General features: G+C 43.8%; 1 protein-coding gene across 1 annotated transcript; it reads right to left on the minus strand.

The window, feature by feature from the left end:
- Positions 1 to 30,636: 30,636 nt before the first annotated feature.
- Positions 30,637 to 31,735, minus strand: LOC125429537 (39S ribosomal protein L9, mitochondrial-like). Its single transcript, XM_048490734.1, has one exon. It carries the CDS (start codon positions 31,650 to 31,652, stop codon positions 31,068 to 31,070), a length of 585 nt encoding a protein of 194 aa, XP_048346691.1. The 5' UTR covers positions 31,653 to 31,735; the 3' UTR covers positions 30,637 to 31,067.
- Between the last annotated feature and the right edge of the window lie 40,354 nt (positions 31,736 to 72,089).

Here is a 72,089-nt window from a genome sequence, read left to right on the forward strand (position 1 = left end):
AGTGTACAAAAATAATTTCATGCTATCCTGATTAGTTTTCCGGTACTTTGTAAGTTTATGAGACTCTGAGAAGCCTTTTGTTTTTGTTTTTGGTTTTTTTTGGCTACCACATTGTCTTTCTCTGATACCTGTCTTCAAAACTGTCACTCCTGTTTTACTGTGTTGTGGCAGCAAATCTTTATACATGCTCGGATAAGACATGAAAGAAACACTGCCTTCTCAAAAGTTGTTTGAGTCCCAGAAAGCTAGAGAGCATTTGGAGAAAGCTCTAATCAGAAGTGGTGGCAATAATGTCCATCTGTTCTTATTTACAGGCATCCACTCCAAATCAAACTGGGATAGCATTAAATTTGCTCTGCTGTGCCCTTACATTTTAACCACTTCAGAGATTTCCTGATAACTGACTCAATCAAACCATTCTAATGATATATCTCAAGTATGTGTGCTCACCTTGCCTTATGATTTCTATTCATCATATTTTCAACCACATGCTGCATGCATTCCCCATTGCTTTGATTTAAGGTTGTTTAACATTTGATGGCGATAAAATGGACACTCCTACTATCAGTGTTGAAATCTGCAGGCTAAAGGTTTCCCAATTATGTTACACCTTAAGGGATTCAGAAAATCAAGAATGCACTGACATTGTACATCAACATTGTTTTGAGATAAGGTTATGACCCAAAGTGGCCGAAGTGGAAAACTGAAAAGTTAAAGACACCCCTTTTCTTTCCATAACACAATGTTATGTGCACAAGCTTCTTTGATTGTGCAAGTACTAGCATGAAACAGTGGCTACTGTCTTTTCCATCTGGCCACCTTCTATATTTTTGCTCGTATAGGGTGAAATGTGAAACTTCCTATTCAAACTGTTTCACTTCATCCAGAACTATACCAGATTTTTTGCCTTCTGTTTGCCCATTCAGTCTGAAAATTATCTTCTGCTACTACTCATCGCTGTAAATGGGCTCTACAATTCATTTTCCCAACCATTCCCTTTCGCTCTTATTTCTTGTCTCTTCCTCTCCAATAGTCCTCTGTATGAAAATCTGCCTTCATCCAAAGCTGTATCTTGGTTACTTTTTTTCCTCCTTACTCTAACATGATCTCGGTAGGGGTGCTGGCTGTCTGGTTCTGGTCCTTTAATGGTGGTTTAATGTGAAGTTCTTTACCTCCCTGCAATAGTCCCTCTTAAGCATCTCCCGATGCTATGCAGCAGTCCAAAAACACTTTGCAGAACAGAGCAACCTGGGACAGTTTCCCCCCATCAGACAATCCTTTATCTGTGGAGCACCGGTATGGTGGCCATGTAGCCATGCACCCATGCAACTTACATGGAACATTACCTCCATGGCATGCAAAGCTTCAGCTGCCCATTTTCACATATGAAGTTGCTATTAATGGGGACATGGCTTTTTTTTTTCTCCAGGCCTGTTGGCTACCATAGCCATCTGGATTCTTCCCCATATTATTCATACCCTTGCCCCTTTTTAAAGTCCCATCTTTCTCTCAAAGGTTTAACTATGCATTATGGTGTCATTGATTGGCCTGTTTCTTCCTGTTGGTCCCTGTGCTGGAAGACTGACACACTCAGACCGCTCTTGCACGGTCAAATTATCCACAGGTAGAACAAGGATCTTTCATACTTCGGCTGGTTTGTCACGGTTTGTCCTTCCAATTTGTTGAGGCAGGACCTGGCAGTTAATAAAGCAATGATGCTAGATACCTTACTAGGCAATCTGAGCATCAAATTTTGTGTCCGTCTTGTATTCCATCTATCCTGTAATGAAGTATACGTCAAATCTCAGAGTTTATCTTATTCCAAATTGAGAGTATAGTTCCTTTTGGATGGTGGACTTGTCCGACAGAAAATATTCTAGGGTCTGGGTAATGGCATCCTAGGTGTATTTCCCTACTCCTGGGAGACTAGGCCTTGTTTATACAGATTTCCAAGTGTCATTGGAGCTACCCAGAGATTTAGAGTGCAGTGGAGGATTATAGATGGCTTTAATTTTAGCCAAGCCAAATAACCTTTTAGAAAAGTATAACAGCATTTCAGATGGAAGAAGATTATATCTGAGATCTACAAGGTAACTTATATAATTATGTTACTCATGACTGGGATCTATTTCCAAGTGTGAGACAAAAAGTGAACATCTTAAATTTCTTTTTAAAAAATCCAATTTAAATACTCATCTTGGAATGTTTCCGCAAAGCCAGGGTAGCAGGGCTGCATTGGCATGAACCATGCCGATACAAGCCCAGGGGCTGTTCGCACAAGCGAGCCCGCTGGCTGTGCAGCTGGTGGAGCAGGCTGCGCATGGCCGCACAGCATCCCAAATGCCTCCTTACCTCCTCCTGGCTTCCGTTGCTCTGTGGAGGCAAGGGAACACACCCCCATAGCCAGAGCGACAGCTACGGGGATGGATGCCAGGAGGCATGTCCCTGACTTTCACAGAGCAACGGAAGCCAGTAGGAGGTAAGGACGTGTGGGGGCGGCGTGTGGAAAATGCCGCCTTCCACCTGCTGCCATTCGCATGGCAGCAGGTAGAAGATGCCACTTTTGAAAAACCTTGCTCCTTGAACAAGGATAAAAAGCAGTGTTTTTGCGCTGCTTGGTCGGAACGAGCATGATGCCTGATGTGCAAACAGCGCCCCAGGGTTGGTGTTTTTACCGTCCCTAGGGCACTGTTATTGGGCTGTGTGGAAACAGCCATAGAGTTGGAAGAGACCCCAAGGGCCATTAAGTCCAACCTCCTGCAATGCAGGAACACATCATCAAAGCACTCTTGACAGATGGCCATCCAGCCTCTGTTTTTAAAACCTCAAAAGATGGCGCCTCCGCCACACACTGAGGTAGTGCATCAGGAAGATTTTTTTTTGTTTAGATTAAGAAGGTGAAGATCTTGTGGGAGCCATTCTGAAAACACTAGGACGGCACTTGTAACATCTTCATATCGACAAATACATCATTGGTCAGATTCAGAAGGCAGCCTTGCTGGGATCTGCATGAATACTACACTGATACATAACAACTTCCTAGGCTGCTGGATGAGGCTCGAATTGTAATGAAAGGCCAACAACCAAGTAAAGAACTGGCAGCTATGAAGAAGAAGAAGAAGAAGAAGAAGAAGAAGAAGAAGAAGAAGAAGAAGAAGAAGAAGAAGAAGAAGAAGAAGAAGAAGAAGAAGAAGAAGAAGAAGAAGAAGAAGAAGAAGAAGAAGAAGAAGAAGAAGAAGAAGAAGAAGAAGAAGAAGAAGAATGTGAATGCAATGGCCTTTTGCTGCTGCTGCTCCCAAACACCTGGTCTGCTAAGGCATTTGCAGCCATAGATCAACTTCTCCTCCATAAATCTGTCCAAGCCCCTTTTAAAGCTAGTTGTTCTGCTCCACAATGAGCTTACATTTCCTTCAGAGCAGAGTTTCCCTTATAGCTAGCTTTTCCTCCCTCCCTAACTCAATGCACAGCAGATTCAATAAGCCCAGCAGCTTCCAATAACAGGCAAACTGCAAATTTTTCCTTGCCAGAACTGGGAACGCAAAAGAGAAAGAGAGAAAAGTGATCTGTTTTGCTTGCCCTGCCTTGCCTGGCTCCTCTCCCCTGGCTAACAGCACAGCACTTCCTCATTCTCTACCAGAAGCCAGTTCAGGAGGATCAGGGGATCCTTTAAAAAAAACTGCTAGTGATGGTCTATCGCTGAAGCTAATGAAACAATAACAAATTAGCACACATACACACAGTGAAATGCTCCTGCCTCTCTTTCCTTCCTCCTCCCTACCCCACAAGCTTCATTGGCCATTTCCACACAGCACAATCATACCAGGTTACAATCGGTATCTTACAATCCAGGTCTAATTCATCCCAGTTTCTCCCTTCGCATGGCTGCCCATTTCTGTGAAGGAATCGAGTGAAGACCGGAAGGAAATACTCCCAATTTCTGTTGCATCACCCTGGCTTTTTTTGTTTTTACAACGTAGATGCAGAACACAAGCTCAAACATCCCTGGTGTGCTGCATTCTGATTGGCCCCCCCCCCCCCCCCGCTTATCAAAGGCAATGCTTCTGATTGATGGATCCACTGCAACCAAGCAGGACACCCCCCCCCCCATTTTCTCTAGCTTTGGAAAGGAGCCAGTGCAGTGAGCTACACGTTGTGCTACACAAAATAAAAACTTTTGACAAATACTAGGCAGAGCACTATGTCCCATCCACATTTAAGGGTGTGCAGGAAACCACAGCATGAGACACTCACCCTCACCCCTGATATGCCAAATAACATTTGGCTGGTCTTTGGGGCTGTCAAAAAAATGAGAGCATTCTGCCAGGCAGGTGCTTCCCCGCCCCGCCCCTCCCCTCCCAGGATCCCATTGAGAACATGAGCTGGGAGCTACAGGACTGGGCTAGATTGATAGAAAATGGCTTCCACGAGGTTACTCAGGAAGCATTGTAGACATCTAGACCCTGGGCCGGGAGTGTAACCATTACATCATACTGGCTATGTCTGAATGTTCATGCTATCTTGTGTAGAGAGAAAGGATTACTAACAGCACAGATAAAAGTATAGCTTGATTGGTGTTTCATAGCCATCAGATATCTGCTGCCAGAAATCATTTGAGTGGTAGATACCAAACCATGAACAAGAGCCAGAAAGTGCATTAACATTTTGCATGATGGTGTTGGAAGTGTTGATACAATGCAGTGCTCTGTCATAACTGTAACCTATTGTTTCATTCACTATCATTGCCAAACTGAGGTTTTACATCCAAAGACATAAGGCAAAGGCACTATCCCAGAGCAAATGCATATTCCGAAAAGGCAAGCTGTATTACTTAACTAAAAGGCCAGTTGGTTGTTCATGCAACAAAATATCTTCTAATTGTTACCTTTTTTTCTATCATGACATTTAGCATTCATTCCTAAAGTCTAAAAATGCCACCTGTTTAGGGGATTTCTACTTTGGAAAGATAAACTATATTCGATGGTATTTTCCACTTTGAAAAACAAATATTCCCCGCTGTCATATCAACAGACTATTATGGGTTTAGAATGTGCGTATGTTAACATTCTAAAGATTATTTACACCTTCATATGAAATTTAACTTTGATGGGCACTTTTTATTGGCTGTGTCAACCATTTGCTAAAATTCAGAACATCTATTGCAATTAGCCTACTTTTGTGTTTTCCCTTTGCTGCTCCCAAGCCAATCTGGTCCAATTCACATGTGCATAATAATAATTTGAGATTAATAGAGCTTTTCAGATCTTTGAGGGTGGAAGAATTGTGTGACTAGGTAATGCTACTTTACATAGAAAATGATTTATCTCAATGGGATATAAGTCTTCAGTGACTAGGTAAATTTACATAGAAAATTATTTATCTCATGGGATGTAAGTTTTTTCCAGCCTTTGTGGGTTGAACATGATGTGTCATTTTCAATGTTGAATATAGTTTGAAATAGTTTCCCGTGGGTTCTATGGGTATCCTGAAACAACCAGCCAGTGAATCAAGAGCTTTATGTTTTCCACAAAAACAGGTCTTCTGGGAATCCAGAACCTGCATGCTTTCTAAAGGTATCTGAAAAGTCTCATTCTCTACAGGCTCATTCTCTGGGTTGAAATATGTCTTGAGGTTTGTCCTTTTGGGATAGCTCAAATGCAGTACAGTCCACTCTTGAAGGACTTTCCAAGGAACTACAGCTTTTGAAACTACCTTTCAGCATTCTGTCTGAAATTTGTCCACCTGTCAACCACAACTATAGTATGGATATGGGTTTTTGATTCTTTGACTTGTGCTATTTTTCATTAAGGAGGCATGCTTTCATACAAAACCCAGAATAACTCAAAATTCTGCTCAATCTTACTTTAAAATGTTGAACTCCAACTGGATTGAATGTGCCATATATGGCTTATTGAAAATAGCACAACAAAATAGCACAACCCTTTCACTCTGGAGTGGAGTAACTGGTACAGTTTTTGGTTACATAGAGTAATGAGCTTTTCATGTGGGCTTCTAGTACTGGGATAGCAGTGAATAGGGAATTGCAAATTATTCACTAAACTTGTTGGACAACCAAACTTACGTAGGCCATTTATGCATGTACCACTTACTCCGTAGCTGTTTGCTTTGGTGTGGGTTTTCCCTATGCTTTGTTGTTGCTTACATAGGGGTGTTCCTTCTGTGAAATGTCGCTAATCAAGCTAATCCACCATTTTACCTGCCAAATGCTTCCTTGTTCTTTCTATGCAACCTCAATTTAGGGAGGTTGCTTGAGGGCTTTTTTCTTCTTCCTGTGGTCGTTGGTCTAGTGTTACTTCACTAGACCATGTCAATTTCACTAGGTCTATCACTCCAGCAATAGACCTTCATCATTAAAATAACTTTTAAAAGCCCCTCTGATTGTTTTGAAATAATGGCCTGAAGTGTGGGAAGAACTGCTGTGACTTGGGAAGGAAAAAAACAGGAAGAAGCAAGAAAACCTCAAGAAAGCCTAACACACATTAATCTTCTTCACTTTTTTTGAGAAGGGAGAGAAAAAGTTGCATTTATAGATGTCTCAGACACTGCGGGATGACAGCCAAAGAGGGCAAAACATGTGTGTAACTGAGAATCAAACTCCTGCTCAATGAGAAGGAGACCACGTGCATAAAAGCTAACATACACACAGTGGCTTACTGCCACAAAATTGTGACCAGGTCCTGCCCCAGGTGTCACACCCAGCCCCTGCCCAAAGTTTCTTTGCCTCCCACTAAACTCCCAGGCCTAGCAACTGGTAGGAGAGTTGGAGGGGCACAGCATTATGGAAGATATTTTCTTTAAAATGCAATCTCATAAACTTTCTAGAAATTCCTACATGGATTGCTCTAGGAATCACCAGCAATTGGGATAAAATGAGCAACAAGACCTGGTGGTGGGGGATTCTCCACCTCCCATGGTGGGTGTGGCAGTCCTACCCCTAACTAAATTTTCTGTATCTCAGAAAATTCAGGGAGGGGCTCTGGCTCAGTGGTTGAAGAAGAAGAGTTTGGATTTATACCCCGCTTTCTCTAATGTAAGGAGACTCAAAGGGTCTTACAATCTCCTTTACCTTCCCATCCCACAACAAACAACCTGTGAGGAGGGGTGGAAGTGAGAGTGCTCCGAAGAGCTGTGACTCACCCAAGGTCACGCAGCTGGTGTGTGTTGAAGTGCACAGGCTAATCTAGTTCCCCAGATAAGCCTCCACAGCTCAAGTGGCAGAGCAGGGAATCAAACCCAGTTCTCCAGATTAGGCTGCACCTGCTCTTATCCACCATGCCACTGCTGCTCCTGCTTGAGCATCTGCTTGGCATGCAGATGTGAAGATTCAATCCCCACTTTATCAAGTAATAGGTGATGTGAAAGACCTTTTTCTTAAAACCCTGGAGAGCTGCTGCAAGTCTGAGAAGTCAATCATAACTTTGATGTACCAAGGATTTGGTTCAGTATGAGGCTGCTCCTTGCATTTTCATGTTTGCATTTTATTTCCATTGGAAAGTTTGGGCTTAGGGCCAAGGAAGCAGGAGTTCACTGAGCATTGACAGTTGTTAAGTTTGCTCATGTTATGAACCGCAAGAGCGCCACCTCCCTCAGTCAGTCTCCTGCAGCAAGAGGGGGAAGGCCCAGGGCTGGACTGAGGAAATTTATAATTTTCTTACAGGCCCAAGCTGGAGAAAGACCTGCAGTAGCAAGAGAAGTCACAGAAAACCAGATGGGGAAGAAGCAGCAGCCCTGCACTTCCAGTTAACATTTTGGACTTTTTGTTCTGTGTATTACTGGGCACTATGTCATTTGTCATTGTTTTGAGTGCTGTTTATGAAAGGCTCTGAAGATCCTGTCTACCTCAGTTGCGCTATGTTCACAGCCATTATGATTTAGTTTTACTTCCAGTCATAAGTTTGTTGTGTTTATAGTAATGCTTGTTACCTTGAAAGTTGTTATTCTTGTTTGAAGAATTTCAAATTTGTTTACCGAACCACAAAGGTGCTGTTATTAGTGGTCAGATGACTCCCATGATCCTTAGGGACAGTCTAAGGACCATCCCTCTACAAAAATGAGTGTGGTCCTGTAACCCCTGTGTCAGAATGGGATGACCCAGAAAGGGGTGGAGTCTGAAAAGAAGCAGAATGCTGCAGAACTCATGAGGTTGGAGGAAGCAAGGCTACCAGGCTGGGACCTTGATTGATTTTATTAAGCCCTTAACACCTTGTTTAAGGTAACTGCAATGTTGTGGGGAACTAGTGGGAAGGGAGTTTATTTTTTTTGCTATATTTTAAATGTTAGAATTTATTGTTTCAGGGTTTTTGTGTATGTAAATGGTGAGAGTTTTCTGGGAACCTTCATCATCTTGAATCCCGTTCACCAAGCCTTTTAAGTCTTCAAAACTAACCACCAGCAAAGAAGACTTGGCAATATCAGTAGACTGTAAATATAAGGACTTGAAATGCAAACCTGAACAGGACCTTGAATTGTAAATGTTAAATGTTGATGTTTAATGTTATTTGTAAAGAGAAGTAAACTGTTTTGTTTAAATTTGGTTCTTTGCAACTCCTTCCAAGTACTGCCCCACAGAACCCACAAGCTGAGGTTACAAATTGGCGCCCAACCAGCGTGGGGCTTAGAAGTGAGATTGCAAATATAAATTGCTTGCAATGGAAGTGTGCAATAAGTTGGGGTTTGATCCCCATAAAACTGTCTTGTTATGTGACATAAGTTCAAGGGATGTTAATGAGGATATTCAACATACTGTGGAAACTTATGGTGCAATTGCTAAAATGCACTGGTGATAAAGGGCAGAGGGAAAGACACATGTTGCCAAAGGACCCAATGTTTGCTAAAGGACCCAATGTTTTTTGCTAAAGGACTCAAGATGATGGCGCCCGCATGATCGGTGCCTGGCAGCGAGCACCGCTAAAACATTTGCTTTTAGAATTTTTAAACTCTCTTTGCGACATCAGCCTGTACCGGCGAGACTTCCGCCTGTTTCTACTGCCAACTCTTACCACCTTAGAAGGGGAGACCTACCAGGCGCTTTCAAAGAGGCTTTTTTTTTATGGCGGTCAGGGAGAATAACAACTTTAAGAGAATTCCTGGAGAGCGCTTGAAATGCGCTTGAAACCTTCGGAGAGACCCTGAGACCCTGAGACCAAATTCACGATTGCATGAACCCAGGGACGACGGAATGCTGTATCTAACCCCGTTGTTACCTTTGTATCGGCTTGTCTGTCTTCCTCTGCTCTGGCCATGTTTTGTACCGCTACTGGGTGCCCTCCCATTAGAACGTGGGTACCTATCGCCAGAATCGCTGCGCTCATTGTGAAACTCCCCCTGGCACTCCTCTGGGGCCTATAGGCTGCCTGGCTCGAATCCGGAACCGGGGGGGCTATCGGTTGACATTAGGATCCCCTTGCCCGCTTTCAGCGCTGAGTCCGGCCGGCCGAGGGAGCCTTGCCCGCAGCCGGAGGGGTTTGTGGAGCCGGAAGAAATCGAGGGAGCAACGCCTTATAGCCAAGCCAGCGCAGAGACTTACGCGACGCGGCAGTGGCCACGGTGTGCAGTTGGCTGTAGAGGGAGCCTTCCCTCGCCCTCCCCTTAGGGACCGTGGCTGGTGCTGGGGATCGCGGTGGCAGCCATTCCCCAATTCTTTCCAACATGGCCGCCGCCAGCTGCTACCGAGAATCATGCCACGTAGCTCCTCCCATAATAACGCTACTGAATACACATCAGAATACATCAGGAGCAGTTCCATCCTCTGCCACAGGCTTATTGGCAGAGCTTCAGCCCTTGTGGCCAATCCTGGCACTTTGGAGTGGGACATTGTTACACTCCTGCCACCCCGCAGACATAGTTTTTTTCACACTCTGCAGACACCCTTCGTGACAGAGTCCGGTCGGGTTTTAACAGGAGGAGGTTGGGTCCCAGCTCCCACAATCTCCTAAACCATCGGCGACCCAATGATACACTGGAGCAGCCGGATATGTTCCCAGTGGGAGTGGTTTATACAGTGGGGAGTTGCTGGAACTTCGAGGCATATGGTGACATTATTGAATTTACAAATCGTGATATACCAGCTGTACGAGAGAGCTGGGCGTTTTATTTTTTATTTTTAGGACATATATATCAGCTGTGCGAGCTTGGATTTGTTCCATACAACCCATACTGGTTTCTAGGACTGATTATAGGGGCCAGTGGCGAGTGGCCTCTGTTGGATTAACACTATCTTGGATTACATCTGTGTTTTGTGTAGGCAACCTTGTTCAGGTGGTGTGAGCCCCGACTCCGTCAGCTCCTACATAACAACTATAACAAATATTTCATCCCAGGAATATTCCCCTACCGCATGACTTTTACCATCATCTTTACCATCACCCTCCCTCGCTGGGAACCTAGATGACAACAAGCGCCCTTTGAGGACTGCTCTCCTTGGTTTGCTTTATCTAGCACCTCCAATCTGTATTTTTCTTAACTTGATTTCTACTGTTGGTAACTTTAAGGTTACCAGCCCATTTGATAGATGATTATTGGTAGTTGTTAGTGTATATAGTTTATATTTTGTGGATAGTGTGTGGGATTTATGGTATTAGTGTCTCATTATGGACAGCTATTAGAGAGTTGGTTTAGAGCCAGTCTCTATAGCTGAGTCTGGTCTACAGGTCAGACTGGATTAACACCGGCATAAACTAACCATTTGGGGAGTACTAGCCGGTTTCTTTGGTGGAGGGGAGGCTGGTAGAGCCATGGGGCACAAATCCTGGGGCTAGGATCCCTCAAAATAATGGGGCTGGGTAGATATTATGGCGGTGGCCATATGATAGAAGACACATGAGATGCAATTACCTTCTGGCCTCCGACCTAATCTACCTTGTTCCATGGTGGTTGGGTTCAGGGACACCCTGCTTCGCCTTTGGTGTTAATCAATGCCAGGTCCATTAATAATAAGACCATGGTGTTCCCGATTTTCTCGAGCCCAACAAGTGGACCTGGCATGTATCACCGTAAAACCTGGGTGCGCTGGTGAGATCACGGGCCTCGGGCGCAAGTCAGCTACTGGTTTCGCCCACTCGACACGCAACCCAGGGGTCAGCGGCTATGCTGTTCATCCGCGGATTCTATTCCCTTCAGGGCAGCCTCATTCCGGAGGTCACCGGCATAGAGTGTGTCGGCCTGGAGTGGTTGGCCTTGGAGAGGCGCTGGCTGTTCTCCTGGTGTACCGGGTCATTTAGCCCACCGAGACAGCCCGCCGCAGCTGCTGGAGGTGGTATGACTGGGCGTTATGGTTCCCCAGACTCATCGCCTTGGGGACTTCAATGTTCATGCCGCACGCTTTGCCTCCTGTACAGCGTAAGGCGGACCTAGTGTCATCCATGGCGGCGCTTAGGCCTCTCCTTGATAAATTCTTGGCCCCACCCATGAGGCTGGGCACGCTGGATTTTGGTCTTCGGGTCGGGGATAGGTCTGGTCGCGGTATCCTCTACTGGACAGAGTGCTATGGTCCAGTCCATTTTGCCCTGAAGGTCCGGGTGGACATGTCACCAACCCGCCTTAGGCTGGCGCGGGTTGATTTATGCCTCGCCTGAGACTTATGGATCCACTTTGGTTTCCTGGAATGCCTCTGCGGGACCCTGAACCCACCGCACACCTTTCGATGAGCAAGTGGAGGACTAAACTCCCGACTCTCCGCTGCCATCGATGTTGAAAGCTTGCTCCCTCGGCGTCTTCTTACGCTCGGGCCTCTCGGGCGCCTTCCATGGTATCTGGAGGAGTTGGGCGCCGTGATGAAGCGGCTAGACGCCTAGGAGCGAGGCATGGAGGAAATCTCACACGGCCGGGCGAACATCTTGGCAGGACTTTATGAAAGCCTATGTGAGATGGCATTTAAGGAGTATGCAGAGGACCTTCTTCTCCTTCTCGCTGGCCCGCTAGCTCACTTCAGCAATTGTTTCAGATAATTCGGTCATTGACCTCCGCACCGAGAGATCTTCAAATTCCCCAATTGGATATCAGCTGTGAGGCTTCTTTATGAGCTTTTTTTGGCGGATAAGATCACGCCGCTCGCCTATCACCTTCCATCCACGCTGGCTACACCAGTTTAACTGGAGACTCCCTTGCCGTCTTTCGGGCCTTGTTTGACCCAGTTCTCCCTGCTCTTCGTGCCGCTGTTGACAGAGCCTTAGCTGCTGTTAGACCTACTACCTGTCCTCTGGATCCGCGGCTCCATCCTGGCTTGTGAAACCCGTCACGGAGCCACGCAATTCCATCTGTTGAGTATCATCAATGGTTCTCGCTGGAGCAAGGAACCTTCCGGATGGGTTGGAAGGAGGCAGTGGTCCACCCACTCTTAAAGACCATCGTTAGATCCAGGAGATCTGGCCACCACCTCCGCTTCTCAATCTTTCGCTTCTGGGGGAAGGTAATTGAGAGAGGTGCTGGAGCAGCTTCAAGGTTTCTGGATGACACATCGGCTTTGACCCCTTCCAGTCCGGGCTTCCGTTGCTGGCATGGACGAGACTGTTCTCGTCACTGGCCACAGACACCTCCGCATCCAGCTTGACCAAGGTGGATCGGCACTGCTGGTGTTGTTAGATCTCACCGCTAGGGGCGCTTGATGTGGTCGCACCACTCCACCTTTTGACCCACCGCCTGGCCACCTCGAGTGCGGGCACTGTCCTTCAGTGGATAACTCGTTCCTCCGGGCCGGAATCAGCAAGTGAGGTGCGGGACCAGGCTTCCTGAGGTGCCCACTACAATGTGGTGTGCCTCAGGGGCATTACTGTCCCCGCTATTTAACATCTACATGCACCCCTTGCTCAGTTAAAAGCGGAGTTTTGGGCTGATTTGTCACCAGTACGCCAGATGACACTCAGCTCATTCTGTTGATGGAGAGGGATACGCCTCGCGGCTCTACAGCACTGCTTGGAGGCTGGCTGGTTGGTTGCGCCAGAGCAGGCTGAAACTGAACCCTTCAAGACGGAGATCCTCTGGCTTGGCCGCGGAAGGAGGGAGAGGGGGACTTTCCAGCCGCCGGGTATGGGAGGGGGCCATATTGGCACCGACCGCTCGCAGAGCCTGCGGGTCCACCTGATTCAACTCTCTCAATGGAGACCCAGGTGGCCCATACAACCCGGGCTGCCTTTTTCCACCTCCGTCAAAGGCCCGGCGACTGGCCCTTCCTCTCCAGAGCGGATCTAGCCTCGGTGATCCATGCAACGGTCATCTCCAGACTTGACTATTGTAACTTCGCCTACGCTGGCCTTGCGCTTTGATCCGGGCGATTAAAACTGGTTCACCATGCAGCAGCACGCTTCGCTTACGTGGGCAGTACCCTTCGAGCACATTCAACCCAGCGCGCAGCTGCATCAGCTTCCAGTAGAGTTCCTCGATCATCTTCAAGGTGCTGGTATTGACCTTTAAGGCCATTCACGCTTGGGACCATCAGATCTTCGACCGCATCGACTTCATATGCGTCCCTAGGGCGGCCTCTTCGGATCAGCGGAGGCCAACCTACTGGTGGTCCCTTGGCCTCGGCAATGCGCGTTGGTTCTCCACGCTGTGACTTCTTTACAGCCCTCTGGCCCCGCCTGTGTGGAACGCCTCCTCCAGCTGTCCGGGTCTCTCATGTGGACCTTGAGAGTTCAGCATGGGCCTGCAAGACGAGCTGTTCCTACTGGGCTTCGGAGTGATCCAGCCGCTAATAGTGCCCCATTTTGGCCTCGACACCTAGGTCAGAATTACATCATTGAGACTCTCAATTATGCCCTCCACCATGGGGTGGGAGGGTTTTATTTATTATTTTATCTATTGATGCTGACCTTCACACTGCACTTTGAACCTTAACTTAAACTTAGATTTGGGTTTTAAATTGTAAATGTATTAGGAGTTTTACCGCTGCTTTTAAATGCTATTTAATACATTGTTTTAAATGCTGTACAATCACTCAGAGAGATCTCCAGGGGATGGGGCTATAAAATCGAATAAAATAATAAAATAATACATAATATTTTAAAATTGCATATGGCAATATTGTCTCAGTTTCTGAACTGAAAGCTAAGTTTCTATAGGAGACATATCAGCACATTAATGAACCCCATCGGGCATATTTAAATCGGCGTATGCTCTGGCTAAGTGGAAATATTAGAAGAAGGAGGGATTACTGATGAAGAGTTTATGTTCTATGTTCAGGAACAATTCTTTAGGAGATGCTGGCATGAAGCATTGTTAACAGCCCTCAAAATAAGAAACATAGAGTGCAGCAGTCGACTAAAGAAGGTCCATATGTTGCTCTTCTTCATGCAGTGAGATCCTTAGAGAAAGAAATCTCTAGTAAACAGGAAAGAAAACTGAAGCAAGAGATGAGGGAAAGGAAAGCTCTCAAACAAATAAAATTGTGGGACTATTTGATAAAAATACAGAATCAAACAGCACCGAGAAAAGGCTACAAATTTACCCAGTTATCAAGCAAGGGATTGTAGTATCTGAAAGCCTCCGTTCTCTCCCAGGGTCTGAGAGAAAAGGAGAATGGTAGCCTCCTAAAGACCCCAGTAAAGGTATGGTGCTTTAACTGTGGATTAAAGGGTCATGTTAAACGTGGAATGTGTCAATCAGCCAAATCCAGAATTGGTTCATCAAATATTACTAAATACAGTTGGTAACCAAAGGAGTGAAAAATTGTTTTAGATGGTCCATCTAAAAACAGTATAGCAAGTCAGTGGGCATCTGGAAAGCAGACTATAGGTATGGGTGGAAAGAAACAATTGCAAAGGTTTGATAGGACTCATGCTATGACTGTGTATATTTGGATGGAGTGAAATGCTGCTGTTTAATAGATACAGGTTCACAAGTGACATGCATTTGTGAGACATTTTATAAAGCCCATTTATCTCATCGTGAACTGCAGCCTATTAGGGATCTATTGGAAATAGAAGGAGCAGGAGAGTCAGACAGTGCCCTATTTGGGATTTATATTTCTAGAATTGCACATTCCAATTAATACTGAAGGTATAGAAGAGAAATATGAAATTTTAGCTCTAATTATTGCTCCAGACCAACGATGAATCAACAAAGTTTCAGCCATTATTGGTACTAATGTGTTAAGATGTGTGACTTATGCCAATATTGATTCAGATGGGATCTGGCTTTGCAGCTAATGAAGACTTGCCATATCGTTGGAATGAAGCTTGCAGCTATTATTTAGAGAGTCAAAGAAGAAGGGTGAAGTGAAGGAGGGAAGTGAAGTATGGCTGCAGGGTGGAAGGCCTGTACATGTCCCAGCAGGAAGAGCATGCACAGTGACAGGTGTGTTGCAAACTTCACTCACAGAAAATAGAACAACAGTCCTTTTAGAAGACCCAGAAGTGGCAGCTGGACCAGGAGGGTTATCCATCTTTCCACAAATAGTAAAACCTATGAGTATCAAATATGAGAATAGGGGTCTGTGTCAAGAATTTGACACAAAAAAGGATATTGTATTGAAGCCTCATACAGTAGTTGCTAAAGCTTCTGAAGTAGAATGGACAAGAGCTCTAGCCCTGCTCAGGTTTGGACCCTCACAAATATAAATGGAAATGAATTCCCAGTTTTAAATTTTGAAGCTTCAGCATTAAAGTAAGTCAGAACAGGAAAAGAATTTCACAATGTATAGCAAACAGAAACACTACACGGTCTTTGCAATGCATGATTTAGACCTTGGGAGAGTTTCAGGTGTCGCCTACAAAATTTATTTAAGAAGTGATGTGCCCTTTAGAGAGAGAACTAGGGCGAGTTTCACCTACAGATTTTGAAGATCTACTGCAACATTTGAGGGAGTTGGGTACACAAGGGGGGAATAGAGAAACCAACAGTCGATATGCATCACCAATAGTATTGGTAAGGGAAGAAAAATGGGCTCTTAGGATGGTAGTGGACTATAGGAAATTAAATAATTTAACAGAAAAGGATGCTTACCCTCTGCCAAGAATAGAAGAAATTTTGCATTACTTGGCGGGATCACAGTGGTTCTCTGTCTTAGATTTTAAAAGTGGATACTATCAGGTGCCAATGGACCCAGCAGATTGCCAAAGACAGCATTTACCACCCCATTTGGTAATTGGCAGTTCAAGATGATGCCCCAAATGCCCTCAACCTTTCAACGAATGATGGAAAATGTGATGCAAGCGCTTAAACCTTACTGAAACGATTGCCTTTTAGATGATTTGATCATATTCTCTGCAACTAAAGAAGAGCATGAAGAACGTCTCCTCAAGGTTTTGCAAAGACTTCAGACATATGGATTAAAGTTGGCCCCTTCTAAATGTAAATTATTTCAATCATCAGTGAAATATTTAGGTCATAGCATATCAGCCTCTGGAATAGAGCCAGACAAAGAAAAGACAGATACATTACCACCTGGCCGGTGCCTCACAAACCTCAGTGAACCCGGAGATTTCTTGGGTTTGCTGGATATTATAGGAGGTTTGTGTCAGGATATTCAATCATTGCCATTAAATTCATTGCTAGCAGGTAGTTCTAGAGGAAGTAAAAATAAAGGAAACCAGTCCCTCAAAGATAAATGGGATGTAGGCTGTCAAGAGGCCTTGAGACTTTAAAGTTAAAGTTGACCACAGCACCAGTATTGGGATTTGCAGACTGGAAGTTGCCATATATATTGCATAATGGATGCTAGTCTCAAGAGGGGATTAGGTGCAGCCCCTATACCAAGTGCAAAATAACTGTCTCCGTATCATGATCGCTGCATGCCAGTAGAGGTTTGTCAGAGGAATCCAATTATCCAGTGCACAAATTGGAGTTTTTGGCATTAAAATGGGCAGTTTAGACAAGTTCCATGATTTTTGTATGGATCAGAGTTCAAGGTAATGACTGATAACAACCCACTGACTTAATGTTCTCCTAACCTCTGCCAAATTAGATGCTGCAGGGCAGAGGTGGGTGTCAGCATTATCTTTATATAATTTTGAAATAGTCTACAGGTCTGGAAAAGCTAATATAGATGCTGACTCACTTTCTAGGAGACATGAAGAGCTCACTGAGGATGAGGAAGGAGATAAACAACTAGAAAAGAATTTAAAATGCTCCTAAAGATTCAACATGATCCTAATGCACTAAAGTCATGGGATGCTGAAGTCTGTAAGGCAGTTATCCAAGTTCATAGTGTACTTCAGCATCCAGTAGTGCCAAGATGTAATGAAGTGGACCACAGTTATATTGAGACCTTACCTTCCTCTGAGAACAGTATTCCAGAAGAATTTGCAAATTAATGATTTCATATTAAATCCCCTTCTGATCAAATGATGAGTTTCCTGACTGGAAGAAGTTGCAAAGAAGCGACAAATATATAGCTAGAATAATAAACTTTTTGGAGAGAAGGCATAAACCCACCTGGGATGAAGTAAGAAAAGAGGAGTACGAACCTAGACTGTACTTGAGAGAGTGGCCCCCAACTTTTTCTGTTAAAATGGAGTTCTATATCCGGAAGGTCCAACGAAAATGAGAAGATGTAGAGCAACTTGTGATCCCCTACACTCATCGGAAGAGAGCTCTGGAAAGCATTCATGATGAAATGGGTCATTTTGGAATTGAAAGAACTTTGGAATTGGCTAGGGATAGACTTCTTGGCCTAAAATGGCACAAGTTATAGAACAGAAGTGTCGCAATTGTGAACGCTGGGTAAAGAGGAAAGCTAGATTAGAAAGAGCAGCGGAATTAGTTAACATAAAACATATGCCCTTTTAGGAGTTAGTCTGTATAGATTTTTTAACTCTTGAACCTGATGTAAATGGCACCAAAATATTTTAGTAGTTACTGATCATTTTACCAAATATGCACAAGCATACCCCACTGAAAGATCAGACTGCAAGAACAGTAGCTACAACTCTCTCTGGGAAAATTTTATATGCCATTATGGATTTCCTAGAAGATTCCACAGTGATCAAGGAGCAGCCTTTGAGTCGGAACTGGTTACAGAACTGAGTAAAATTGCAGGGACTAAGTCCCATACAACACCATATCACCCAAGAGGAAATCCTGTTGAGAGGGTTCAATTGTACCCTTTTGGACATGTTGGGCACATTAGAGGTAAATAAGAAATCTAATTGGAGAAAGTACATAAACCATTAGTTCATGCTTATAATTGTACCAAAACGATACTACTGGAGAATCTCCTTATTTTTTTTAATGTTTGGAAGACAACCATTACTACCAATTGATTTGTGTTTCGGGATAAAATCGAAGGAGCAAACAGAAGTAACTCATCAAGACTATGTAAGAGACTTAAAACGCATGGCTTCATTATGCATATGATTTGGCCACTCAGGAAAGTGAAAAGCATCCAGCAAGCCAACAAACTAAGATGGGATATGAAAGTCATCAAATCAACCATTTCAACAGGAGACAGAGTGCTAGTTTGTAACTTAAGCCCTCGTGGAATGCAGAAATTAGCTGACCGATGGGAACCTGTTGTGCATATAGTTCTGGAGCAACCTGATGAAACCCTTCCTGTATACAGAGTCCAATCAGAAGATGGCAAAGGTGTTGTTCTAATCTCGCACGGGATATGCTGAGACCATGTGGTTTTATTTCCTCCTCTGAGGACATGAGTGATTTGGACAGTCCAGAGAGTCCTATTAGTGGCAGGACGAGACAAAAGTTAGCTGATGTGAACTCAGTAGGAGAAGATTTTGCATCCACATCTAACTCTCTTTTCAGACCTCAATCCCATGGCAAGGAATTCACACCAAGCTCCCCCTCTGATGCGGTTTACTGCAGTCGGAAACTTTGTAAGAAAAGACAAGGAAAGAGAAGGTTGTGCTGTCAGATTCACCAAATGTGGTTCCTACCAGTACAGGGATCTCTGGGGAAATTAGTAACCTACCCCTAGACACCAAGAAAGAGTTAGAACCCAGCCTACTAAGTTAGCTGATTATGTTCTGAATTTTTCTAATGGGGTTAATTGAGTCTACACTCCTACTGTAATATATCATTGTTCAATCATTTCAAGAGTTAAATTGTAAATACTCGTCGGACGACAGAATTTTAGTGGGGAGGAGCTGTAACCCCTGTGTCAGAATGGGATGAATCTAGAAAGGGGTGGAGTCTGAAAAAGAAGCAGAATGCTGCAGAACTCATGAGGTTGGAGGAAGCAAGGCTACCAGGCTGGGACCTTGATTGATTTTATTAAGCCCTTAACACCTTGTTTAAGGTAACTGCAATGTTGTGGGGAACTAGTGGGAAGGGAGTTTATTTTTTTTTTTTTTGCTATATTTTAAATGTTAGAATTTATTGTTTCAGGGTTTTTGTGTATGTAAATGGTGAGAGTTTTCTGGGAACCTTCATCATCTTGAATCCCGTTCACCAAGCCTTTGAAGTCTTCAAAACCAACCACCAGCAAAGAAGAATTGGACTTGGCAATATCAGTAGACTGTAAATATAAGGACTTGAAATGCAAACCTGAACAGGACCTTGAATTGTAAATGTTAAATGTTGATGTTTAATGTTATTTGTAAAGAGAAGTAAACTGTTTTGTTTAAATTTGGTTCTTTGCAACTCCTTCCAAGTACTGCCCCACAGAACCCACAAGCTGAGGTTACAGTCCCACATGGCAACATCTAATTGTTAATTGTATTTAAGTAGCTGTTTAAGACTAGCAAGTAAGAAAGCAATCTTGGAGACCACCGATTCCATCTCCTTTGTAATCTCCGTTGCAGTGGCAGTAATTAAAAGAGTGTATGAGAAAGCATGTTGCTGCATAGAGGTGCTGCTGAAAGTAGTTTTCTCAGCATTCCTGATATTCACAAGTGCCCTATGAAAACTACATATCCCAGAGCTCCTAGCCCCTGAACTTAATGGAAAGGAAAGGGGAGGAGTGGAGGCAGAGCATCAGCAGCAGCCACACATAGAAGATTGAAGGTTGACAAAGGAGGAGATAAGTAGCTCATTAGGGCCCAGCAATTAGGGATAATTTAGAACTCTGATGTGTGTGTGGGAAGATTTAATGTGATTGTTCTCTGTTTTCACTCTTAATTGCCAGCTCTGATCCAGATCAGACCTAAGAAAGTTCACCCTTCCCTACTAGCGAACTTTCTTGTGGATAGGGATTACCAGAAGGAAGGATCATAAAGATAAGAGTGATTTATAGAATTAAAATGTTCATGTACTATTAATAATCCTGGTCTGCCAGAGTATTAGGTCATTTTATTGTAATTAACTGATGTAAAGGTTCTTTTTCCCCATCAATTACACTAATTGCTTTTCATACTAGTTGTAGATTGGATATTGATCTTTTTTTAATTCTGCTCAATTACATAAGCAAATTACATCTAATTGCATGCTTACCACATCATTACTCATTTAGCAGAGACATGAGAAAGAATAATATAGATCATGTTCTCTAGCATTTCCTTTGTGAGAGTTTGAATTTTTGGTCTTTACCTTCAGTGATACAGACTGACAATTGCAGTTTTTTTCAAAATATTGTGATTTAGCATCCTGAACTGCTGAAAGGGGGAGAAATGAACCAGAGAAAATCAAAATATTGCCATAGAAAGAATTTCTATATACCAGAGCGTGGTGTTACAAACGCACAGCCTCTAATGCTAACAAAAAATGTCTATCATACAAATATCAATAAATCAATTAACAGTCAAGAAGCACAAGTTCAAAATGTCACACACAGAGATTCCAGCTCAAATTGTAATAAACCAGGATGATACTAAAGGACTAAAATGCATGTATATGGTATTCCTGTCTTGTGATTGCAGGCAAACAAAGGTATAAATCAGTGGTTCTCAACCTGGGGGTCGGGGCCCCTTTGGGGGTCGAACGACCCTTTCACAGGGGTCGCCTAAGACTCTCTGCATCAGTGTTCTCCATCTGTAAAATGGATAAATGTTAGGGTTGGGGGTCACCACAACATGAGGAACTATATTAAAGGGTCGCGGCATTAGGAAGGTTGAGAACCACTGGTATAAAAACATAAAACCATATGAAACATTTTGCTTGGCTAATATACCTAGACTTAACCAGAAGGCAGGTCTATACTCCCAAGCTTATGATTAATAATGTTTGTATAGACAGTAAGGAAGGGCTATGGATAAAATAACAGAGCATGTACTTTGCATGCAGAATGTTCCAGGTTCAATTTTCAGTATCTCCAGTTGTTGTTTAAAGCAGGCAGTAGGGGATGTGAACAACTTACTAAAGACCATGGAGAACTTTTGTCCATTACAGTAGACAATACTTGGCTTGGTAAACCATTCATTCATTCATTCATTCATTCATTCATTCATTCATTCATTCATTCATTCATTCATTCATTCATTCATTCATTCATTCATTCATTCATTCATTCTAATTTCTATCTTGTCCTCTACTCACAGGGCTCCAAGCTGTTTCATGTTCAACAGATTATATACTTCACAAAAAACCCTTTGAGGAATGTTAGGGTAAACAGAAATTAGAGTAAACAAAACCACTGTAAAATATTTATTTCCAGACAATTTTATGTGCCTTAAAAGAAGTTGTACAATTCTATCCTCCAGGATTTTGATTTTCTGTTTCATTGCTTCTTCCACGGTCATTAATTATGCTTGCGGCAGATAAAAAGCACAATTATAACATTCTAATCCTCACAATTAATTGATGTTTTCATTTCAGAACTACTATGCTAATATAATCAATGTTATAATCCAGATGACTTATTTGGCATGGTGTCTGAAAAGGAGAAAATCTAAAGGGGGATTTCTGCAGGTATTAATATATCTCTCCCCCTATTTATCTCATATTTCTAGGATCAGTAAGAAACACTGCTAATTGGTAATGGATTTAATTCTTAAATCAGCAGGCATACATCAAATTGATGTGTGTCTTCATCTGAGATTCAGAATGGTTCATGATAAACATCATGAGAATTAAACATTCTACCAAGTTGGGATGCCACATTAAGTGTGTGGATTCATGTGGTGATGTAGATCTTGTTACACTGGTACAGAGAATTATTCTGATATCTTTATATATTCTGTGGTTCAATATGTATGCCATGGACAAGCTACATATTGACAGTAAAAATTAATCTGAATGTACATCACACATACTGGCATATATATGCAGTGTGGATGTCTATCCACACTAAATGGTGAATTCTGGATGAGATTCATATTCCTGGTAAAGAAAGCCACCATGGTTAACGAGAGAGGTTGAGGAAATTATCAGAAAAAAGAAAATGTCTTTTAGAAAATGGAAGTCCAGTTTGGCTGATGAAGAATATGAGAGGGAACACAAATGGTGGCAAAAGAGAAGCAAGTTAGCTGTAAGGGAGCCAAAAAAGGATTATGAGGAACGCATGGCTGCAAACATCAAGACCAGCAACAAACAGTTCTTCAAGTACATCAAAAGCAGGAAGCCAGCAAGGGAAGCAGTAGGCCCGTTAGATGACAAAGGAACAAAGGGTGTGCTAAAAGATGGCAGGGAGATTGCAGAGAAGCTGAATGAATTCTTTGCATCTGTCTTCACCCAAGAGGAGGTAAGGAACATTCCTGCACCTGAACCAAGCTTCTTAGGAGGCGAATCCGAGGAACTAGCGTGAAGATAGTGGTAGACAAAGGAAAGAAGTTCTGGCAGCCATTGATAAACTAAATGTTACCAAATCCCTGGCCCAGATTGCATTCATCCAAGAGTTCTTAAAGAGCTCAAGCATGAAATTGCTGATCTTCTCACTTTAATATGCAACTTATCCCTAAAATCAGGCTCTATCCCTGAAGACTGGAAGATGGCCAATGTCACACCCTATCTTTTAAGAAAGGATCTAGGGGGACCGAGGAAATTACAGAGCCAGTCAGTTTGACATCTGTTCCTGGTAAATTAGTAGAATCTATCATTAAAGATAAAATTATAAAACATGTAGAAAAGCAAGACCTGCTGAGAAAGAGTCAGCATGGCTTTTGCAGAGGCAAATCCTGACTTACAAACTTACTAGAGTTCTTTGAGGGTGTAAACAGACATGATTGCCATGGGGTACCAGTGGACATTGTCTACTTGGATTTCCAAAAGGCTTTTGACAAAGTTCCTCACCAGAGACTGTTGAGAAAACTCAGCAATGAAGGAATAAGAGGGGAAGTCCTCCTATGGATTAAAAACTGGTTGAGAAACAGGAAGCAAAGAGTGGGTGTAAATGGGAAATTCTCACAATCGAGAGATGTGGGGAGTGGTGTCCCCCAAGGATCCATTTTGGGACCAGTGCTCTTTAACCTATTCATAAATGACCTGGAAGTAGGGGTGGGTAGCGTGGTGGCCAAGTTTGCAGATGATACCAAATTATATGCTTGAGGGTGGGTGAGAACCACAAAGGATTTGAAGAGCTCCAAGCGGACCTTGATAAATTAGGTGAGTGGGCTCAGAAATGGCAAATGCAGTTCAATGTAGCAAAATGTAAAGTGATGCACATAGGGGCAAAAAATCCAAACTTCACATACATGCTACAGGGGTCAGTGCTATCAGTCACAGACCAGGAAAGGGATTTAGGCGTCTTAGTTGATAGTTCCATGGGAATGTCAACTCAATGCATGGCAGCTGTAAAAAAGGCAAACTCTATGCTGGGGATCATTAGAAAAGGAATTGATAATAAAACTGCAAAGATTGTCATGCCCTTATACAAAGCAGTGGTGCGACCGCACTTGGAGTACTGTGTCCTGTTCTGGTCGCCACATCTCAAAAAGGATATTGAGGAGATAGAAAAAGTGCAGAGAAGGGCAACAAGGATGATTGAGGGACTGGAGCACCTTCCCTATGAGGAGAGGCTGCAGTGTTTGGGACTCTTTAGTTTGGAGAGGCGGCTGAGGGGGGATATGATTGAAGTCTATAAAATTATGCATGGGGTAGAAAATGTTGACAGAGAGAAATTCTTCTCTCTTTCTCACAATACTAGAACCAGGGGGCATTCATTGAAAATGCTGGGGGGAAGAATTAGGACTAATAAAAGGAAACACTTCTTCATGCAACGTGTGATTGGTGTTTGGAATATGCTGCCACAGGAGGTGGTGATGGCCACTAACCTGGATAGCTTTAAAAGGGGCTTGGACAGATTTATGGAGGAGAAGTTGATTTATGGCTACCAATCTTGATCCTCCTTGATCTGAGATTGCAAATGCCTTAGCAGACCAGGTGATCGGGAGCAACAGCCGCAGAAGGCCATTGCGTTCACATCCTACATGTGAGCTCCCAAAGGCACCTGGTGGGCCACTGCGAGTAGCAGAGAGCTGGACTAGATGGACTTTGGTCTGATCCAGCTGGCTTGTTCTTATGTTCTTATGTTCTTATATTCCAGAACAAACTTCCAATGCACACATTTCTTAAATGGGACCCAGCATGGTGTAGGGGTAAGGGGTTAGGAAGCCCAGGTTCAATACCCTATGCCGCAGGGCAAGAGCTCTGGGTGCTTACTAACCAGTTATGGTCTCTCTCACACACCCTAACATTCCTCACAGGGGTTTTGTGAAGGTAAAGGAAAAAAGGGGAAATGTTCTGTGTTGGTTTGGGTCTCTGTTAAGGAGAAAAGATAAGCATAAAAATCTAAATGATTTTTTAGAAATTTAAATTATCTACCTAACTATTCATCATAGCTAGTGTATCTAGTCAAAATGCATATGGCAGCTTACTGCTATAAAATATAGGGGTACAATTTGTACAAGAGCTTTTTCAGAGAAATATGCGAATCTGGAATATTCAGCTTGAAAAAGAATATCCAAAGCACTCTATGAGGGTATATATGAATATTCAAGATAACAGAGAAGCAAAGCAGAAAACCCCATAGAATAGGGACAGGCTCCAGATTTTTGGTTATTCTATTTTAAAATTGGGGCTCAGTGTTACATTTCAGAATCAGTTCAAAAGGCTAGCAGAGTTCTTTATGCTGCTTAGATTTTTTGTTTTCTTCTAAGATAAAAGGGAACTTCTCACATGCAAGAGCATTCTCCAAACTGAAACTTCTTATATAAAAAAGAGAAAATCCCTTATAGATGCAGAACTGTGGACTGCAACCTTTGTGTTTTAAGTTCAAACAAACTCAAAGGACATTTTTTTCCTTTATCAATATCATTGTTGATGTGTGCTTCTTTGATGGTGCTATTCAAAATACACAGTAGGGTGGTTTCTATTCTTTTCAATTGACTTACTGCGACTTTTGCATGGGATCCCCAGAAATGGCACCTACTTGAAGAATAGGGCTTCTATATTTGCATCTTCTCTCTGTTATGCATTCAACTAAAATGGCATATACTATGATTTAATAATTTTTACAACTTAATCGGTAGAGGGATCAAGGGAGTTGTTGAAGTGGCAGGGTCCTATGCCAGCGAATTTGCTCTCTTTTGGGCTCTTACCACTGGGCATCCACCATGACCATCCACCGGCATAGTGGCGGCATTCTGGAGGCATGACCAAGGGTGGAACTGTTGTTAGTTGGCTTCCACCCTGATTTTGTTCTCAGGGCAACCCCATTGAGGCCAATGGAGGGTGTTTTTGTGGTGAGGAGGGTTTTTTTTATTTTTAGTCCCTGCACCACTGGAGGTGGTGGGGCACCACCACAGCATTACTGTCCAGGGCCACCCCAGTGCCCTGGATTGGGCTGCCTGTCCCTTCTTTTTGTTACATCTGATTGGTGACTAAAATGGATTAGGCTTTAAAATGGTTAATCTGAAAAGGTTCATCCAGAGTAGGAGCACCAAGTGTTAACCAGAGCACAACCTGATTGGCTGGCTGAAATACAGTAGCCAGGAGCCACAGATATGGTGTGCTTGCTGATATAAAATCAAGAAAAGCTTGTCAGAAAGGCAGTGAGGATAAAGTTTGGCTCAGAGGAATTTTGAAAGCAGCTTGATAGCTTGTGTGGCACACAAAATGTGTCAGTCCTCAGATTCAGTCAGGGGAGATTATGTCTAAAGACAGACAGACTGAAAATGAAGAATAGCTAAGGGGGATTGTGTTCTCAAAAAGATCTCAGACTGAGAGGAAAGAGCCTTGTTTTCACCAGAGGCTAGGAGGCCTGGTGAGGGTGGAAAACAACAGGGAAAATTGATTTCACAGGGGCACTCCTAAGACCACACAGAAGGTTTAGCTATTGTCTCATGAGGAGAACACACCTAGATACTGGTGCCACAGAGCCCATGAGGGTGTGTTAGCTTAACTGGCAAAGTTTAGTGAAACCGTAGAGCTTAATCTGTCCCAAGCCAGTGTGAGTTCCCTTTGGAGTTAAGGGTGGGAGTTTTAGGAGAGTGTTCAGAACCATGTTGAAAAGGTTACCCTAAACAGAGTCACCTCTGTGTGTGTGTGTGTGTGTGTGTGTGTGTGTGTGTGTGTGTGTGTGTGTGAAACTGTATGTAAAGTAATCTGGAAACTGAAACAGCCATATTTAAGTGAAGCTATAATTTGTTACTGATACAGCCATTTAAGAAACTGCATTTGCTCTGAAACCACTAAGAAATATCTGCCTAAAGAAACCAGGAAGTGCCTCTCTGTAACAACAACCCGAGAAGAAAATTTGTAAAATAAAATCTAGTTTTATTTTTACCTTTCAAAAGCCTCTCTAAGTTCAATTTTTACCTCAGATTTTGGTGGCAGCTTATCTATTAGTTTCCTAGCAGGATTTTTGAAAGAAAGGGCATGTATGTGTGCATGAGTGGGGAGTGCCTAGGCCATCAACAGCTCTCAATCATCCAACACCCCAGCAACATGCTTCCATCCCTGTTGGTCTGTCTTTCTTCAGAGATTGGGAGTTGTTGCAGTGACCATGTCCTAGAAACCTCATTGAATCAATCATCAACGTTTTGGGACTTGGAGCTTACAGCTTTACAAGTCAATAACATTATCCATAATGATGTTCACTTCTAAATGAAACAAATAAGGAGTCAGTAGGGCACTTTAAAAGGTGGCAGTACTTCAGTGAATATTGTTTGTTAGTTTGGATCATTGTCCATGGGAGGATCAATGCACAAACACTTAACATAAGAATTAAGCCCACTATTAACATGAAGAACTAGCCATTCTTAAAATCTAGTTCTTGAGTACTCTGCTAAGATCAAATATATAGAATCAATGCTGATGTTACTTGGCACAGGTTCAATGCACAAAACTAGGAAAGCATACCCAGAACTCCTTTCTGTAAATTTATTTTCCCATTACATTCATGGCATGGGAGTCATAACAGGAAATGTATGCCACATGTGAAGTTTCCACTAAACAGCATCTTCTGATGGCAGCATCTCCTCTTCTGGAAATGTGGGTAATACTTGCATACTTAAATTTGAAAGTTTTCCATACAACTTATTCCATAAAATTCATAAAATGTAGCATTGTTAGGAGAGGTGGATTTTTTTCCCCAAATTTATTTTTTTAGATATAGCCCTTGATTTCTATTGTTCTCTCTTTTAAAACAGAGATTTTTTTCAATGCAGCTGTTTGTAATTTCTTCCCTTGGAAATTGTTTTATGTTACAGTTCTAGCAGGAATGTAGGAAGATTTAGGAAAACATTGCCTACCTCTGAGCATCTACCAAATGAGATTCTGAAATCTTGTAGAACCTCCCTTTCAGGAGTCCTCTTGTTTGCCCCAGGACTAGCCACCATGGGATGGTAAACCAACCCTCCTTCCCTTTCCCGGGTGGTCTTGTACCCAGTTTCTCTCTTGGTCTCTTGATAGTGACTTAGACAACTGAGCCTTTTCACCCAGTTTAACTGGCAGGAGGCCTGTCCCTGTTGCTGTGGCCCTCCTTGCCTCTTTTCCACACGCTGTCCCACACCCTCATCCTCCACCTTTCCCTCACTTCTTTCTCCTCTGCTGGTTTCCCTCCTCTCCTCCCCTCTGCCTCTGTTTTCCACTTTCCTTCCACCACTTTCCCTCCCTTTGCTCTCCACCCCCTGTGCTCCTCACTACTTCTCTATAGACTTCCCTTTCTGTGCTTGCTCCACCTCTTCCCGCCACCTCTGTTCCTGCCCCTGTTCAGTCAGACGGGCCCGACCCAGCATCACGTCTGCAGGCCGTGACTTCCCTGTTCCGGTGCCGGCCACCTCTGTCTGCTGGGCCGCTGACCAGCCCTCAGCCCTCTTTAAGGAGGTGGGGCCCCCTGACCATCTCCTCTGCTGGGGATGTCGCCAGCTCTGGCCCCGGTTTGGGGGGCATGTCTTTGGCCTGTGCCGGTCTGCGGAGCCTTGCCTCTCATCGTGGCTTGATATCTGGGCTCCCCGGTCTCTGGTGAGTGCTGGGATGCTGGGGGAGGGGCTAAACCAAAGAGTCTGAGGCGGGCAGCATGCCCAGCCCCAGACACCTCTCTTTGAATTTTTCTTTGATCAAAATGGAATTGATTAAAAACTGGGTCAAAATTCAAAAAAAAGGAAGAAAAGAAAGGAAGGAATATATTGTTGGATTTCTGTAAAAAATCAGGTAAAGAGGAATTAAGATAATTTCACTTAACACTAGTAAAATGGCTGGGGGCAGAGCTGGAGTGGGCTCAATGTCCTGGCCAGTGCTTGTACACAACGCCTATAACATGATTTTTTGTAGTTTGCATGTGTGCGTATTTTGCACCTAATTAGTCAACATTCATCATTATACTAGGTATTCAAAGCTGACAATGCTATCAGAAGGCAATCACATTACTCACATTTACCCAGTCTCACTAAAACTGCCAAAATGAATAGGGCATTTTAAATTGAAAGTATGAGTTTGAAAACAATACACTGGCTCATTACATAATCAATCTGTTTTAAATATCCATGTTTGTTAAAAGATCAAGGAACATGGAATGAATAGCGTAATTTTGACTTTTAAAAGAAGTAAATCACAAGGTTGATTTCTGCAGGAAAAAAACCTTTTGATCTGGGGGACTTGGGAAACTCCCAAGGTTTTTTTTTAAAAAAATGGGAACAGGAAAATGTCTGGGGAGGTTGACATCACCTAATACAGAGGAACATTTGTCTGCACAAGTCCACACAATGTACATCTTTTGGAACCACCTCCACCACTGCTGCCCTGTTTCTTTCCTTCTCTAGATGTTGAAAGCCAAGTATCAGCTGGGTTTGGCATAGAGAAGGCATTCTTACCCATTCTACCCCATTCTCTTTCAGAAGGTCTGTGTTGAGCTGAAATGATAACACAGAAAGAAGTGTGTCCTCCTTGAGGAGAGTGTGGGACAAGCAGTCAAATAGATATGGGAAGAGGCAGTCAAGCATAGCACCAAGGAGAGATAAGAGGACTGCTGAGGATTGGGCTGGGAAGTAAGGACAAGCAGTGAAGAGGGGTGGGTAGGTGGGTGTGCTGCCACAGGAACACAGAGCACTGAGGAGGCTCAGAGCTGAGTCTGTGCTGATAATAGTTTAGCAGGGAATAATTCAAGAGATATCAAGTACATGGGGGAGTCCAGGGCAATGTCCATCAAACCAGGATGGTTTGCTGTTACACAGCAACAAGAAGAAACCAAGAGTCAAGGTCAATAAGCTGGTCCATAGTCAGTCAGAGTCTGGAAGCAACAGTGGCATGTGGGCATAGGTCAAGAAGAATGCTACCACAACTGCAATTCTTGCCAAATGCCTTTTATTTCTCATAGCTACTTGCCTGGGACGCCTCCTGAAAAGACTCTGGATAATGCTTAGCCTGTAGCCTTGCTGAGCGGCATCTCTACTTTAAAGCCAGTCTCAACCTTCATCTGCATCACAGGCTTACATCTGGAGACCCAGAGCTATTGACATCTTCCTTAGTCCTGTTAATTAGCTCTGAGCCAGAAGCCTGTGCTGGTTCAGGGTCTATTGATTCAGCTGGTGTCTCTCTGTGAGCTCTGTTAATTCTTTCTCAGATGAGCTGTCAGCTGCAGCAGGAGGGGCCATGGCATTTTCCTAGTGCCATCTCTGTTATCATTTAGGTACCAGATGAAGATGCTTTCTTTCAGGTGACTTTTTTTGTTTAATGTGCAAGTCCTTTGAGGTTGGACACTATTGGCCCAATACCCCAAATAAAGACTCAAAATATCATGAGATTAACTAATTTATTTAATTGATCTACACCATCAATTAATTATGCTAATACTTGAATTGAAGATGGGCTGTGCCAGGCAAATCCACCCTGGCTCCAAACTTGACCAGCAACTACCCCCAGCCTTGTTTATCTTTGTCTACACATAAAGTGTTGACCGATGCCCAGCCCCTTATTCTGATGCACCATAAAACAATTACCAAGTTCAGAGAGATGTTGCTCTGCACTCAGGGCAGTCCTTCACAATCCCCATCTTCCCATACAGCCAGACAGGATCTGGTCAGGACACATCCTCTACCATGAGAGCCAGCATGGTGTAGTATTTGAGCAGGTGGAGTCTAATCTGGAGCACCAGGTTTGCTTCCCCACTCTTCCACATGAGCAGCAGGATGAGATTCTGAAATGAACTGGATTTGTTTCCCCACTCCTACAATCCTGCTGGGTGACCTTGGGCTAGTCACAGTTCATTCAGAATTATTTCAGCCCTACCAACCTCACAAAGTGAGGTTTGTAAGCTTATTTGAGTCTCCTTACAGGAGAGAAGGGGGTATAAATCCAAACTCTTCTTCATCTTTTCTTCATGTCTGATGGCTTAGGGTGCTCACTGCTTATCCCCACCTGAAATGTTTTATTATCATTCACGATCGGTCCAGACTTCGGTTCTTTGGGAGAGGCCTGAACTGGTGGGATTATCTTACCCAGACCTGGTTTTGTAACCCCGCCCAAGAGAGGAAGCCCACTTGCCAGCGAGAGGAAGCTGGCCGACTCCCTCGGAGCACTCCGACCGCTCTCCAATGCCTTGAGAAACGTTCCAGGCTCCCGTAGAGATCGTGAGCTCCCCTTTGACAGCTGTGACAACAAACGCTTGAAGCAGACTGTTCTCCCACAGTCCTCCTTGGGGCGATCCAGTGCATCTGGTGTCACGGGGCGGATGCTTTCTCTGCCTGTTTGGCTAACCAGAGCTTATAACGTTTCGTCTTGGGTCGCATGAAGTTCACCACTGACATGGGCACCCGGACAGTGTCGAGGCCGTTCACCGTAACTTCGCACCATTATTCTCCCCACTTTGTAATGGACTCGTCTGGCAGCTTGACGGCATGCGGGGGAACCATTACCTTGAGGTTTTTGAGGAAATTGCGAACGACGATCTCACTGTTCAGCTCCCACTGGACGTTGTTCTTCATCCCCACCTCTGGGTGGCAGTTTTGCAGGATCCGTACTGTCTTTACACCACTGGGGGTCTGCAATTTTGACAGCTTCCCTTCCTGAAGTTTCTGCAACTCCTCCTCAAACATCTTCTTGTTTTCGGGAGATGCATAAACGGCCAGGTTTTTGGCAAGGAGATAGTTACGACAGTAGGACTTGTCCACGTTGACAATGTCACCACGGTGTCCCAAACCCTCCACAGACTCATTAAGAATAAGCTCCAATGGCAACTTTGGGCTGCATTTGGTGTCTTCCACCAGGCGGTAGACGTGGAACCGGTGGTGCTTGATGCGGGGCTGGCGGCCAATCTTGCTCAGGGGGATCTTCCAATATCGCTCCACGATGGATGTCTCCAGCGAGGCCGAGAGGCTGAAGGCCCGCAGCTGCGCTAGGCCCACCACGGCCGTCTTCCTCAGCGCCGCCGCAAGCATCTCTCCGACTAGGCCGCACTCAAGCCTCGGCCTCGCTTAGTTCCGCCCGGCCGCCTCGGCTCACGGGCACGATGGGCAAAGGGGTGGGCGAGAGGGCGGAGCGGGGGCGCAGCCTATGGCCTTGTCGCCGTGCCTTCACTTATCCCCACCTAAACTGAACAACTTTCCCTACCCCTGCTAAACTAATTATGACCTAAACAGTCAGCGACCAGGTCTAGCTAAGGTTGCCAACTTCCAGATGGTAGATGGAGATCTTCTGGGATTACAGCTGATCTCCAGATGATAGAGAGTAGTTCACCTGGAAAAAAATTGCTTTGGAAGGTACAGCATTATACCCACTGAAGTCTCTCTCCTCTCCAAACACTATCACCCTCAGGCTCTACCCCCAAAATGTCCAGGTAATCCCCCAACCGGAGCTAGTAACCTTAGGCTTAGTTACTAAAAGAAATTATCACCAACCTAAACATTACAGAAGAAGAAGATGATGATGAATTCCTGCTTGCCCCCTAAGTGGGATCAGCTAATCCCATGATAACGTAGCAAGGGAGACTCAGTGGGCCTTCAGCAGGTGGCAAAAGTTGCTACATAAGGATTAGGCAACAATAAATAGTGTCTTCCTGCTGCTTTCTCTACTGGACTTCTCAGGGCCAATTGGGCCTCAAGCTTCATTCAAGGATAGATTGGGGCAAATTAATCCATGTCTCAATGGCTGTTAATGGAATTCTATAACAACCAGTGATTTTTTTTTTTAAAGCAGGTCATCATGAAACTGTGATCTGCTGCTAAATGCAGTTTGGGGAACTATTACAATTTGAGAAAAAGCATTCTACTGATTCCTGCTGCTAAATAAAATTGTATAAAGCATCCATAATTTATTTGTTATGGCATGTTGCACTTCATTGGAGATTGTTGTCACTGCTGTGTTTTGTCCTGTTGTTTTATTATTTTGTTTCTGGAGATGTGGTATTTTTATGAGGATTTATGTCTTTATAGTTATCTATATGATGACACTGGGATATGGAATGATACAGTTTAGCCCAATCTTTTCAGATCTCAGATGCTAAGCTGAGTTGGTACTTAGATGAGAGATCTTCTAGGAAGTCGTTGCACAGGAAGGCAATGGAAAACCACCTCTGCTTAATCACTTACCTTGATAACCTTATGGGGTCACCATAAACTGGCTGTGACTTGATGGCACGCATAATCATGTGGCATAGCCTGTTCAGTTATGGCTTCTTGTTAACATTCAATGTGTTCATATCCTGTGATTAAGTCGTGGCCTGTGCAATAATAAGCACATGATATCTTTCCACTGAGGAAGACAATTGTTGAAAACTAGGATCTTAGCCATGGAAACCCGTTTTAGACTATTAACTCTTTGTGGATTTGGATGATTTCTGAACTTGATGGCTGATTCTTGCTTCACTACGTTCTTCTGTCCTATGTTTGTTGGACGTTCCACACTGGATTATTTGCACGCATATTCATTGTGACATTCTCTGTGTGAGTTGGGACTTTGCTGGTTGGATTACAGACTGATAGCATTTGGTTTATTCATGGTGTTTCATTCACCTACCTTTTGTGTGCATTTTTGCACAATTATACGATTGTATGCTGCCATGAGTGTATAGTGACATAGGAATGATCAGCCAATTTTGTATATCGACATATTGAACTGCACTTTTATATTACCTTGTACTTCAGTACAATTCTGAACAGTGTATGCTTCAGCATATTTTTCCAGCAGTCTGAGGTACAGTGGCCTATTTTTTTCTTTAGTATTTTATATCCACACACAAACACACACTCAAGATGATACCATTTAAAGTATTTTTTGTTTAAACACATCTTTAACCACCCTCAACATGTTCTATGGAAAGGCAGAAGAGAAATCTTTCAAATAAATGCATCAAATGAATTCAAAAATTTGTAAAACAAGCAACCCAGTCAATTTAAAATCTAAAAAAGCATTACACAGTTACGAAAGCAGTGTACTAGGTTTCCCACACCAAAATGTTTAAATGGCAAGTCTCAATGCAAACGTGTGTGTGTGTGTGTGTGTGTGTGTGAGAGAGAGAGAGAGAGAGAGAGAGAGAGCCTGACTAGGACTCTCATAAAAAAATAGAACTTTTAAAAATAGAATTAAGAGGGTTTCTTTCCCACAATTGTAGGGTCACATGATTTGGACTGATGGGAAATTGCCCATCAATGTTATGGACAAAGGGGAGACTGTACTGCAAAGTACCAAAACAATTTTCCCAATTAAAAGCTGTGTTATCCTATCAGAGCAGGGTTATTATATGAACTAAGTAAAGATTTGTCCCTTCATTCAGGTGAATCATTCAATGCACATATTGATTAGAGAAAGCTTTTTGACTTCACATATATTTTTCTCAGATTCTCACCTTTCAACTGTTAGATGTATTGGGACCAGTTATATGTGGAGAGATTTTATGCAGATAATTAATTTTAAATTAATGTCTTATCTGTTTTTATCTCTTTTACACTGCTTCTGAGTGGCCTATGGGCCACAATAAAGACTAACTTTTTGTCCTCATGTTTGGTTTAACTGAAGCATCAATCAATGTAGGAAAAATATGATTATCTAGAAACTCAGTAATGGTAACAATAAGCAATACATATTGAAAAGAAATGCTAATGTGTCTGTGATTTTGATTGAGACAGAAGGCAAAATACAAAGAAAAAAGCAGAAAAGCAAGGGATATATTAATACTGGATGGCCCATGGTCTCTTCAAAACTGTTCCACTTTTGAACATATGTGGAATGTGAATAAAGCCATGTTAGCAAGTTTTATACTCTGTCCACAAACAGAAAAGAATTGGCAGGCCACCCCCCTGTCCCCAGTGTCAGGTTCCATCTTTGTACTGCCGTATCATCAGATGTACTATAAATAAGATCTGTAGTTAGATCTCAGATTGAATGTAGGATTTCAATTGCTCAGTGCTCACATGCCACCTCAGACATTAAAACAATGGTGAGTCAGGTTCTGTTTCACTGCTAGAGCCAATAAAACAGTCCAGAGAGCTAACATTTGGTTTAAAAACTGTGTTTAGCTAGACATATGTATGAACCTTTGCCTTTGCTGTTTCTTTTTTTAAACTCATGTTTGGGAGCATCAAGAGACTGCCTATTCATGTAATACTTAATATTGGGATGAAATTTTAATTGGGGCCATCACCCCTTGTTCCATTATAACTACCTTGGGGAGAATGACACCAGCTTTAGATTAAACGCTTGTACTTAGGAAAGCCACGATTATCCAACCCTCTTTCCAAGAGCTGATAAAGTACGAAAATGCCTGAGGCAGGCAAAAACATATCCTCAAGACAGACATTCTTAATTCAGTAAAAATGTCAAAGGATGATATTGGAGCCTAACGCAACATTTACAGCTATATAATCTGATGTTACAAAAATTATACATACACTACTGATTGTTTCCTTTGCTTCATTAATATAATTTCTTCCTTCCTTCCATTCTGCACTCTTTCATATCTGTATTAATTTTTTTTGTGTTTTACGATGAGGAGGGTTTATGTTTTCCTATTGAATACAAATATTGTAGCATAGAGCTATCTAGTTTTTTTTAAAAAAAGAATAAATAATAAGATTAGAAAAAATGAGAGCAGAGGGACAGTCATGCCAACAGGAACATTCAACATTGCTTCAAGTTGAGTATCATCAATGCCTCCCTTGAGCAAGGAGTCTTTCCGGATGGGTTGAAGGAGGCAGTGGTCCACCCACTCTTAAAAAGACCACCGTTAGATCCGAGGGATCTGGCCAATTACCGCCCCGTCTCGAATCTTTCGTTTCTGGGGAAGGTAATTGAGAGAGTGGTGTTGGAGCAGCTTCAAGGCTTTCTGGATGACACATCGGCTTTTGACCCCTTCCAGTCCGGCTTCCGTGCTGGGCATGGGACGGAGACTGTTCTCGTCGCCGTCACAGATACACTCCGTATACAGCTCGACCGAGGCGGATCGGCGCTGTTGGTATTGTTAGATCTTACCGCAGCGTTTGATATGGTCGATCATGACCTTTTGACCCACCGCCTGGCCGCCTCCGGAGTACGGGGCATGGTCCTTCAATGGATTGTCTCGTTTCTCCGGGGTCGGAATCAGCAAGTGAGGCGCGGGGACCAAGCCTCCCGGAAGTACCCGCTTTCTTGCGGTGTACCCCAGGGGGCGCTATTATCCCCGCTATTATTTAACATCTATGTACGACCCCTTGCTCAGCTGGTACGGAGTTTTGGGCTGGTCTGTCATCAGTATGCGGATGACACCCAGCTCATTCTGTCAATGGAGGGGGGAGCAGCCGCCGCCCCTGCGGCTCTACAGCATTGTTTGGAGGCGGTCGCTGGTTGGTTGCGACAGAGCAGGTTAAAGCTGAATCCATCGAAGACGGAGATCCTTTGACTTGGCCGCGACTCGAGTGACATGACTTTTCAGCCGCCGGTGTGGGAGGGGGTCACATTGGCGCCGACCCCCTCCGTGCGCAACCTGGGGGTCCACCTGGATTCGTCTCTTTCTATGGAGACCCAGGTGGCCCATATAACCCGGGTTGCCTTTTTCCACCTCCGCCAGGCCCGGCGGCTGGCCCCCTTCCTCTCCCAAGCGGACCTAGCCACTGTGATCCATGCAACGGTCACCTCCAGGCTAGACTATTGTAATTCGCTCTACGCTGGCCTTCCCTTGCGCTCGATCCGGAGATTGAAACTGGTCCAACATGCGGCGGCGCGCCTGCTCACAGGCAGCGCCAGTTGGGATCATATTCAGCCTGTGCTGCGCCGACTACATTGGCTCCCAGTAGAGTTCTGGATCATTTTCAAGGTGTTGGTGTTGACCTTTAAGGCCTTACGCGGCCTGGGACCCTCGTATCTTCGAGACCGCATCACCCCATATGTTCCCACACGGCCTCTTCGTTCGGTAGAGGCCAATCTACTGGTGGTCGATGATGTGGCTGGCCTCCACATGGGCCAGGGCCTTTACAGCCCTGGCCCCGGCCTGGTGGAACGCTCTTCCACCAGCTGTTCGGGCCCTGCGGGACCTTGGTGAGTTCCGCAGGGCCTGCAAGACGGAGCTGTTCCGCCGGGCCTTTGGAGAGTCCAGCCGCTGATGGTGCCCCCCCTTTCCGCTGGCCCCTACATCTGGGCCTATAACATCTATCTAGACCTGCCGTCCCTCCCTGGGGGGGGGAAGAATTTAATATTAGGTACCGGGCGCCACTAATGCCTATATTTATTTTACATTTAAATGTTAATGTTTAGCCAGTTTTCGCTGCTTTTATAAGTTTTAACCTATTTATGATGTTTAAAATTGTATCTATTATCTGCTGTGCACCGCCCAGAGCCCCTCGGGGATGGGGCGGTCTAAAAGCCCAAAGTATAAATAAATAAAAATAAATAAATAAAAAATATATTTTTCTTTGAGCTGCAATTTATAATAGAAGTACATCATTTTGTGCTCACATTTCTCTTTCTTCTGTTAATTCTTAAATAGCTTCTGTATTAGCTTCTGTATTAAGAGAAAAATCACAAAGGTCTGATCAAAATATTAAGCATTTTATTAGAGCAGTGCCAGCAATGCCAGTGTAGTTTATGAGAACTGTGGTTTAGTGGTTAAAAGTGGTGGACTCTAATCTGGAGAACCAGGTTTGATTCCCCACAAAATGGCTGCCACATCTTATGCTCAGTCTCATATGATGTAGTAGTTAAGAGACTTTAATCTGGAGAACTAGGTTTGAACCCCCACTCCTCCACATGAGTGGCGGTCTCTAATTTGAGAAACTGGAATGTTTCCCTGCTCCTATACATGATGCTAGCTGGGTGACCTTGGGCTAGTCATATGTCTAGCTAAACACCTACCTCTCAAGGTATCTGCTATAGGGAGAGGAAGGGAAAGGAGTTTGTGAGCCACCTTGAGTCTCCTTACAGGGGAGAGAGATTGGGTATGAATCCAAACTTTTCCTCTTCCTCCTCCAATACATAAACATTTATTTCTGGTACAGAGCTTCTTAAGATGAGCCTAAAAGTAAGATGGAGATATCTGAGTCACTATAAGATGGACTTGAGTGAAATAATGGATTAAACATAAACATTGTAGCAGAAAAACCAACAGGAGGCAGTGCCAGTACTGGTACTGTAATCTGCAATGAGAGACATCTTTGAATATGGGGTGGACTTTGCATGACCCCCCCCCCCGCCAAATAACTCTATAGTAAAACCATAGTATTTGTGGGAATTTTAGAACTAGATGGCCCAGACTAGCCAAATCTCAGCAAACTGCAGAAGCTAAGCAGGGTTCAAGCCCAGCCATTAATGGTGATGTATGCTATAGGCTAGCCTGATCTCATCAGATCTCGGAAGCTAAGCAGGGCTGACCCTGACTAGTATTTGGACCTCCAAGGAACACCAGGGATGTGACATGGAGGCAGGCAATTGCAAACCACCTCTGAATCTTTCTTGTCTTGAAAACACCACCAGGGAGTGCCAAAAGTCATCTGTGACTGAATGGCAAAAAATGCTATTTATTTAGTGCAAGAACACAGTGGTATAGCATTTATAATAAGCCTGTGTAGCAAAGGTACCCACTTTTTGGAATGAGGATGTTTTTGTCCCAATGAGAGACTAGAACACAGGGCTCCTGGGGAGGCATGGATTGACTGTGTAATGATGCAGCAAAGCTCATCAGAGGGAAGGTGCTTTGTAAGCAAATTCTGGCTTGGGGAAGAAGACCTTTGCTGCAGTTGCTGACCTATCTAGCCGCCCAGATTAAATTTGTGAAATTAGCTGGTTGCTATTAGGGTGATAGAGGTTATCTGGATCTCCATTAGATTGACTTTTCACCTTCTCCACATTCTTTGGTAAGTGCTAAATTGATCTCTAGACATGGTCTGTTGGACTGATGAGGCTCTAATTTGGAATTGCAGGCGTGAGAGTTAGTAATGCTTTAGTAGGATAGTCCTTTAGTAGGATAACCCCAGGTTATCCTATCTCATCAGAACTTGGAAGCTGAGCAGAGTTAGAGCTGCTCAGTATTTGGATGAGAAACCACCAAAGAATACCGGGGCAGACAATGGGAAAAAACACTTCTGTTTGCCTCTTGCCTCGAAAATCCTATTGGGTTACCACAATTTTGTTGTGAACTGACAGCAGCAGCAACAACAAAAGTAGGGGTGATTGCCCAGTACCATAAGGAATCTTTCGACAAAAAGAAGTTTCCAAAGTCACTTTTCATGAGATTTTGCAGTACAGCAAGCAATGGAGAGGGGATTCCCTAGTTGCAGAACAATGTGTGTGGGGAGGGGATCAGAATTAGCAATCGTTGGCACAACTTTTTGTACAGAGCAGGATCAATGAAGCTAGCATCAGAACTTTCAGAGGGACAAGCCAGTGTGGGCTGTCCAAACTGAAGTAGTCAGTCTGGTTCCTTTCATATGGGCTCTTTAAGCCCTTTGACTTCTGATGGCAAGCATACTTTTTTTCAAAGATAAAATGCAACAACAAAAACTGGATTAAAAGGGGGTTTTGGACAGCCTGGTTTAAAGCTTCATTAATGGCTCGAGGGCAGTGTTGAATTTTTAAGGTGTGTGAAACCTTAAAAATAAAATCTGTTTGCACTCAGAAGCCAATGTAGATTAAAGCAGCCAAAGGAACTGGACTTTAGGCTGCCTGTTTAGGCCATACGTTCCACCACCACAAAATTCAGATGACATATTTCATGATACAGCTCAGACATAAGTGCCATAGGCCCCTTCCGCACATGCAGAATAATGCACTTTCAATCCACTTCCAGTGCACTTTGCAGCTGTGCGGAATAGCAAAACCCACTTTCAAACAGTTGTGAAAGTGGATTGAAAGTGCATTATTTTGCATGTGCGGAAGGGGCCCTGGTTCAACTTAAAGTACATTATTGGTGTCTTGTTCATTCAGAATATTGAGGAAAACAAGCTTGAAATTAGTAAATGCAAATGGGTCTTCTCAGTGGTGGGATTCAAATAATTTAACAACCGGTTCTGGTGGTGGGATTCAAATAATTTAACAATTGGTTGTTTACAAGCACCATTTTAACAACCGGTTCTGCCAAAGTGGTGCGAACCTGCTGAATCCCACCACTGGGTCTTCTCATATATTTACCCAACTAATGAAAGGAAAATGTAATTTTAAGTGTCTTCTCAGATCTCTCATGATTCTCTCCTTACCTCCAGCATGGTCCTTTCCATCACTAGTCTTTCTAAATTATTAACCGTTATCTTTACCTTTTTAGAAAATGCAGTTCTGACAAAATTTCATTCCAGAAATCCTGAACTCTTGTCAACTCCCCCTTTTGCTTCTTTCACATACATCTTCCCATCCCACATATACCCTGAATCTCTTCTGGAACTTTACTCCTTTTTTTGCCCAGACAAGGTAGATTCCAAAAGCAAATGTGCAACCAAATTCATCTATTCACTTAGCTTGAAAACTTTCTCATTCCCTCCCACTGCTTTTCCAATTTTAGGTTTTAAATTCTTGGCTGAGGTAACTGTCACTTCCATCATGCTGCTAAGTGAACAGCCATGACACAGTATAAATAATAAATAAGCCTAAAAACTTTTAATCCATCATCCTAAATGAGGAAAAGAGACGGAAGAGCAGAACTGGCAACACAGCAATTGTACCAGTGATGCACAAGATAGAGCCTCTTGTTGTTTGGGGATAAATTTGGAGCTTTATGCTTCATTAATTGAAACAGTTACTGGGGATGCACACTGAAAAACTATTTGGGTCATTTTTGGTATGGTTGTTCATTTGTTTGTTTTAGATTTAATATTTCCCCCTTTGTTTGTAGTTGTTACACGAATTCAGATTTTCTCCTATTCCTTATTTATTTACAACTGGAAACCCATTTTTCTCTGTAACTAGCCTATACTTCTTCCTTTTTGGAGATCCTGAAATGGTAGTAGAAGTTTATTTTAAACCACAGCAGAACACATGGACTATGGGGGGGCCAAACTCTACAGATGGGAAGGCCTAGGGGTTGGGGAGTGTGTGTGTGTGTGTGTGTGTGTGTGTGCGCGCTTTCCTGTTTTTTCCTGATGTCTTTCTTACGATTTTTCTGTCAGAAACATTGGCAATTTTAGGGAGTACTGAGAAAAACACTGATGAAATATTTTCTCTGTTAGAACAAGGGAAATGCTTTTAAAGACAAAGTGGGCATGCTGTAGACATATACAGCTCTTAAATCCAAGATGCATTTATGCTCTTAGAAGGATACCAAATCTTCACGAGGGGAGTATGCAGAGCTCTCATTGCTGTTCAGCACACCTTTTGTTGCCTTTTGACACCTCTATCCAACAGCAACCTCTTCTGGAGCTGCAGGATAAGATGGCACTAACTCGACAGCTGTGAGTGAAAACTCCACCAGGGTTATACATACATACTGGAAGATATACACTTCAAGGTTTCTTAATCTTGTTTACTCTTCTCCTCAACATTACACCTTGATCAAGTGAGGCTATTCTTGGATATTTTTGGGTACTTTGGCTCTGTCCTTTTGCCATGACTTATGATTTACCTTTTCATCTCTCCTTCAAACCTCTAAGACATGTATAGCCACAAATTGGGCAAAAAAAGTAGCTTATTGGCCTACCTTGCAGAAGAGAAATCAGATGGAAGTAGGCAGAAATTACACCAAAGCCTCACAAGAAAGCTGAACATTCCGTTGAGCTATCTCTAACCAGATGATAAAATCAAGATGCATGTGGTAAGATAGCATAGGGTGTATCAATAACCGTTTTCTCTCAAGTATTGCTTGTACCAAACTAAGACATTTATAAGTCAAACATGTCAAATATTTTACTTAAATTGGATTTATATCCGACCCTACCTTAGCCAAATATTGCAACTTCATACAGTTCCAGACCTTCAATGAAATATTGCACAACTTTATAATCTTCCAAAAGATTGGAGGGAAGAGAAGATCATGGAAGGCATCAGAGCTGTAATCATTTGTGAAAAAATGATGATTAATAAGTCTAAGATATAGAGGTATAATTAAGCACTAAACAAGTTACAAAATATTTATTTAATGCTGTTAAAGCAGTAAAATTATTTTTAGATGTCACAGGACAGTAAGTATTGGGTATATTTCAATGTTTTCCTCAAAATTTCCATTTTTCTCCCCAAAACAAACAGAAAAAAACTTTTTTCCCGTGGTTTTAAAATTTTCAGAATTTTTTTACATCTCTACTCCAACTAATGTGATTTACTTTGATTGCCAGCATTGTGTGGCAGCAAAGGATCTAGGATACTTAGATTTGAATCCCTACTTTGCCATGAAACCTTGCTGGATAATTCTGGGATAGTCATACACTCTCACCTTCACCTACCTCATAGGGTTGTTGTGAGTATAAAAGGGAGGCAAGGAGAATGCTGTAATTCACTTTGGGTCCCCCCTGGAGAAAAGCAGATTACAAATGAAGCATAACAACAATAATAACAGCTCAATCTATATGGGAAGAACGCCATTTAGAAGTGGTGGAGGGCCACATTGATGCATTTGCCTCCTCTGCCGGCATAAAGGGAAGCCATGCTGGTGAAGAGACCAAATGTGCGGGCATCTGAGTACCCCACAACTGAACAGCAGCCAAACCTGGAAGTGGGTGCCACTGCAGGGGGGGCAGGCCTGGTTGTTCCTAGGGGTGAGGACAATTTTTCTAACCCTAACCCTGCCCAAATATGAATGAATCCAAATGCAAGGTATTCGGGCTTTGGGGGGAGGTATTGTTTGGTGGTTTTTTGTGTTTCGGCCTGCAAGGGGAGCATTTTTTTAAAGCTAGTGGCACCAAAATTTCAGAGTATCACCAAGATACTGTTCTGATGATACAATCCAGGTTTGGTGAGGTTTGGTTCAGGGGGGCCAAAATTATGGACCCCCAAAGGGGGTGCCCCATCCTCCATTGTTTCCAATGGGAGCTAACAAGAGATGGGGGTTACCCGTTTGAGGGTCCATAACTTTGCCCTCCCTGAACCTAACTTCACCAAACTTGGGTGGTATCAGAAGAATAGTTACTGGGTGATACCCTGAAATTTTTGTGTCACTCGCTTAAAAAATGCACCCCTGACAAGGACCCCAAGAAATTTGCCCAAGATTCTTTGTTCTGCAGTGCCTTGGCTCCATTGTAGCCAGTGGGGAATTTCTGAGTGTGTAAGCAGACTGCAAATTTTTGAAGATAGGCTTGGTGAACTTTGCTTCTGGGGGTTCAATTTTATGGGCCCCCAAAAGGTTCATTTTGTATCCCTGCTCCTGCACTTGAAGTCTGCTGGCTGAGTTCTCTCAGAACTCTCTCAACTCATGCCCCCCCACCCATCCCCAGAAGCAAAGCTCACCAAGCTTGGATGCTATTACCAGGAGGCCTCTTGGAGCCACCTTGAAAGTCTGGTGCCTCTATCTTCAAAAATGTGCAGCCAGTGCTTAGACCAGGGGTAGGGAACCTTCGGCTCTCCAGATGTTCAGGAACTACAATTCCCATCAGCCTCTGTCAGCATGGCCAATTGGCCATGCTGGTAGGGGCTGATGGGAATTGTAGTTCCTGAACATCTGGAGAGCCGCAGGTTCCCTACCCCTGGCTTAGACACACAGAAATTCCCCAGAATCTTCCAGGTTCATCAGCAAGTTCTATGGTGGGAAAAATTACTTTTCCCACCATAGACTTCAATGGGGCTTTCTGTTATGCCCAGCTGGCTCTGTGGTAGAGGTTTCAATGGAAGGCACTCTGGTGGGGGTTGGACTCCTGCCTACACTGCAGCTGACTCCAGTATCTAGTGGCATGGACTGAGTTGCCACCCGGTTTCAATGAATGGGTCCATCACTCTCATGTGCATGCCCCTCGGTTAATAAAGGCATTCCACAAAGCACACCCCAACTGCCCAGGGGGGAGGGGGCCTAAAGGGGAGCAGAATGTCAGGCCTGCACCATTCTTGGCCTGGCAGCTTGCACGTCCTCACCAAGTAGGAAGGAGATAATGGCCCAGCCATTATCATTGCCTGAGGCAAAGGTAGTCTCCCCCGCTCGCATGTAACTAGTCGATAGAGTTTAAACATTCACTCTTATCTGCCTTCCTCTGAAGGAGTGAACTGTCTGTCCTAAACAATGCTTCTGTTCCCACTGTCCTTTATAATGCTGATATTATGGGAATTCAAAGGTGGATGGATTATGGGCTGAACCATACTGTGACTTACAAGTATATTCCAGAGGCCAGAGAGCCAAACTTTAGTTTCGGCTATCTGAGCCCTGGGTTGACACAGTTCCAATAAAGCTCTTGAAACCTTCTTGAGTCTTGTTTGATGACCAGAGTAACAGACCCTAACAAAAACCCTCACCCAGTAGTTCTTGCTCAATATCTCTGAACACCTCTCTTTCTGTGATATTGTTCCATAATAGTGTTCTACCACAGCTAAGATTGTGGGTTTATGTACCCCCATTATCCCTTAATAAATTGTTAAACTTTATTCCATCTCCTGCTGAGTTTCTTGCAAAATCTGATTTTTGTAAAATATAGGCAAGCAAGGTCTTGAGCTTGCCTGACTTTTTGCTAGTCCCTCCCTCCAAAAGGGAGAGAATCCCACCACTTTGAGTAAAGATGTGAGCTTCCTTGAGCTGCAGCACCAGATAATCTGAATCTCTCCCCTTCTCATCACCAAAAAGGAAGGACTGATTTGCTTCCAGGTTTGTTTTCTTCTCTGGAAAGAAACTGTAGCACATTAGACATAGAACAATTACCTCGTGCCTCTTAGCTACACAGTGGGACCATAGTGGGGCCTCCTTGCATTTCTCTGTTTACATGCGAGGAGCCAGTCCACAGTCTGCAGCACAGCTTTTCTGCTGAAGTCTGCTAGGCCTCAAGTTCTCCTGGCTTTCTTAACTCCCCCCTCCCTCAACTGTCTTAAAAACACAGATCTTATCACACCCAGGAGTCTCAACACTAGAGTTGATATTCTCTCTCCTCCCTTCCCCTACCCACTCTCTCTCTCTCTCTCTGCCACTGTTGCAAGGGAAGAGAAGAGAGATGCTTGTTTTAAAACAGAGTCTTGTCTAAAATAACATTTTTAAAACCCATCCAATCATCAGGGAGAGCAGAAGCAGAGTGGGTGGAGCCAAAAAAATCCCCTGCTTGTACTATTCCTTGCAAAAGCCTTCTCTGTTATTATATTGAGATATTGATCTCTAGATATGAGCACTTAGAGAAGTAGGAAGGAGCCAGCAGTATGGAAGAGGGGTGAGGGGAAAGGCATGCAAAGTGGTACAAGGGAATGGGAAGGCTGGCTGTGGACGGAGGGAAGGTATCTGGGGCAAAGCTGTTCTCACTGGCAAATCTTCCCACTCAGGCAGTAAAGAAAATTAAAAGTTGTGCTAAAAGTGGTTTTGCTTGCCTCAGAGAGAATGGAAAGTGAATGCAGGGCTCAAGGAAACAGTTCTGTACAAGAAATCGCGCTATGATAGACATTCACCCCTAACCTGCAGCAAACACATGGTGCATAATTGGGCTGTGATTAAAATGTTCTGATTTGGCTGGATTTCTGAAAATATGTTCAACCATCAGTATTTTCTTAGGGTCTACATAAGTTGAAAGTGATTTGATGGCTTTTAATACATGCATTTGAATAGGCTGCTTGATAATGGTACAGGTGCTGAAATTTATGTGTGCTAAAAGGAGGTGAAAGGCATTTAGAAAATTGGGGGGAAAGGAGGAGAGTGGACAAGAACAGTAATTTTTCGGGGTGAGATCAGGAGACCAGAAAGTCAATTGAAGGAAGGTTTGTGTGAGAGAAGAAATAAAGGAGGTGAGTGGGATGTTTTGTGGATGATCTGACCTCACCAGCAATTCTCTGAACCTTTTCATTGTTCAAAGGAATTTGGAAGATCAAACCACTCGAATAGGCGTTTTTGAACCCAATCTGCTACCCACTGTGATACTTTTGTGGCTGGGGAGGAGAGAAAACAAGTTCTGTTCCTCATGTCAAGTGAGGTACCTCTACAAGGGTTTGGGTGATAAGCAAAAAAACAAGCCTTTAGACCAATTAACTGACATTATTTCTCCCTGACCACTCTACCTTTTTGAAGCTATTTAGGGGGCTAGAAACTACAGCTTTAGCATTGGTGGCTCAAGCTGGGTATGTCTCAACTGTGAAACAAAGGCTTTTGAGACAGTGGCTGGCCAAATCCCATGTGGAATTGGAATTATGAGTGAAAAGCAGAGTGAAACAATTTAATTAGTGTCTCTTCCTCTGGGATCTGTTTTTCATCTTCTTGCCCTTCCCAGCATTTATCATAAAATCCCACTTACACAGTTTTGATTTTAACTAACGCAACGCAGCAGAACCCTGGCTACAAAAATCCCTATTGGAGAGTGGAGGGGTGTGTGTGTGTTTCAAAATCAATAAAAATGACAGCACCCTTGTGGCTTGTTAAACAAACTTGAAATTGCTTCGAACAGGAATGACAACATTCAAGTTAACAAAAATTTAATATGAACCCAACAATTTTACAGTTAGAAGTAAAACGAAATCACAATGATTATGGATATGAACGACGTAGCACTACTGATCTTCAGTGCCCTTCACAAGGGCACTCAGAACAATGGTGAATAAGAAGCAGTGTCCAATAATACAAAGGAAAAAAAGTCCAAACTGTTAACTAGGGTTGCTTCTTTCCCATCTGCTATTCTGTGGCTGCTGTGGCTGCTGCACATATTCCTGCAGCTTGAGCCTGTAAGGAAATTATCAGTTCCCTTGGTCCAGCTCTGGGCCTTCCCTTTCCTGCTGCAGGCCAAACTGACTCAGGGGAAAGAGTATCTTGAACCCCAACATAACTAACAGCCTGACAAATCCTTTCATTATAACATCTCCTAAAGGGGAAATTCTGATAGGTCATTCCTCCCTGGCCTTTTTCTTTCCTGCTGCAAACCAGACTAACTGTGGGGAATGAGGCTCTTGTATATGAGCAAACTTACCAACTGCCCATGCTCAGTAAGCTCCTGCTCCATAGACCCTAAAGTCTAAACCTTCCAATGGAAATAAAATGCAAACATGAATGTGGCTTGGGTTACACTAACACAAGGTATTATTATCGTTACAACATGTAAAAAGTTCATTACTAAAAGCTAAGCAAAATGTGAATGTTCAGAATAAATTTCATGCAGAACATGGATATCCATCACTTAGAATCAAAATATATTTGCCCAGGTCACAAATGAAGACACAGAAGAGCATGGATCAAACCAGTTTATTGAAACTACTGATCTATATCATAATATTAAATATTGCAATCACATTTAAAGAGGTGAGCTGCACTAAGTGGCCAGCTGATTTTAGTGGGCAGATACACTTTGACTCCAAACTTGGCCAGGATCTTGCATTGATCTTGTCTGCCATCACCTAATATGCCAACAGATGCCTGCCATCACCTAATATGCCACCTTTCTGACCCGATGTGCTACAAGGTGACTACCAGGCTAGGAAAGATGTTGCTCAGCATTAAGGGCATGTCTTAAGTCCCACCTGGAATCGGCAGAACCAGCTGAGTACAACTATGAACTTTTTGGGCTGAGAAGTTCCCAGGACGAGAACCTGCAGAGCAAATGTCCTGGGGCAACCTTCAGCAAATGGCAGCAGAGAGAATCCCTTCAGCTGCACACAAAATGTCAGGTGCAAGCTGAGGGTGAAACTGATCAGAAGGCAAAGCGGTTGAGTGGGAAAAATAAGACACCTCCTGAGCTCTGCATTCCCCACAGCCAGGTAGGAGACATCTTGCAGGCGACTTAGGGGTAAAGGTGCACTTAGAAGCATTCTCCCAAAAAAGACACCTTGACCTAAAATAAGGCATCCTGAAGACATCTTGTAAAGCAAGCTGTGCACAGTGCCTTCCCAGGGTGCCTTTTTTAGTGTCCCCAGGATGTCTGAGGCTCCTTCCGCACATGCAAAATAATGTACATTCAATTCACTTTCAATGCACTTTGCAGCTGTACAGAACAGCAAAATCCACTTGCAAACAATTGTGAAAGTGGACTGAAAGTGCATTGCATGGGGATGTGTGGAGACTCGTTCCAACAAAGACACTGACACATACTTGTTGGAAAAGAAATCGGCCGCAGCCCAAATTTATTAACATATAACAAAACTTTGAAGCTGGGCGAGCATAACAGAGCACATCCTGGCCCCCAGGCAGCAAACCGCTGACCTGGTTATAGGGCAGCCCCAGCTGACCCCTTAGGCCCTTCGGACAGAACCCCTGTCCGGCACATCCCCCAAGGGAACCGGAACAGGAAGTTACTAGATGCCACATGGACGCAAACCCAATTTGTGACACCCCTCCCTGCCGGGCAGCGAGCTCTTGGCACAGCCCCAAGGCTTGTCTTCAAGAGCTCTGACGCCACCATGGACCTCATATGGAGGCCCCCATGGGAAGGTCTGGCATGCAAGCTACTGCCTTCCCAAAATAGGATGTGCTCTTATGCCCAAACCGCCCAGTGAACTGCGACAATATACAACACAATAAAGAACCCCAATAATCCTTCAAATTGGGAGTGGAGGGAGGGCCTTTGAAAGCAGCCGGCCTCGAAGAGGCCGGTCCCCGCCGACGCAGCCCTTTATAGGCTGCTCAAGGCCCCTGTCACGTGCCAGCACCCGGCCACGTGACAGCCTCAGTCGGCCGGCGGGGAAGGAGGCTTCCACTCGTTCCTCCCCCCTTGCAATGGCGCCTCCAGGCTGAAGCCTGGGGCGCGATTTGCATGGGGATGTGTGGAGACTCGTTCCAACAAAGACACTGACACATACTTGTTGGAAAAGAAATCGGCCGCAGCCCAAATTTATTAACATATAACAAAACTTTGAAGCTGGGCGAGCATAACAGAGCACATCCTGGCCCCCAGGCAGCAAACCGCTGACCTGGTTATAGGGCAGCCCCAGCTGACCCCTTAGGCCCTTCGGACAGAACCCCTGTCCGGCACATCCCCCGAGGGAACCGGAACAGGAAGTTACTAGATGCCACATGGACGCAAACCCAATTTGTGACACCCCTCCCTGCCGGGCAGCGAGCTCTTGGCACGGCCCCAAGGCTTGTCTTCAAGAGCTCTGACGCCACCACGGACCTCATATGGAGGCCCCCATGGGAAGGTCCGGCATGCAAGCTACTGCCTTCCCAAAATAGGATGTGCTCTTATGCCCAAACTGCCACCGAGCTGTTAAACCAACAGCTCCCGCCCCAGCTTCAGCAGCCCAGAGTCACACAGCTCAGTGCGTGCCGCAAAGCCACTGCAACAGAGCACATCAGACGTCATTTTGCTCAGTGCGTGCCGTGAAGTCACTGCAACAGAGCAGCTCAGTTTCCCTCAGTGCATGCCGCAAAGCCATTGCAACAGAGCAGCTCAGTGCATGTCATGAAGCCACTGCAACAAAGCATATCAGAGCATAACCGACATCATTTCACCAGATGTCCTGACGTCAATCTGATAAGTGTACTCTATCGGGCAAAGACAGCGCACCGAAAGCATAGGGATATATCACGATGGGGAATAACCTCCCCCCTACATCCTGTACAACCCGGGCTGCGGCGGACAAGCCTTAACCTTTGGCTTTGTTTTCTATGGTGGGAGCAACTACAGCCCTCCAATTCCTCTGTTCGATAAGCACGACCCGACAGCTGCCGGTCTTTGCCGTCTTACAATGCAGCAAGCTCCAGTCAGGTTCCATGAGGATCCCTCCAAGTCCTCCGTTCTAGTAAGCACGACCAAACAGCTTGGTTTTTGGCATCGTACAACGCAGCAAGCTCAAGTCAGTCTCCATGAGGATCTGCAAGGCCAGGAATGCCATTCTCTCCCACTTGTAGCACAACTCCATCAGGGAAGCCAAATTGAAGGACGGAATCCCGCAACCAGGGGAGTAGGGAACACCACCTCATGGACTTCGCTGCGTAACGACCAGCCCAGGACAGCACACTGTGGCCCACCAGCCAAACTCGGTAACGACGCACCGCTGGAACTATAAAGAGAACAGAATTACACAAAAGGTGAGGCCAGACGTACACATGGAAGGCCAAAGACTTCCAGCGGCCTCCAGCCTGAGTGGTCTGTAGCCGGAGTCTAGTCCGTGTGGTGGCCCTCTTGAGAGGCCGAGGGTGCCGCTCCCATCTGGAGGGAGTGGGAACCAAACTGTTCAGCAAGAAGACCCAGAAATCACAAGCAACGCCGCAGAACAGCTGTGAATTGATATCTGGACACTGCTAATGCAGTCATGTGAGCCACCGGGTTGGCTCCAAATGCTGCCTGCATGGATGAATGCAAATGCAAAAACAGGAAAGCAGAACTGCAACCCACTATACATTTGTAGTGTGGCAAGGGCGTTAGTGAATAATAGATCTTCTTCCTGCTCTGCCCAACAAATTAAAATTTAATAAAGCAACCATTTAAATATTTCCAAAGGCTTGGAGAAAGGTAATCTACTCTTTGTTCTTGCCAAGCATGTCAATGACTCCCCATCAACCATGCCCATGTCGACCCTTTTGAAAGGCTAAAGGGGCTGATGATTTGGTGAGCGGGGCAACAAGTTCACTGCCCGGAAAAAGCCATAAAAAGGCCAAAGCAGCGTTCTCAGGAGCCCCTTTTGTAATGGGCTGCCTATGGTCTTGTGGCCTAGGGAAATACCGCCGCCAACTGACCATGGCCCTTCGGGCTTCGGGAGTGGGAATGGCCCAGTTTTCGGCTATTGACTGAAAACTACTGAGCAGGATGATGATCCCATTAGCTGCGGAGCCCTGGCCAGCGGTGGACCACATTGAGCAGCAGTGGCAGCACATCCCGTCGCCAACCATACTGCCCAAATCAGCTGGCTTAATGATGGAATCCCCACCGAGGTTCCACTTCCTCTGGATCGATGAGGCAAACCAACCAGCCTGAGCCGATCCACACTCCAGTTGGCTGGCTTGATAAGACTAGGTAAAGAAAATAGAGAGAATTGAGGCTGACCATTCACCTTGTCAACTAACTATACCCTGCTCTGGGGTGACTGTCCTCTGCCACTGCCCCAGGAGCCCTTATGCAGGAGGAACCCAGTCGAAAAAAGGCCCCGGTGATAAAATTCCAAGCCAACACTAAGAGTAAAAGCACAGAACCATGACCAGGATCGAACTTAAGTATAAGCAGGATCAATACTTATCCTGGAGTCTACTTTAAACAGCCGGTGCTGTTGAAGTGAAGAGGTCAGAAAAGATTGGTGTTCTGGCACTTTCTCATTTGAATAAGACGTGCGATGCAATAAAATAAAACAAAATCTACCATCTAAATAGGGGAGACCCATCCCTGGTGAAATTGCCTGAAATAGCTGGCCACTGAGCTGGGACCACAGCTGCCTCATTGACTGGGCATGAAGACCCTGTGGTGTGGTTTAACCCATGTCACCAGATTCGCGTCCACCTCTCTTTGCTGATGTGGTTTGCCCCTGCCAGCCATCGTGTCACCCTGGTCCTCTTAAGCAGATTCATAGTGTGTGACTGGCCCAGGGTCACCCAGCAAGCTTCCCTGGTGCCAGTGGGGGTTTCCATGTGGTAATCCCAGGTCTTAGCCCCATACCTGAACCCCTGAACCATGCTGGGCAGTTTGGAACCAGCCAGCCAGATCACCAGATTGTTGTCACCAATCACATATCGGCAAAATACATGGCCTGTGGCACTTCCCTTTTTTTTCTTTCTTTCTTTTTTTTTTTAAAGGTGCTACCTCCCATTATGATGGAACAGGGAGAGGAAGACTGAACCCACTACATCCAGTAATCAAGTACTAAAGGGGGAGGAGACCTGAAGGAGTCCCCTACTGCCACAAAAAGGCCTCCTGGCCAAGCAAGATCAAGAGCCCCCCGGGGATGGGGTGGTATATCAAGTTGAAAATAAATAAATAAATAAAATTAAATCGCCCACCAATACGTGGCTGATTTGGAAATGCCTCTGGCTACTGCTGCCTTGGGAGCCAGGGAGCGGGAACAATCCATCTGGAGACGAATTAAACTGTTGGCAATATCCATGTTGATACCTGGAAAAAACCAGCCTTAAAAAGAAATGCCAATTAGTTCACATAACAACACCACTCCTGGGCTAAGCGCCCAACCCTTACCAAAGTGGCTGGATTGTCTGACAAACGTCCATGCCAAGCTAGGCTCTGACGGTATTATATTGTGGTGCCATAGTGAACACTGATGGCCGAAAGTCGTATGGTCACCCTTGGATTTTGCAAGCTGGGCCTAAAGGCCCTTTAAAGTGCTACAACCCTGCTGACAAGTTTGGGTGCTCTAACGGGAAAGCGCATCCATGACCGCTTGAATTCAAGCCCATAAACAACACTTGTCCTATAAATCCAAGACCTGTGTAAAATCCAGTGAAGACACTTTCCCAACAACTTGTTATAAAAAACCTAGAGTGTCGCTTAGTAGGCACAGAGGGATGATCACTTTCGATGGATTTCTGCATGGTATAATTGTCTACATTGAACCATATATAATTGGCTTAATCAGCAAGGAATCTGCCCAACCAGAGTCAGCCCCAGTTAACCTCGAGAACTCTGACAAGCCAGCTTTGGCTTAAAGAATGGTCTATTTTAATAAATTTGAATCTCCCACTACCACCTCAAAGGCACATGTCAAGTCCTTTTGCTCACCACCAGTTATAAAAACTGCTGAATTACAGTCCCTTTGTTTATCAACTTCTCTTGCTTGGCATAGTGGCAGTTTGCTCTTTTGCCTATGTTCAAAGGAAGAGAACGTACCTACCTTGTGACAGGTAGAAAAGAAGTGGGCAAAGGGCAATCAACTGCTGAAATCCTTTTATCATCAGGATGCTTAGAAAGGTTTTGATAACTATTTTTCAAAGGCATAGTCATGATGCATGGCTGCCCAATATGCATTTCAAAACATAAATGACTAAACCCCTACAAGTCCTGCTCGTTTACATTACTGACTTCCTTCCAAGTGTTGGGGTGATAGGGTTGCCATCTCTAGGTTGGAGAATTCCTGTAAATTGAGTTGGGGAAAGGTAGGAACGACATAGGTTCTAATGCACACAGCATCCAACCTCCAAAGCAGCTGCTTACTCTATAGTTTAGAGATCAGCTGTAATTCCAGAAAAGCTCCAGGCCATAGCTTGAAAATGGCTTCTTGTGGGGAGAGTGGAGGCCTGATTTCTAGCATGAAAGCATTATTTAAGCCTCCCCAGCTCAAGCAGAGCAAGGAATCAAACCTGGTTCTCCCGATTACAGTGCACTTTTACACTACACCACGCTGGATCTCTCCATCTGTAATTTGAATCTGTGTCATCCAGAAAATTACAGTGCACCTGCTCTTAACCACTACACCATGCTGGATCTCTCCATCCGTTATTTTGAATCTGGGTCAACCAGAAAATTAAAGTGCACCTGCTCTTAACCACTACCCATGCCGGAGAAAATTACGGGGCACCTGCTCTTAACCACTACCCATGCCGGAGAAAATTACGGGGCACCTGCTCTTAACCACTACACCACGCTGGATCTCTCCATCCATTATTTTGAATCTGGGTCATCCAGAAAATTACAGTGCACCTGCTCTTAACCACTACACCATGCTGGATCTCTCCATCTGTTATCTAAACGAAGTGGCAGGCACTAAGGAAATAAGATGGCCCCTTAAGGGGTAGCCTAAGAGGACCTAAAATGGCTGCCCACCAGGGGCTTTGGGCCCTGTGGGAAATAAGCCTGCCTGAAGAGCCTCACAGGCCTTTTTTGAGAGTGGCTGCCGCTCCGACTCGGCCACCACCCTGCCTGACACCGGCTTTGGGAAACAACCCTGCTTCCTAGAACGATCCCCGCTAACGGGGGGGGGATCGCTGCCCGAGCATCTTTAAATTGCCGGAGCAAGGCCTCTCCGGCGTCGCGCCAGACACTGGCAGGCCCTGCTGGAAACTTCGGGGGGGGGGGGGAGCAGCAAGCAAATGCCTACCTGAACACCCCCATGATCACCCAACTGCCGCTGGGACGATCGCCCCAATGTGATGAGAGCCCGTCTCTTCGGGCTTGCTCGCCGCCCGCCCACCAGGCCGTGGACGAGACCGTCACGTTGGGCCATCCCGTCAAAGACGTGTCGCCCAACAGACGGCTCACCAAGTGTCCACTCGGCCACGCCAAACGGACACGCTCTCCTCGGCTCTGTGGAGAACAGGGCGGGAAGGGGGGTGGGAGGCTCATCGGCTGACAGTTCCTGAGAGCCCTTGAGTGTCTCAGGGAAGGCCGAGTCAACCCGCTCTGCCGAGGCCGCCAGGGAGAGCCGCGCAAAAGGCTTCCTCCCTTTTTTAAAGCAGCCGCCTGCGCTGTGTGCCCCTGCATCAAAGACGCGAAGCCCAAAGAACAGCTGCTCTCTCAAGGAAAAAGAGGGTGAAGAACGACCCTCCGACCACCCACTCCGCCGCAAAACTGCAGGGAAGAGACGGTCGGAAGGACGGCTCCCCAACCGCCCGCTCTGCTGAGAAATCAGCACTTCAGGCTCGCACAAAAGAGCGCGAAGCCCAAAGGATGGCCGAATGATCCTCTGATCAGCCGACTCTCTCTCAAGGCCAGAACGGGGCAGGAGGGAGCAAGAAAGGCAGAGAGGGTTCGCCTACGCTAAAGCCGATTCACCCCGCTCTCAACGAGGCCGCCAGGGAGACCTGTCAAACGTCTTCCCTTTGAAAGCAGCCGGCCTCGAAGAGGCCGGTCCCCGCCGACGCAGCCCTTTATAGGCTGCTCAAGGCCCCTGTCACGTGCCGGCACCCGGCCACGTGACAGCCTCAGTCGGCCGGCGGGGAAGGAGGCTTCCACTCGTTCCTCCCCCCTTGCAATGGCGCCTCCAGGCTGAAGCCTGGGGCGCGATTTATTCTGCATGTGCGGAAGGGACCTTATTTAGGCTGCGTGGAATAGATAAAAGAGTAGTCCCATAAGCTATCCAGAACTTACTAAAACCTTACAACTTGTAAAATAGAAGAGTTTTATAACCTTCCAGCTGTTTGATTTCAGAATTTAAGAAATACCAATGGAAATGGTATTGATTTTCATTTTGCTGTAAACTCAGTTATCTCTTTAATGGCAGTAACGAAAGAAAGAAAGAAAGAAAGAAAGAAAGAAAGAAAGAAAGAAAGAAAGAAAGAAAGAAAGAAAGAAAGAAAGAAAGAAAGAAAGAAAGAAAGAAAGAAAGAAAGAAAGAAAGAAAGAAAGAAAGAAACTGGCCAGAGACCAGTCTGCAATAAAAGTTTTATGCCATGAGCCTCAGTAAATTTTTCAAAAATGATATTCTGATATTTTCATGTTGAAGGAAAGGTAGGTTAGTCTTAGTGGCTTTTCTGACAACTGAAACATCAAGGAAAAGAATAACAGAAATCAACTATGGTTCAAAACAAAACTGTCAGCAAAACATCAGAGATAATCTTGACAGATTTCTGTGCCCTTTTTTGTATTGTTTACACAAAACAAAACAATCGTTCCTCTCTAAGCTGTGAAGAAACAGTGTTCAGAATACCATCATTTTTACATATCTGATCTATTACATATCTGATCCATTTAAAAAAGATGTCAAGAATTTTGACCGCTTAACACCATATTTAATGTTTAGAGGAAAATTTTCAGGTAAGTATGAATTTATTTTTTCATGTCAACCAAGTTAAAGAATAATAAGCCTTATCAAGTCAAACCAGCCTTAGAAACGTTACTCCCACTTGTACCTCCTTTTCCCCCCCTTACACTGACATTTTCCAGCATTTCATGTGAAAAACAACCTCCAAAATTACTTTGATTTTTTTTTAAACTTAGGGGACTACTCTACACAAACTTGGCAGTCAATGTGTTAAAACCACACTTTTCTTGTGTCCTTATTTTAAACATGGTATATGTTTGTAAATGTTGAGATTCAGGGTAATGTGAGCTGGAGGAGCAACATAACTCAGGACAAGAGTGTTTTTCTTTCTCCTTTCCATTTTATATGAGGGTTTTGAAGGATAATTCCAATTGCATACTTTTATCCCTTCCCCTTTACTGCCTCCACAAATGTTCAACACAAATACTGGTCTTAATATAACCACATTTTTTAACAACACATGTTAATAATGCAGGTAACAATGCATGTTGTAAACAACATTGAACAGATTTTACAATCTTGTTAACCAACAGCGGTGTTCTCAATGTAGCTTGATGTAGTCCTGGATAGACTTATCTTGCTAGGAGATGCCTACATTGTCATGATATATAAAACAAAGGTACACAAGGTCATTTTCTAGGCAGAAAAAAGGTTTGTCCAGCAACAAGGGCTAGGAGCCAGGAAGTCTGGGGGGCAACCAGCAACAGTTGACCATTAATGTGATTGGTGCATTTAACTGTGACTCTGGTCCAATGGGAGACTGTTGCCAGATAAGTACCTAGCTTGAATGTATGAGAAAGCTGTGCATTGTTTCTATTCTAGTCTTCAAGTCTGTTCTAGTTCTAGTGGTATAGTAGCGCTGAAGTGTTCTGTATAGCCTTGTAGTCTTATCTAGTATAGTCTTGTGTAATCTTGCAACTGCTAAGTAAAATCTTCCTATTGGAAAGAACATCTTTTCCTAAAGTGATAGGAGGCTGCAGTGTGTGCAGGAAGATGACTAGACCTTCTTCTCTACTCAAAGTAGCTCCATTTTAAGTCTGCTGATATAAATGAGTCATCATGCCTAGATCCTGGTGCAGGCTCCTGTCAAGAGTAACTTAAAAGGTTCCCTTTCACAGATTCACTTTCAATCTACTTCCATATACTTTGCAGCTGAATTGTACTGTGTGAAATGGCAAAATCCACTTGCAAACAATTGTTAAAGTGCATTGGTAGTGGTTTGGAAATGCATTATTCAGCATATGTAAAAGCACCCATGTCTGCTGAATAGTAACACCAGGCATGTCAGAAGCTGGGCTGGGAAGAGATGCTGGATGATGAAATAAGTGAATGACTAGTGTCATGTCAGTTAACAGTATTAAATTTGGTCTGGTACAAGCCACTAAATCAAGTGTATGACTTACTGTGACTAGAGTTGCTGATGTGGTGGGTCAAAAATGAATGATAGGCTTTCAGGTGAGGGGGATCAGAGGTGATTTCAAGGTGAACTTTACACTTTACCCAGAACAGAGATCCTAATGTATTTCCAAGGCATCATGACAGGAGTGATAAAATATCCATGCAACAGCCACAACTTCTTTCAGGTTGACTGATACCAAATAGTAATATTATTGCCAAGGCATCTCTGCCGCTGGAAAAAAAAATGCAATAAAATATCGCAAGCACTTGAAAGGAATACTTACAATCAAACCATGGCATCATATGCTGTAATAAAGCTGCTTTTCACTGAGGCTCATTCCGCACATGCAGAATGATGCACTTTCAAACTGCTTTCAGTGCTCTTTGAAGCTGTGCGGAATAGCAAAATCCACTTGCAAACAGTTGTGAAAGTGGTTTGAAAATGCATTATTTTGCGTGTGCGGAAGGGGCCTGACAGAAATTAAAGAATTCTGGCAAGAATTAAAGAACATGAAAGGTACTGCTGACTAATCCAACATGAGAAATCAGTATTTACTGAACATGCTTTAAACCAGGCTGGGCATAGGATTTTATTTGATGACACAAAAATTCTCTTCAGTGGCAACTATGTGTGTGTTAAGTTCCATCAAGTTACTTCAGACTCATGAAGACCCTGTGAATGAGTGTCCTCCAAAACATCCTACCGTGAACAGCCTTGCAAACTGAGGGCCGTGGCTTCCTTTATAGAGCCAATTCATCTCATGCTGGGTCTTCCTCTTTTCCCACCGTCTTCAACTTTTCATCAGTGACAAGTGAACAAAAAGGAGAAAATAGTGATTTACGGTGGAATGAGTGAAAAGGTGTAACTTCCTCAAATAACAGCTGCTGCTTTTACTATTCTAAGAAGCAACACAGATCCTTCTAAAAAGTTTCATCAAGTCTCTCTGACTTGTAGCATTGTAGACTAAACAAAATAATGGTTTAGGAAGATCTGAAACAGAGTGGAATCCATTACTATCTTTATTTCATTTTCCCCACAAAAGTGCACTGGTCTTTTCATTAACAATATATAGTTCTTTTTTTTTTTTGCACTCTGAAGGCTTCAGCTAACAGTTACCTTCAGAATATTAAAACAGTAAAGGAAGACTCAAGATACACATTTGGTATTCATTTTTATTATGTTCAATGTTTTGCCTACAACTGCAAAAGAAGTTGACAATAAAAGCCTGATTCGCTTTAGTGACTCAGCAGTCTCAATTTATTCTGCTTTAGTTATTTTATTTAACTGTATCAGGTCCTTTGATCATACATAATACCTATAGCTTGTTAACTCTCTCCTGCCCACAGAAGCTCAAAATTGCTTACAGATACATTCAGTGACTTGTATTCAGCAGTCTTATGGAGGACATAAAACTCATGGTAAAAATCAGTATGAAGGAAACAAGCATTTTCAAGAATACAGTCATTATATGCCTAAGAATATTTTTGAAAATGGGTTCCAAGTAGGTTTTTCATTACAATCAGCCCAATCTTGTTGCCAAGGAATCCCTAAATGACACATGCTTCAGTTCTATGGATCTTAGGCTGTGTACACAATAGACCTAAGAGTGGATGGCCAGCCCCTTGGACCATATAAATGAGCAGAATGGAAGTCCCTATTACCATATCAATAACAATCCCCAGAACACTGATTACAGTCCTAAGGCTGTAATTCCAGTTGTAGAACACTCACACTACTCCACTTTGCAGGCCATCATTTCAATCCCAGAGCAGTCTATGTCAGACTGGAGACCATCATTCAAAATCCATTCCACATTTTTATTGCAACATTTGTGCACTGCAGTAAATTGTGATGGGTCAATGCAAGTCAAATAACATTCCTTGCTCCCATTATATGTTATTACATTATATGTTATATGTTATTGCCTGCCAGCAACTCCCATTGTTCCCCATGGGCAATCCTGTCAGTCACTTTAGTACATCCCAACAGATGGGAAGGAAAGGGAATGGGGCTGGGAGGGGCATGGAACTCTTGCCATGCAGTTGGAATCAAGGACTGTTTTTGCATGCCGAAATTGCCCCTCTGTAGGCACCGGGAACACCTCGATGCAATTGGGAGTTTTGCACAGCCCTCAGTGCTGCAGCATGGCTGCCATGTTCCTGCCCGGTAATGGCTTTGCTATGTGAATTTCCTGAACCACAAATGTTGAGGTCCTTTTGAAATGCCCCTTTTGCATGACAGTGGAAGCCTCTGGAGCAACAAAGGGGCATTTCAAAAGGACCTCAACAAATGCGGTCCTCCTCTGTAGCATATATGGGACTAGTTTTCCTGCCTCACTGCTCTGGACCATTCCATCAATGGACAGGCACTGAGAAAGCGGCGCCCTTTCCCCCCTTGCAGTGAAAAAAAACAGAGGGAGAAACCTTGGTTTTTATAAAGGAGGAATAAACCTTGGGCAGAAAAGCGATGTGTGCAGGCACCGCAGTGCTTAAGCTGTGCTTATGGGAAAGCCCTGGGCATTCAGGGCTTCCCTCACTGACCCTGACTTGAGCAAAAGACAGAGCCGGGCAGCAGTGGGAAACTACAAGCAGGGTGAGAAGCCCCACAGCAGGTATGCTCCCTGGCTAAGTCACAGAGCATTAGAAAATGCAAATACAGCCAAGCAGAGACCCAACTGTGGTGCATCCCAGGAAGGTCTGCTGACTCCAGTTGTCTACTTCCTGAGGCCATGGTGAGATAGACTGAGCCTTCCCTGGTATGGCATGCATCTACGTGGGGCAGAGTCACAGGTGGAAAAGCTGGCTAGGTACAGTGTTCCACTCCAGAAGGCAGGCTGGAACAGCAGGCTGAACAGACTCGGGGGTGGTGGTCCTGACTATGCCTAAAGGTCTCTCTGTTGAATCATTACCTGCAGGAAAGCAAAACAGGGACACATGCTGCAATGGCAACTGCCCAGGCACAAGCTCTATGTTGGGATCAGCCATAGATATGACACCTGGCAGAGTCCACAATTTCAACACGATGGGCAGGAACATCAAACCTAGTAATCATGCTTCTTTTTTCCCTTTTTCATTTGTTTTGTTTTGAGGGGGTTGTCTGCAAGGCTACGGCAACACAAACATGCATATATTGCAGCGCCTTTAGTCATATCTGTAGCTTCACAAAGCAACAACAAAAAAGGAAAATTGGACATGCCCACGGGATTGCTAGGCTAAACAAACTTTATTTATCTACTTTTTACAGCAAAATAACAAATGGATGAGTTGCAAGCAGAGGGAACCTCCGTGAGGAATCTCCACAGAGAATCTCTTGCAGCACACATAATGACTGGCAGAAACAAAAGTAAGAGGTTTGTGCAGGAAAAATAAAGTTTTTCTGCCTGCTGGTGTTCACTCAGCAAGCAGGAATCATCCTTAACCCAGACTGGGGAAGGGAAAGATTGCTAGTTCATTTCCACCAGGTAAAGCAGTTTTTAAATGTCACAAAAACTAATAAACCCAACTTTTTTTCTTGCATGTCCATACCTCCATTTTTTAAAAAAAGGCTAATGCCTAAGGCCAAAGGTATGTGAAACCTTAAATAGCACCTGAACATCTATGGGGGAAAGGATACATGTAAAGCAAATTGTTTTGGACAAGTATATTTCCCGCACTACAGTGTTGATGTCATATTTCATTTAAATCTCACATGGCTGGCAAGCCTTTTAGCAATAGAAACATCTGATGCCTAGAGGGAGAAAAGTTTTCTCATGTTGCCTTTGTGAATCTTATTATTTTGCCCATTTTTACTAATGGCATTCCCAATTTGTCCGTTTCTTTTTTGTGCCACGTTATGCCATTTTGTACCATTTGTATATTATAACGCTTTTATATGTAGTTTACATGCAGCTGATGGAAAAAGGTAAGATTAATCTTTCATACATGTAATGAGGGCAATTCAGCAGATGGAAAGATAAATGATGGGAAAATAGAAGCACAGGTTCAATTAACTAAAAACTAAAATGAATTTTTGAGCTAATATTATGACATTGCATCATACTTTCTAAAATTGTAAATATTCTGTTCCTTCCATTCTGAGAAGAAAGTATGGACTCATGTACTTTGGATGCTGGGGTGACCAAAACCATTGACACGGATATCACAGAAAATTTTCCCCGGAAGGAGGGATTTAATCACTTGACCTTATTCTTATTGTAGCCTAGAATTCCCTGCTGAAATGTCACTCCTGGGGGATAGAGGACCCACAGGAACAGAATAGGAAGGAACTTGGGGGAACAAGAAAAATCACACCCTTCTTGTGGTAAAAATCCTCCAATGGAGTCAATCAGCTATGCCATGCTATGCCTTGCTACCCTGTTGGCAGGCAAGCCCATGGCAAGGAGGGGTGGGGTGCGGTTTCTGGATAGTGCCCTATTAGTCACCTCTATTGATGTCATAGACTGTTCAGACAATGATAGATGCCAAATCTTAATTTTGAACTTTGATACCAAGAGAGGGGCTTTGACTGAACATCCTCCCCAATTTCAATCAATATCCATAACAGTGAGGAATGCCTTGCCTGCAGCTTCAGCTATATCATCTGGATAACTATAACCCAACCCTGGAAAAGGCACCCCTATTCCTTAGCCCATAAAGAATAGGCAAATACCACCCAGCCTTAACTCAATCAGCTCTCCTAGTCCTTTTCTTCCCTAGCTGATCCTATAATGCCCTTCCTGTCCAAATATCAGAGAACCATCAACCCTTACTCTGAACTGGAATACCCTGAGTTGTAAATCCATCAACTCTATCTAAAATCTAGTCAAAAACAGGACTATTCCTGGCTCTGACTCATGGGCCATCATCCACTGTATTATTCTCTCCTGAGAACAAGAACTCCTCTTTGTCTAGGAAGATTGCCTCTCTTAGTATTGCCAGAGGGTCAAATTTTCCTATGTCTAGCCAAAGGCCCCTTGCCCAGTGTACTTTAGACTACCTTTGGTGCGGTTATGCTGTGTGTCTGATATCACCCTTCCTTCTCTGCCTCCAATGCAGATATTGGTTTCTGCATCCCTGGACCTTCCTTTTCTAGACCCTTCCTGCAACAACCTCTAATACTCCAAACTTCAGGCTTCTTTAATCTCTCTCTGGCCGTTTCCACATGGTCACGCTCGAGGTGTGTGTCGGCGTATATGATGCCAATGCACCCCCCGGGACCATTCACACGAACAGTCCCGGTAGGGGCGGGGAAGACGGCACAGCCAGCACGGAGGCTGCGCCATTGCACAAACACCTTACCATCCCTCCGACCTTCCAGTGCGTCGCCCAGGCCAGGGGACATGCCCCCTGCCCTGTGCGACAGCTCTGGAGTCGCAGGGCAGGAGGGGTGTGTCCCCTGGCCTGGGCGACATGCCGGAAGGTCAGAGGGATGGTAAGGCATTTGGGAAAGGGGGGGGGATGGTGCCTTCCAGCCGCTGCTATTCACATGGCAGTGGCTGGAAGCCGCTGTTTCCGAAAAACCTCGCCATGTGAACCCCTCCCCAGGGACTCTGTTTTTAGCATCCATGGGATGCTGTATTCCGCCCGTGCGGAAACAGCCTCTGTGTATATTTTTGCTTTTCAATAAAATTGTTAAAACTTCTCCAAATTTCCTGCAGATTTCTAGGGGGGAAAAAAACCCTGGTAAAAATTGATAGAGATTGCCTTGCAGCACAAGGGGCTGTTGCTTGGATAACCCCCAACCTAAAACAGGACAGACCCCTCTAATTCAGGTGGCAACACCACTCCATGCCACCCACTACCCAGCATTTTTTAACCTACCTGCCTTCAGGAAGAGTCTAGTATTGAAAGTTGTAGTACTCTAACAGTATCAGTTATGTTCTTATTAAAATTAATTCTTGATTCCAATTAGGAAGCCACTTCTCCTTTTTACAAAATCATAAAAGTACACCTGCACCCCATCTCATTCGTCCTATTATGATGCGGGGCATAAATGATGTGCAGTATCAAAGCAAATTGCATCTTCAGTGTGGTAAGTTTAATGACTCATCAAGGTGAGGCACTCAGATGATTAATTTACATGGAACAAGCACCTTTGACAGAGAAGGTCAAAGAGTTGTCGGTTGCCAGGATTTTTGCATTCCCAGCTGCTTAAAAAGCTCAGCCGGTATAAGCAGATATTGCCATTGAAGGTTCCCCAAAGTGCGGCCATTTCAATTCTATCAAATAGGTGGATTCTTTTTTTTTTTTAAAAAAAAGCTCCATTTAGATCTATTTGTGGGCCAATCTTCCAATGAGAGGAGAGAGAACAAAGTATGATCATCTGTTATCATCTGATATCAGGTTCTTTTATGGCACTTCTATTATTTTGCCTCAGCTACGTATTCTGCACGCGTGAAGGCCAGCTGCTCTGAAAATTGTTGGCATCTCTTGGGAAATTTCAGCATTTCAAAATCAGATTCAATTTGGAAGCCCAACAAAGAATCAATGTTAACCTATTACAAAGAATTCTGGGATGCCCACAGTTTTGAAGTAATTCATTTTAGAAAGTAAAAACTAAAAGGACCAGGTCAAAAGGAAATGTTCTTGTGAGAAAACAATTTAAAACTTTATCATGAGGGGAGGTGTAATCAAGAAACCTAAATAAATTTGGAGTACATAATCACCTTTGTTCAAATGGGGCAGCATTAGCCACTTTCTCACCCCTGTCTGTGGCTGGCATTTGCAAGCTTCCCATTGGCCAGAATGATAAGTCAGTGCATCCATTCTTTATATCCATTCAGCAACTTCTCCCCTTACCTCTCAGCTATGAGTGAATTGTGCTCAGGGCCAGCCTTGTGGACATGTACATGCTTCAAACAAGTCAGTGTGTATTTAGAAATGCAAATTCAACTTTTAAAAATCTTGTTTTCATCTGAATTGACCTTTAACTTAATGCAGACTGACTTACAAACAAACAACAACCCGTCCATCCCCCCAAAACCGTCATATTTACATTAGGGATACAATATGTAATCTATTTTAAACACAGTTTAAATAGTAATTTGCTGAGGTCTGATGATGTCTGGTTATTTGAACTCAGCATCTTATTCTTTGACTTCTGACCAAGTGTACGACTTCTTTCAAAACATTCTCTCTCTCCCTTTTTTCTTCTTACATTCTTTTTTTCTGAGCTCCTCTTTTCTTTGAATCACTTGCTCTTCCATGACCAAAGGCTCTTTTTGTAAACCTTTCTGTTGGCCCAGAGTCTCAGGATATTGCCTCCAGTATTTCCTAGGCCTCAACCTGCCCCACAGGATTCTGGAGCAGCTATATGGCACACTGTAATAGCCAAAACACCTTCCAGTGCTACACTTTCATGGTAACTCAGCAGTGATTAATGTTAAGCCAAGCCTAGTGTAGCTGTGATTAATTATGCCAGTAAATTTTATGGTAGTCTGCAGTTATAAAAAAAATACATATAACAAAAGAGACTTATGTATATAATCAGAATCTGTGCCTATGAACTATGAGAAAACTACAATTTAGCCTAAAATACTAAAGTATATTCAGAAGAGATTCTCAGTGGATCATTTAGACAAAAGATTGTTTCACACCACAAAAATGAACACACATCAAACATCTTGCTGTGCTCTACACAAAACCTTGAAAACCTAAATACACAATATTCATCGAATCCAGTTGTTATCCAATTGCTACTATTTCCATTAAATTATCTAGAATATAATCAAAGAAGATTAAAATCTGACATAATGAAGGATAAATGCCAGCCTCGAGTAAACAAACAAATTATCAATGGCATTTATCAATGGTATATAGGATTTTTTAAAATGGATTTTATAATGCCTTTTGTTGTAACCCACCCTGAAACTACTGTAAAGGGTGGGGAATAAACTGAAATAATCATAATTATAATCATGCCTCCAGTCATCAGGCTACATTAGAAGCTTCCTTCAAGCCTAAGGAATCTCACTCCAACTTAACAAAGAAACCCTCCCAAAACAGCTGGTAAGAGGTGAAGGAGGCCTGATTTCAGCTCAATTAAAGAAAAGGCTCCTGGACTTAGTCCAAAAGGCTGCCTGGACTTCGTGAGAGGCAATAGCTGCAGAAGGAAGAGGACTTCAGCTCTTTGGAAGAAGAGACTTCCAGCTCTGGGGGAGCTGAGAAAACCCCCACTAGATTCTGCAGGCACCAAGCTGCTTCTTTGTCACATCCACGAGCCACCTCTAGAGCCACCTTTGAAGCCACTGCCAATCCTCTCTGGCTACCGAAGCAGGTGCCACACTCCTCATCCTCCAACTGCAAAAGAGCCACAGGTAAGACTGAGGCAGTTGTTTGTCAGTTATTGTATGTCTTCATAATTGGTTAAATTTGTATCAGTTAAACAAATAAGTCTCTGCTTTCTTACTTGTTACATGTTAGTAGCAGGAGGCAATGAGGGATCGAAATGAACATGCCTTTGTAGGGTACTGCCTCATCTCTCTCTCAGGCAGCATCCAATGACATCCCGAAACCTTTCTTTGAACTGAACTATACTGTTAGAATATTAGCCCTCCTGTGCTAACTTCCCTTTTCTGATATTAACAACTCAGATCCTTACTGCATTCTAGTTTAGACAAGAAAATGTATTATTATCCAGTAAACATTCACATACTGCTTTATATAAAAGAATTCTAATAGAAGCATATTTAAAATAATTGTGGAGAGGGGAGAGAAGAAGGTGTGTGGGAGATGTGTTTATGATTCTATCAATGTTCCCTCTGTGTTAGATTCCTTTTCTATCTTCAGGAAGCAACATCACAAGAATGATGAAATTTCAGTTTCTATACTGGTTACATGGCTTCTGAGAATAATTTCAGAGCACATTTTATCTTTAAATGCTATTTAAAGGGCTGCCCACTGGCAGATACTCCCCGCTGAGAATTTTGGAAACACTCGTTATTCCTTCAACCTAAACCCTGAGCCATGCAATATCTTTACTATTTTCGGAATCCCCTGGGAGGAGGACACTTTCACTTTACTTCTTCCCCTTGATCTTACTTAGTGCAGGCAATTCCATGCTTGGTTGTTTACATTAACAGATCAGCAGTTCATGGCTCTGTGTCTGGCGCAACTGCCAGAGGGCAAGTCTACTCATGCAACAATCCTCCAGACTACATCTTTTACACTCAGGAGATAGCTGACCAGGAAAAAAAAGTTCAGAGTTCAGAAAGGCAATAGCAGCAAAGCCTGCATTTCTCCCTGCCACTTGAAGCTCGACTGGACAGAAGCCTTCAGAGCAAAAAAATAATGACCTTACTTTAAAAGGGCCATTTGCACAGCAATAACACTACAGATTTGCACTGTGAATGTTACACCTCTTTCAAATGGCAGCTGTGGAGTTGGCAGAGGAACCAGAGTTGAAAACTCATTCCACATATGAACAGGCTTCTCGGTACAAGGGTGATAATGTAAAATAAAATGGCCTTTTCAACAGAAAGGAAGTGTTGACAGAAAACAACACTTCCGAGTGTCATATGGACTCTATTGTTGTTTGCTTAAAGCCTTTCATTTCTATTTGCAATTCTTCTACCAAGCTCATAAATAAAGTTTATGTTGGCTCCCCCTTGCTATTGAACTCATATTCCCACTGATGTCTAGGGCGATATTCCTGCCCATTCATCAAATGTTAAATAGCAATCAACTTTGAGCTCCTATAAATGGGCAGCTTTGTAAACAAACAATTGTTATCATGTTGGTCTAAGAAAAAGGAAGACAACATGGATAAGCTGATAGCTTTTATGGAATCCATTTTGTTTGAATGAGACTCACTTTTATTGCATCAATGTAAACCATTTGTATCACTTAGCTTTTTAAGTACAGAGCTGTACCAACAATAATGTGCAGGAAAACAAACTGGCAGAGGCAGTTTTGCTTACATTCTTTTCATTGTGTTTACTCAGCTTTGCAGCTGGATCAACTGGTCTGGACAGGGATGGGGGGAACCCTTGAAGCACAAATGCACTTTATAATTATGTCTACTATTTCTTGACCTTTTTATTTTGAAAAGAAGATAATGCAATACAATAAGATAGTAATAAGATAGTAATCCCTTTCCCCCCTTGATTCAGTGATTTTTGGGCTGAAATTATACAGGCATTCTTTGCCATCTTCAGACCAGGAAATTCATTAAGGCCGTTTCCGCACGGCCTCCTTGCGCCCCCACGCCGCCAAGAGTGCGGGCGGCGTGGGGGCGCAAGAGACGGCAGGCGGCTCCGCACGGAGCCGCCTCTGCGCCCTCGCCTCGCTTCTTCGAAATCTTTGCCGGAAAGACGCCTTCGCCTCCAACCCCTGGAGGTCGGAGGACAGTGTGGGCGGGCTGGCGACGCTCGCAGGTGACGCAGGGAGGACACCGTGAGTAGGGCAGAGACGCGGAGACAGCGCCTTCCCAGCGCTGCGCCATTTCTCCTCGCGACCAAGGCCAAGAAGACGCCTTCTCTGGGCAACAACCCCTTTAAAGGGTTAGTTGTTTAGGGCGGCTTGACGCTCTGGGAGGGAAGAAGAGCTGTCACGCTGCTGCTGCAGCAGCGCGCCAGGTAGACCGAAGCGCTCAGGCACCTTTGCGCCCCCAGGTCGCCAGCAAATGGGTCATCGCATGAAACGCCTAATATTTTGGGGATGAATCCAGGTGATGGCCAGGATTCAAGAGAGGAGGGACGTCAGCAGGGTATAATGTCATCGAGTCCCCTCTACAAGGCAGCCATTTTCTCCAAGAGGAACTAATCTTTGTCATGTGGAGATGAGTTATAGGGGATCTTGTGTTCCCCTCACCTGGAAGTTGGGATCCCTAATTGAAGGGTTTAGAACTCCTCTGTTTAGGATTGCCCTGCAAATCATGACCCTTTCACTAATCAAAACCATGTACAGCAAATTTGTTTTCTCTTTAAAATGCTTGTAACAAAGTAGGTAACCTGGCTTCTGTTGGAGAGGTGACAGCATTAATGTAAATAATAACTTCAGTCCATTTGAACTCTAGGAAGAGCTTTAGAGCATTCTGTCTACTGTTCAGAGCTTACTGAATACTTCTCTTGTTTACCCTGTGCTCAAGTTGTTATATCTTGAATGTCTCTCTGGTGTTGGAAGGCCTACTGGAAGTTAATGCTTTTTGCAAATCCTGTTGTTGCAGTAAACGTTATTGAAAGGAACCTTGCATCTGTGAGACTGGATTATTTCCCCAAATCTAAGAGTTTTGGCAAGAAAAGCGGAATGTGGGTTGACAGTTAAACCTCTTGTTCTTTCCCAACACAACCATAACATAAATCGAATGTCCCATCTCTGCAATCCACAGTTTACAAAGGATAGAAATGTGAAATCTTCACCCTCATAAACATGTATCTCCCAAATGACTTTCAAGCATATTACAGCTTGGGCTAGTATCAACCTGTTTTTAATTAAACCTCTGCTTTCTGAGATGATCTTTAAATATTCTACTTCAAGTACCTTCAGCAGAAGGGTTATTTGGAGTGCTGACAGTCATTTTCATTTTTAAAAAATATATTGTCATTAGGATGGTGCATCTGGAAAACGCTGAACTGAAAATAAATGTGAAAAAAGCTGTTTTAGCTTTGGGGGAAGGTTGGGTGGTAATTTAAGGGAGTCAAAAAAAGTGGATTCTGTAAAATGCTGAATTTTCAAGCCATTTCAGACCAGCCACCAGTAAAACCAAACAAACAGAGGAACCCTTCTCCCCTTCCCTTACCAGCTGAACGCTGACAACACATGGGCTGTGCAGTTGCAGGCCGTAGAAAATGGAATGCTGGACTTGGTCAGGCTGGGAGCTGTCCACAAAGACTTTGGAGGGGGGCAGGGGAGGCAGCTGAGCTGGATGTCAAGTTCAGCTCAGCCAAGCATGTGCCAGAAGTCCTGGAACATGGCAGCCACAATGCAATCATTTCCAGCATTGTGAGAAGATTTCTCCTCTGAGCAGACTTCATCTAAATGAAAGGGGAGTAGGAAGGGTAGTGAGGCTCAGGCTCTGGACAAAATGGCAGCCTCCTCCTCCAAGCTTTAGCTTTTGTTTTAATACACATGCTCACATTTGAACCCTAGTGCAGCAGAATAGCATGCTCTTGCAAACTTAGCTCAGCTAGGAAAGGACACATATTTGACAGTATATCTAGCACATATGAAATGTATTACATTATGACAGTCGTGATCCCAGAGTAAAACAGGGAAGGTGTGCAGAAAAAGTAGGTTGACTTCTACAAAACAGTGCTGCTGGGCAGCTCTTCTGATATTTGGACTTTTTTTGGGACTCTTTCTAGAGTTCCACTTGTTTGCAAGTTACTTCTACAGACTAGTGTATCTAATTCACTTATTGTGTTTTTGCAGATGATATTGTGACTATTTTCATGTTCATTGCATCTGCTTTTTGTTTCCACTCTGCATGCTGACACAGGGACTGTTTCCACACAGCTGGTGGAGGCTCAGGGACTGCTTGCATAGTAGTGTGCAAGAAGCCCCAACTTTCTCTGCCTCCTCTCCTTTAGTCTCCTCCACTCACCTCTCCTTTCAGCATCGCTCTTGAGGGCTGGAGGGACATGCCCACGCTACCCTCTGACCTCCAGGGGCCGGAGGGCAGCGTGGGCATGCCCCTCCAGCTCTCCAGAGCAATACTGGAAGGACAGGTGAGTGGAGGGGAAAGTGGCTGCCTCTCCCACCAGTCGCGGTTCTCGCACTACGCGCTTGAAAACAATCTCACTTTAAAAAACCTTCGCTTGGTAGAAGGCTGCACTTTACACCTCATCGAAAGTGTGATTTAAAAGCAGCCACTCGTCATGCCTCTTGGGGGGGGAGCCAGCAGTGCCTCTTGTGCAAACAGCATCCCAGAGACCGTTTTTCATGTCCTGTGGCACTGTTTTTTGGCCGTGCAGAAACAGCCATAGATTTATGTACTAAATGTGCACGGTTTTTATGCATTTATTACTACTTTTGTTTCTGAGTAACCTAAGTATAGTTTATTTCCCAGTAGTGGGATTCAGCCTATTTGAACCAGTTCGGTAGAACTGGTAGCTAATTTTTTTGTCAAGTTCAGAGAACTGGTTGTAATCTCACCACTGAGAATCAGTTGTTAAATTATTTGAATCCTACCACTGACTATACCTGAGGGTTTTGTTTTGTTTGTTTGTTTTCCTTTTTTGTTGATCTGTCAGTGATTCTGGTGAGCCAATCCCAGCATTAGTGCATCAAACATCCTGGACCCGGGGGGGGGGGGGTTGCTATTAACTGTACTGCTTGGCTAATCTTTGGGCCTTATTAACAGGTGGACTTGGTGTCCTGGTGAGTAAACCAGGTCTTTCTGGAATCAGGAGGGAAAGTATGTGGAGTGAACACATGGATCACCATGAGTATGCAAATTAGAGCATACGTAGAGTAGAACCAAGGAAAAAATATTTGGCTACATCCAGTGGTATTGACAGCAGGGTGGATTGTCTGTGTGCCACTTTTTCTTCTACCTCATCAAGTGGATATAAGTGCCATGGTCACCCAGGAGTTACACTGTAAACTTTATCATCCAGGAGTTACATTGTAAACTCTATCAACTCTATCTGTGTTAATATAAAGAACTCCCTGGGTCTACTCACTCATTCCCTTATTGGTATCTCTTATGTACAAGTGCTGCTTTCAGACACAATCTCATGATATTTCTCTTTCCTTCCATTGCATTTATCCAACAATATAAGAAATAGAATGGTAAATTCCCCCTGTCCCCATACCTGCAGGTTGACCCAAATAAATGAATGGATAATTTTTGAAATCACTGACCATACTACATTACTGGAGCAGGAAGAGCTGGTGTACCTAAAAGGGAGGGGAGAAATGAATCTCAGGCAGATTCTCACATTTATGGATTTGTTAACCAAATGCACTAGTATTAAGGAGGGTTAAAAATATTATTAAAATAAAATGTGCTGGCATGGCTATATCAGAGGCATTTGTGAATTATATTTTAAACTAGGATGTCTTGTTCTATTTGTTAGCATACTTGCATAGTTGGGAAATTCTTCCATAGTTGGGAAATTATGGATATTAATGTATTATGTTGTAAGGTTATTCATTGTTTGGTTTTAAATCTTGTAACGGCTATTTGACTTGAATGTTACTTGAACTGAATGGATGGGGTATAAACATTTTAAAATAGACAGATAATTATGAAATGGGTTGATGTGCTCATTTTTAAGTGAGTTAAAGAATTATAGAACTTGATTGTCAGTCCAGCATACAAAACTGAGTACTTATGCTGGTATATCTTTGTTATATTTGCTTAGAGGCTTCAGAATAGTAAACTGTTGATTAGAATATCTTCACTCTTCCCCCTTCACCCTTTCACCTCATTAAATCTGTAGCTTTATTTATCCTTGACCTTCTGAATAGCACTCTTCCAGTGTTCTTTGTTCTTCAGACTGTGATACATTGTACAGGGAAAATAATCTCCTGCACTGGACAATGTGTGAACTCATACAAAAAAGATAGACAACATAACAAGAAGCTTTAGCCCTCACAATCTGTGTTATATTGTTTCCATTTTTAGCAGTGTAAATATCTTGCTTTGATAAGTATGTTAAATGTGAATGCTGTCAACAACTCCATTGAATATCAGTTGCCCTCTGATTACCCCATCCTCCCTGCCCCCCGAAGCCATTCTGCTGCCACTAGGAATGAGTGCATCTCCCCTGCTCAATTTTTTTTGTATTCACATATCTTTCATTTTTATTCCAGCACTTTTGGCTCTCCGCTTAATGCTGTTGGTTTGATAGGCTTATTGGTATTCTGTATGCATGTTCTATAGTTTTTATATGCAACTTATATGGACTTGATACATATGGTATACCTCATTTTCAGCTCAATTCAAACCATGGTGGTGGCAGAAGCCTTTTCAGAGGTATTGGGAGGGAGAAGGAGCAACCCCCTGCCTCCAGAAAGCCCTCCAGTAGGGCCAATGGACTTACCCTATACAAAAGAGTAGGGTAAATCCAGGGCCAGGGCTGAAGTGATACTGGCTGCAAGCTCTGGGTAGGAGCTCACAAATGTCATCTCTGCTCCCTGGAATGTCCCCCCGTCCATGCCAGAGTCCATTTTGGATGCTAGTGTAGCCTCATTGTGGCTAGAACTTTTGTGTATTGGATCCTTCGTCAGTGCATTTGCCCCTTGCACTGGTGGGGTGGGCATCCGCGCAAGTACAAAACTGTGCTGGCTCCATGGGTAGATCCACTTCCCCCTCTGGATTGAGCTGCCCAATGTGTAAAACACCTGTAATGTGTAGCATTGCTTTATTAACACACTGCCAGTTTCAACTAATCTGTTACAAAGAGGGAAATGATGCAAAGATAAAGAATGTTTCTGAACCCCAA

This window comes from Sphaerodactylus townsendi, linkage group LG03 (genome assembly GCF_021028975.2).
Source record: "Sphaerodactylus townsendi isolate TG3544 linkage group LG03, MPM_Stown_v2.3, whole genome shotgun sequence".
In the NCBI taxonomy this organism is placed as follows: domain Eukaryota; kingdom Metazoa; phylum Chordata; class Lepidosauria; order Squamata; family Sphaerodactylidae; genus Sphaerodactylus; species Sphaerodactylus townsendi.

Excerpts from the sequence above, each read along its gene's own strand:
- LOC125429537 (XM_048490734.1), bottom strand. The coding sequence starts at position 31,652 with ATGCTTGCGGCGGCGCTGAGGAAGACGGCCGTGGTGGGCCTAGCGCAG.